We start from the raw sequence: 66,522 nt of genomic DNA, 5'->3' as shown, positions 1-66,522 counted from the left end.
TTGTACAGCATTTGAAATATATCAATAATGATAATTGCACCATTACTGTATGTGCTCTATACTATATCATCAGAGGGGATTCATTCATTATTATGGGTATCCGTACAGGGAATGACATTACTGTATGTATAATACATCATTAATGGGAATGTGCCCTTTATTATCAGACAGATTTACTAGAGATTGAATTAGAAATCCAGAAGAATTTAAAATATGGTAAAGCAGCACTCATAGAACATTTAGGTACTTATGTTATTTAGACATTAAGGGGAATAAACTTCCCAATCATAATTAACTATTATAATGCCGCTGCTTTGAAACAAGTTAAATCTTGTCACACACTTGATATAGGTAAATGTTGGGTATAAATTGAACAAGGTTATCTCTTGCCTGTGACAATCCCCCAAATAATGGGATCTCTAACACCCATTTAAGCATGTGAATGTAAATTATGTGACTGTGACTGAATAAAATACATTGAATTGAATTGGCTCTCCAGAGTGAACTTTGCTTGCACCTTGGATATTGTGTGGCTTGGACGGTTCCACTGACTCTGTTTGATGGAGCCCTGATACTGCTGGAGTGAGGGACCACCCGACCATTATTTGTATTACTTGTAAACTATGTCCCACCTATAGCATCCCATGTATTGATAGCATAGCAACTAAAAGTGCCTTTAGTACCCCCGTTAAATCTCCTGTGACCCCGTTTCAATGTTTGAACAATTAAATTAGTTTTTTCGATGGGGTTCTTATAGACATGTACCATTTCAATGTCTGTATAAAGGGGGTACTACAGTCCTTCCTTGATCTTCAACAGCAGATGCATCTTCCTAAAAGTGTCTTTTATCAGTATTTCACTCAGGCCCAGATTTCCTTTTTCGGCGCTCCTAGGCTGCCAGGTCCTAGCACCCGCCCGCTTTCACAAGCACACATTCCCTTCCCCACGCGCATGTGGTGGGTCACTGGAGCTCCCCAGAATGTGGCTGGATGGTATGCTGCCCCTGAAATATTTACCGCCCTAGGCCCGAGCCTTTGTAACCTTGCCACAAATCTGGGCCTTATTTCACTGTGGTATTGAACACTATTTCCCTCCTTAGAGAACAAGGAGCATATGTATAAAAATATACCCAATACTTGATGGAAAGACTGCCAATATAAAGTGGTCGCATTGCATTGTGTTCCACTTGTATTTGGGGCTTGGATGCACCTTTGTTAGTAAAGGCCCATAAGAAAGACTAGGCTGTGTTTTGTCCTGCGGTGGAATGCAGGTAAATTAAGGCACTAGCACAAGCATTTGAGTTTTATGAACATGTTTATTAAAGGATGAACTCTCATTTCCATATTCTTAAAAATCACATTAAATGTATTTGCCTCGATAAAGCTCAGGCGAAACTCGGGTTGGCAGAACTTTAGCTCTTGGAAAACAGAATTGATTCCTAATCTTGACTTTAAAAAGTATTTGTGGACATCAATTTTCCTAGCCTTACCTTACCGCATTTAATTCTCCGAATCTCGTTTTACTACATGACATTGGTGGATTTATGGTTTTATAGGGAAGTTTAGTTCTCCTCCAAGTTAGAAAGGTAGCTTCGAGACCACAGTCCCCAGTGTACTACTTTCTCCCCGTGTGGGGTCCCAGGGCCTAGAAAAAACAAATAGACAGCAGTTTCTTTGGGACTTCTCACCTCTATACTTTCTTCATTTTCCTACTTGTATTTCTTAAATGCTGGTTTTGTTTTTTTTTATGAATTTAATAAATTAATTTTCTAATACCTGATAGCATTAGCTTTTTTAATCTAAACAATTTTTATTAACTTATTCTATCACTGGCAATCTGAGATTGCAATTGGCATTAGCACTTGCACTTTAATTGGAATTAATTGTGACGGTATATAATTCAAGTTCTAGATCATTGTTTTTATTATCAATGAATTAAAATTTAATTTACAAATTAATTGGCACATAGCACTTTTAAGTTTAACACTAATTTAATTTAGCACAAGCCCTTTAATCAATTAATTTCGCAAGTATTTTTTATGATAATAATTAATGACTAATGAATTATACCTGTGATCACGGATTCCTTTAATCAAATTATAATTGTAATAATTGCACATAGTACTGTCAGCTGACATAGATTATTAATTGGTTAAGTGGTAAACAGAGGTTTTTTTTTACTGTTTTCTCTATATAAAGTCAATAAAAAGTAGCAATAACAATACATTTGTAGCCATACAGAGCATTTATTATTTAGATGGGGTCAGTGACCCCCATGTGAAAGCTGGAAAATTTCAGAAGAATATGAACCACCCCTTTAAGGAGAGTTTTTACATAGACATTGCCCATGGATAGCTTGGTATGATCATTTTAACACCAGCAGAAATGTTTTTCATGTTTATATCTTTTAGAATCCCAGAGCTAAATGTTCTTACTTTAAAATCTATTTTCCCTCTTCTACTGAGAGTATTTGCATGATAGAATGGCTACAATCCACAAGATGGCAGTGCTTCATAGGGATTTACAACCATGGCAGAAGATTTTTTTTAAAAAATGTTCTGCTCATGACAATTTACTAAGAATGTTTTCAGCATTTAAGGATTTACTGTTTTAACTGGACACATTAAAGATGAGTGCTTGTGACAATGAAAAGACTTGCCCTGTACTTTTGTATTTCTATACAGTGTTATAGAGGGAAAAAAAGCTGCAAATGTGGAAAATACATCCACGGCAGCATAATGGAAACTCTAGAGATTGAATGGAATAAGATGAACTTTAAGGGGCAGATTTATCAAGGGTCGAAGTGAATTTTCAAAGTAAAAAACATAGAATTTCGAAGTAATTTTTGGGTACTTCAACCATCGAATAGGCCAAATTCGACTTTGATTCGAATTGAAAAAACTTTGAATATTCTAACACTCGAAAATCAAAATACTGTCTCTTTAAAAAACTTCAGCTTCGACACTTCGCCACCATAAACCTGCCGGATTGCTTTTGGGCAAGTTTTGAGAAGTCAAAGTTTTTTTTTGTAAAATCCTTCTAATCGTTCGATTCTAAGGACTATTGAAGTACTTAAATTCGATGGTCGAATTTCAAAGTTTTTTTACTTCGAAATTCGATCCTTAATAAATATGCCCCTAAGTACCAGGGAGAAAGGTGTAACGTGTTGATTTAACCCTTTTTCTTTTGTAGTACAGTTATCTGCCTGCCATGGCTTAAAGATAATGGCACACATGAATTATTCTCTTATGGCAGAGAAAATACCTACAGATTTCTGCTTATCTGTCATATCATGCAGCAGCACTGACAGGCATAGCATCTATCTGTTAATGTCAGCACAAAACTACATAGAGTCAGGTCTTTGCAGTGAGATCTGCCCTGTGTTTGCACTGATAGGCGGGTGCTATGTCTGCCAGTGCTGCTGCAGTATGGGGCATATTGGAGTAAGTGAATGTTTAATCTACACTGTTTTAATGGCAGCAAAGAAAATGCAGCATTTACCCTAATTACTGTAGCAATTAGGAAGTAATAATTGAAGATAAATAGCAGAGGGCCAAAACAGAATTATTAGTTGAAATAAGAGTAAGGGCAGGACTCCACAGACTATTCGGCTGCGATACGACACACTGCGCAAAAAAGTAGGCGTCACATTGGATGCGACTGAAATAAGGCAAGTAATGCTAGTGTCGGATCATGTCTCATTGTTGATGTGACGCGACTGTATGCAGATGCAGCATGCAGCGTCAACGCTGCGATACGATCCGACAACAGAATTACTGACATTATTTCCATCACATCCGACCTGACGCCTGCGTTTTTGCGCATCGCGACTGATCGTGGCCGAATCGTCCGTGGAGTCCTGCCCTAAGGATGAAATAGAAGCTTTGCAGTGTTTTTCAGTTGCTGGTGCCAGTGCTTGGCACCCACACAGTATTATTGGTGGCAAGCCTGAAAAGGCACATTATCAAGGCTAATAATTAAAAAAAAAACAGAAACCCTTCAACACTATAGTCAGGGGGTCTTCTGGCCAGCCCCTGGCCCCTTCCTACTTTTACCTCCTGTACTTAGAATAGGAGTGAAGGGGATCGGAATAGTCTGTATAGAGATTACAATTGCTCTAAAAGGGGCATATTTATAATGCAAAACAAAGTCTCTTTACGGCAGCATTTCTCTATAAATGGTGCACTTGTGTGCACTCAGAAACCTTTTTATACAGAAATACCACTTCTGTGCTCACATTAAAATATATTTTAATTTTTGTCACCTTTATTAAAGATATCTGTGTGTGTATGCATGTGTTTCTGAAATACATTTTTCTCCTAATATTGCATTTAATGTGTTGATTGTGCTTCATTTTGTTCCAGGGAACACAACACAGCCTATGCATGGATGGTTGCTTTGTTTTATTACCCCTTCAATCAGATTTCAAGTGCACAAACCTTTATTCTGTGTATTAAAATCAAAATTAACCTGTAAACCCAAGGGACATTTATAGTGTTTCCGCAATCAGTAATAAGACAAGTAATTTATCACTAGAGAAGGGTTTAGTCTAAGTGAAAGACCACCTTGTATATAACACATCTTCTTTAAAGGTTCCCATAAAGTATTTTGATTTCATTTTTTTTCATGTCCCAGTAGGAACTAATTTTCTTAAACATTTATAGCATAAATGTAAGCCGGGACCCCTAAGGCCGTGACCTCTGAGATGAAACTAACACTAAGCTAAAAATATACATCCCTTAGCAGCCCTTGATTGGCCGGTGGCTTAGCTGTCTGCGCTGCTGAATTATTCACCTGAAGAGCATTAGATAATAGATTTCAGCTGCTGTAAAGCAAACAGCCCTTCTTGGTTCCATAAAGCAGGGTGTAGTAAACCATGTATTTTAAATCCACAGTAAAAAGTAAAATTAAAAGCAAAATGTACAATAAAAACCCCTATAAATGAACAGGGGCTCAATTAATGTAAATTAGTATATATCTGATAGTAGGTGCAAGAAAGTGAAAACATGCTTTATTCCTGGTTACAACCAGCTACTCACAAAACCGTGCAGATAAAATATATATTCTACTTTTCTAGAAATTATTCTCTGTATATTTAACATTATATATAGATTCAAATCCCCTGATTCTATTCTAGATTTCCCTATAGACATCAACGGAGTTTTCACCTGAAAAACCATCAGACAAGAAGGGTAATTTAAGAAGTGTAAATACAGTTGTGCTACAATGTCAGCTATAACTTGAACCCAATTCATAAAGACAGACACCTGCAATCAAGTATTTTTTAATGCATTGAATAAAATTGCAGCTGATGCAGCTTGGAGGGCACCTGCAATTATGCCGGAATTAGGGCTCTTACTCACTGGCGTTCTGACCTGCGCTCCCCTGCATTCCGTTTTTTGGCGTTCAGCCGCAGGGGAGAGTAGGAATAGACGCATGTCATTATTTCAAATGGGGCTGTACTCACACAGGCGCATGTAGGCGCCGAACGCAAGTTGAGACGCAACATGCTGCATTTTTCCTGCGTTCGGCGCCTACACGCGCCTGAGTGAGTACAGCCCCATTTCAAATCATGACTTGCGTCTATTCCTGCGCTCCCCTGCGGCTGAATGCCAAAAAACGGAACGCAGGGGAGCGCAGGTCAGAATGCCAGTGAGTAAGAGCCCTTAAGGGTGGAAAAAAATTTGCATTATGAGTTAAAATATTATTTGTATCCGAAAATTGCACTTTGCACATTCATCTTATTATTATATTTTTCTTATTAAATGGGTTGTTCACCTTTAAAACAGATATAGAGAGTGATATTCTGAGACAATTTGCAATTGTTTTTTTATTTTTTATTATTTGTGTTTTTTGCGTTATTTAGCTTTTTATTCAGCAGCTCTCCACTTTGCAATTTATTGGTTATTTGTGTTTTTTGCATTATTTAGCTTTTTATGCAGCAGCTCTCCACTTTGCAATTTCAGCAATCTGGTTGCCGGGTCCAAATTACCCTAGAAACCATCTATTGATTTGAACAAGAGACTGGAATATGAATATGAGCAGGGTCGGACTGGGCCACGGGACACCGGGAAAAAACCCAGTGGGCCCCGGCTCCTGTGGGCCCCGCTGGCCAAGACCTGCTCCCTGCAAATAAGATCTTCAAGTATCAGCAAAAAAACGTTGTACATGCGCATGCGTAGTCACGGTGCTGCGCACTTCAACAAGGCAAGGGGCCCAAAGACAGCAGCCCCCCAGTCCGATCCTGTTACACCAATATATGAGTGGATGTGTACAAGTCAGACCATCGCATGTTTACTTGTGGGCTGCTTTGATTTTTATTGCGCGGGCTGCTTTTTACTCCCAGTCCAGTTCTGCCTGTTCTATTTTGTGGGGATTCTTTTTTTTTTTATTTGTGGTTTTTAGTCCTTCCTATACTGCCTCTTTCTGCTATCTGGTTGATGGGAGTTACTGGCCCCCCATAAAAGTTTTTTTAAATTGGTGACCAGGGCCCCCGTACAAGTTAAAAAAAATTTGGGGCCCCAGAGAAAATTTTCTTTTTTTTAAAAAACCATTGGCGCCAGGGGCCTATAGAGTATTAAAATAATACATTGGTGGGCAGGGGATTAAAAAAATGAAAAAAACACACATTGGTGTTCAGTAGAATTGAACTCATGGCTTCAGGACTTCAACTTCCCCTCTTTATGTGACTTCGGGTCATTTCATCGCTTCTGCACTTCAATTTCGGCTGTTTTTGTGAATCCGGGACTTCAGAAGGGCGGCATGTGTTTGGCGCTGTCAAGGGGGGCCTGGATCTTTTGAAAAGTGCAGCACAACCCAGCCCCCCTTCAGGCCCAGTTGTACCCCCTGATGGCGGCCCTGCTGACAAGCATATAGAAATGCAGGTAGATATTGAGACATTCCCTGCTCTTATTAAAGCAGGAAGCTAACAGCTACAGCCCTTGGAACTTCAACTCCCAGTATCCTCAGGCAGCCGATGTTGCAAGCTCAAGTGTAAGGACGGGGGAGAGGCAATGGAGTTATTACAGGGTACAGCATACAAAGAAACGTGAAGGGCCAGAGTGAGGCGGAGTGAAAGTTCCCAGCTCTGCCCCAGGACACTTTCCACAGTGCGCAGGACCAAGGCTGGGATAGTAATGCACTTGTCAGCTTCCCGCTGCCTCTCTCCCTGCCCTGCCGCCCCCTATACAGCCGAGCCAGGCAGCTCACTGACCTGGGATGTCAGTCATTCTAGCACCGCTGACACTACTGCTGCTGCTTAACCGAGACCCATGGGCTCTGCAGCTCATTACCCTCTCTGAGCCGGCATGACCAGAAGTGGGAGGGACAGGCCCACATCATGCGGGCACACAGGGGGGCAAGGGTTACGGACAGTGGGAATAGTCCCGGCTTCCTGAGGAGGAGGCTGCTGTCAGACGAGACGAGTCACATGATGAGCCGTTACGTCTCCAATAAGCACAGCAGCAGTAGTAGTCTCTGCCTCTCCCTCACTACCCCTCCTTTTCCTCTCTCTCTCCTAGGGGCAAATTTACTTGACTCTGAAGTTGCGCCAGCGTTGGCTTCACCGCACTTCGCCAGGGCGCTGCTAATTCACTAAAATCCGAAGTTGCGCTCAGGGAGGTGAAAGGTAGCGAAGTTGCGCTACCGTTACTTTGTCAAGCAAAGCGAAGTTACACTAGCGATGCCTAATTTGCAAGTTAAAGTACAATGGACTTATATGTAGCAGCAAATACACAAGCCTGGGAAAGCTTCATAAAATAAAATAGAGTTGTTATTTTGCCCTACACATGTGCCCACTGTATAGTTTAGGTGCCATATGTTAGGAAATGTAGGGGGGAAGGAGGGTACCCCCAAAAAAATTTACAATTTTTTTTAGCCTATCGCCCTTAAGAAAGGAAAAGACGCCAGCGTATTTTGGGACTTAGCAAAAATGTAAACTTTTTTTGAAGCAAACCCTATCTACTCTATTGCACCTCGCCTGGTCTGAGGAGGCGAAGGCAAGTCTGGCGCAAGAGGTAACATTCAGTAAAATGCACAAGTTAGTGAATTAGCGTAGTTACGTCCCTTCACCATAGTGCAACTTCGCCTGGCGTAAGGGTTCGTAGTAGCGCTAGAGTAGGTACACTTCGCTAGCGAATTTACGCCAGCACCCATTAGTAAATCAACGAAGTAATGAAATTACCTCACGCTGGCGAATTTGCGTTAGCTGCTTTAGTGAATTTGCCCCCTAGAGTCTCCAGTGTGCTAACCACTGAGGTTCCCGGAGTAGCGGTCCCTGTGTTTATAAACTGTGACGTCACACTCTCGTGAGATGAGAGTTCAGACGCATGGATTCGCTGTCCGGAAGGAGTCAATGAGCTAGGTGCTGCGACACTTTTAAAACCGTGATGCGTGACTGCCGGCTATGTTATGATATTCGCCACTGTCCAGGGAAAAGTGGTGCTGTTCGGCGGTATGGGATTTATCAGTGTTACTGCACTCGAGTTTTTAGATGTTGCAGAACTTCAATCCCCCGGAATCTGTTTACCGCCTAATCTAATGAAGGGATTGTGAGATTAGCAGGTTGCTCGCTACATACATCTGTGGTTCTTATTGTCATTGTAAGAACCAATCCACTCACCCCACTAAGAGAACTGTACAAAGGTGTAAATATACAGAACTGTGCAAAGACATTACTACCGTGTACAGGAGATAACTTCATCCTATCCAGAGAGTGTGAGAGATAATAATACTGTCCATAACTGTGATTTTCAGCAACGTTCATTGGCCACAATAATTAGTTTTTTTTTTTGCAAGGTTGAGTATGTTACAGCGGTGTAAATAGATGTTATAGGGCCCCACAGCAAATTCAATTTAGGGCCTGAAACATTTATAATTTCACTTATTGAAACTGTTCTTTAACGAGGGCCTTAGTGGGCCCCCTACTCTCCTAGGCCCCCCCCCTGGAATTGGTGGGTCTGCTTCCTCTGTAGTTACGCCCCTGGTATGGACAGCGCTATATATATATATCTATATATATATATATATATATATCTATATATATATATATTTCTATATATATATATATATATATATATATATATATACAGTATATCTATATATATCTATATATCTGAGGGCCAAAACGATAAATACACAAGTAATGTCTCAATAAAATGGTTTGATTCACATAACTTTGGAGAGCTGGTCCACATTGAAGGTTATACATTCTAATTGACCATTGCACCCACTTGATCATTGGAGGAAGAGTGCGGGTACTTAAGGACAATTTTATTTATATATATATATATATATATATATATATATATATATATATATATATATATATATATACATATATATATATATACATATATATATATATATATATATATATATATATATATATATTTATATATATATAATTACAAAATAACGTATTTTGTGAACCAATAGGCACTGAGTCTTTTTTTTTCTTTTTCTTTCAGAGAATGGAGTGAATGGAACAGTAACATCAAATGGAGCAGATTCTCCTCGCAGCCGTAAAGAAAAACACTCATAAACGGAATCCTTTTCGACCCAATGTCCTCTTTTCCCAAAGAGATGTTGCCTTGTGCTGTACTCGGCCCCACAGCACTAGAATTCTTACTGTTACAACTAATAATGCAACGTGTTTCTATACAACATCATGCCATGAATTTCCAAACTGTACAGGGTTGTTTTCCTCAGTCCCCTCCTCATTTGTTTAATGGTACAGCTCTTACAGTTCCACTGCAAACAGGACAAAGGCTACAGAAACGCTGGTTCATTCTAATGGATTAATAATGCAAGTCATTACTCCTATTTTACACTGGTGCAAATAGAAACAAGCCCTTATCGTGCCAGAGGGCCTCCAATGAAGCCAAATCTAATATAAAAACCTTGTTGGTAGTAACTAGTGCAAATGTGGAGTAAATCTCGCTAAAGACATTGAAATATTGGCGATTCCCCAAGTCCCCTTCTCTACTCTTTTGATAAGCCAACCAAACTGTTTAAAAGATGTAACTGCTGTCATCAATGTATATACACTTTTTTTTTTATAAGACAATTTTTTTTGATTAAAACAACAATAAAACAGAAATTGAATTGTGCACATTTGCTACGATAGCGGCTTATTTTCTACGTGTTACAGTTTTTAATTTTGGCTTGGCAAACAAATCTATTGTTAGACAGTAACTGCCTTCTCTTCCCTATCACGCCTTAAATGTAAATGTAAATCTTGGGCGAGACACGTTGTTAACATTAAGCAGCCTTTCTGGTCTGACTGTGCTTGATCCCTAGGGTATATCATGAATTCTTTCTGCTCAACTCGGAGTGCCATGACTAGTGGATCTGGAGTGCAACTCTTCCATTTCATTTCTACACATTATTTTATATATTCTGCAGCAATTTTAAAGTCTTCAATAAAGTGGTATAATTTGAGGCCTGTGTATATTTAGTATATAGCCTTTTTGCCCCTCCCAAATTACCACCAATGTCATTTCCCGGTCCTTAGTAAAAACCTTTACTCATCGACCTTTGCTTTTGTTCTCCTGCACTGAACCTTAAAGGGGTTGTTCACCTTATGGAATGGCCAATTCTAAGCAATTTTTCAATTGGTCTTCAGTATTTTTTCCTTATAGTTTTTTAATTATTTGCTTTCTTCTTCAGACTCTTGTCAGCTTTCAAATGGGGGTCACCGACCCCATCTAAAAACAAATGCTCTGTAAGGCTACAAATGTATTGTTATTACTACTTTTTATTGCTCATCTTTCTATTCAGACCCTCTCCTATTCAAATCAGTGCATGGTTGCTAGGGTAATATAAACCATAGCAACCAGAAATTGAAAACTGGAGAGCTGCTAAATAAAAAGCCAATAGTAATAAAAAATTAAAACCAATTGCAAATGATCTCGGAATAAACGTTGTACTCAAAGGTCAACAACCCCTTTAACACTGCAAATACAGGTATTGGATCCTTTATCCGGAAACCCGACCGCCAGAAAGCTCCAAATTATGGAATGGCCATCTCCCATAGATTCCATTATAATGAAATATCCAGATTTTTTTTAAAAAAAATTGAAAAAAAAAAATTCTGTAATAATAAAACAGTACCTTGTACTTGATCCAACTAAGCTATATTTAATCCTTATTGGAAGCAAAACCAGCCTATTGGGTTTATTTAATGTTTATATGATTTTCTAGTAGACTTAAGGTATGAAGATACAAATTACGGAAAGATCCATTATCTGGAAACCCCAGTTCCCTGAGCTTTCTGGAAAACAGGTCCCATACCTGTATTTTTATTTGGGGGCTAATTTGTTCCCAATGGGTGTTAGAGCCCCAGTGCTGTCAATAACCCTATTTGGTGCATTCAGCTATACAAAAGTTTTAGTGAGAGAGACAATGAGTATTAAATCACTGATTTCAAAGACTTTTGAAGCTGAATAATGCGACACAAGACAGACCTTGTCGTACAACATTATTACTTGTGATCACGGATATTGTGTTTTTTTTCTATATATATTTTTCATCCATCTATGATTGTGATGTCTGGGAATCTGTATACAGCATTTATATTTTTGGATAAAATAATATATATTTATATCTTTCCTAATGAAGCCTTAAACACATGTTCAATATGTCTGCCATTTGCTCTACTTCAATTGTGACCATCGTTTGATACATGAAAAGTAATCTGTTTGGTTAATGTTGTCACAAAGTATCTCCGTCTTTTGGGACCAGTTTGTAAATGTTAATTTGCTGAAACAAGTAAAGTTTTTGTTAAATTAAGGTTTATGGATTTTTTTTTTTTTTAGTGTCCCTGCTTGCTGCGGTGTTGCATTATAATCCGATTTTAGCATTGGTGTGGTCTCATGCTTGACTCGTGCTTGGACTTATATCCCTTATGTATTGGGAAGTTCTCTCTATATAGTTCATTGTCTTCAAGGAAAACTATAACTAATTTTATGTAAATTACATTTAAAAGAGACATAAAGAGGCAGATTTTTTTTTTTTGTCAAAACTCTCAAACTCGAATTGTAAATTATCCAAACTCAATTTGAGTTTTAATTCGAATTTCGAGATTTATCCTACTTTAAGAACTCAAATTCGACTATTCGCCACCTAAAAACCTGCCGAATTACGTTTTAAATCATTGGGAGAGCTTCAGGGATCAATTTGGCGATGTTTGTAGCCTTCATTCGGAGGAAAAATTTGAAATTTGATTCGAGTTTGCGGGTTGTTTAAATTCGTTCGTGTTTAAAAATTTGATTATATTAATAAATTTTGACAAGTCGAATTTATGGGAGTTTAGGGGAGTTTAAAAAAAAAAAACACATGAAATTTGATTCGAGTTTGCCGGTTGTTTAAATTCGTTCGTGTTTAAAAATTTGATTATATTAATAAATTTTGACAAGTCGAATTTATGGGAGTTTAAAAAAAAAACCACATGAATTTGAAATTCGACCCTTGATAAATTTGCCTCAAAGTCTCTTCCAGAATCAAAAGCAGTCGGCTGCCAATTGATCTTCACAGTGAGGAAGTCCTAAAGACCCTTAAAGGTCATAGACACACGGTCCGATTCAGGGGGGGATTAGTCGCCTGGCGACAAATCTCCTCTTCAGGGCGACTAATTTCCCAGAACTGCCTTCCCGTCGGCTAGAATGTAAATCACCGGCAGAATGGCATTTGGAGTGCTTCGTTTTCCAAAGTTGCCTCACGAGGAAACCTCGGGCGACTTCAGCAAACGAAGGTCTCCGAGTGCCATCCCACCAGCGATTTACATAGTAGCTGACGGGAAGGCAGTTCTGGGAGATTTGTCGCCCAGAAGAAGAGCCAGGCGACTAATCTTCCCGGATCGGACCGTGTGTCTCTGCCCTAAAAGAGAAATACACCCTAGCCCCCTCCACTTCTGCTCCATTGTCGTCATCCCCACCAAGTTTCCTCCCCACAGCCACTATTCCTTTTAAAAGCGCCCCTGTATTTTAACCTGTTATAAATCTGCAAAGTTGGGGAGCAGCGTTCAAAGGGGACATCTTCTGTCTGTGTCTGCCTCTCTTCTACAAAAGGGTGGTTGTGGGAGCACTCCTATATAAAAATATATTAAAAGTATAATGGAAGTGCTACTGACGGCCAAATAATCAATGCACATTCCCTGGTCCCCTGTCTCATAAGTAATTCAGTATAAATGCAAGTACATGTGTTTAGAAAGACAGGGGTTTTTAGTTACAAAGTTATGATCATAAAGTTGATAAGCCACCAAACCACGACAAGGTAAACCCCACATGGTGGTCCCTAACTTGTTTACCTCTGTTCATAGTATAAAAGATCTTGTACCTCTCTGCTTGTCCTAAAACACTGGGCTAAAACCAGCTAAAGTTCTGTTGTGTCACAGCAGTTGTGGTGTAACTCCATCAAGAAACAGGGAAACCCCTGGCAGCACTGATCTTCACTGACGCCATTTTGGGGCCACGGAAACATATGCAGAATTTCAGGTGACCTTGAGTTGAAAACAAAGTAATTAAAGAGTAAAATAAGATTTTGGTTCAGTTTCACCCAGTCCTCACCTTAAAGGGATGGTTCACCTTTATTTTAATTTTTAGTATGCTCTAGAACAGCTCCAGCAACTTTTCAATTGGCCTTTGTTTGTTTTTTTTAATTTATTTAATTTGTCTTCTTTTGACGCTTTCCAGATTTCAAATGGGAGGTCACTGACCCCATCTAAAAATGCTTTGTAAGGCTACAAATGTAATGTTATTGCTACTTTTTATTATTCAAATCAATGTTTGGATTTTTTAGGGTAATTTGGACCCTAGTAACCAGATGCTGAAATTGCAAATTTGTATTGCAATGCTGAATAAAAAGCTAAAGAACTCAAACAACACAGATAATAAAAAATTAAAAGCAATTGCAAATTGTCTCAGAATATCACTCTCTAGTCTACATCATACTAAAAGTCTGTTTAAAAGTGATCAACCCCTTCTCTCCCTAAATTGTGGCCCTTGTTTGTACAAAAATGCAGGGACCCACCAAAATAAGTTCTTTTTGGTCAATCTAAAAAACGTGCAGAGTCTAGCCCTAGTCTTCACATAATACACCACCCAGAGACTTTGGTATTGTCTGCAACCAGGAAAAATGTCTTTATTTCGTTCCTTGGCACAAACAAAAACCTTGAGCAGCAAATTTAAAAGACTTGGGACTTCAGATAAACTATTGGGAGCAGAGACTTCACTGTAAGTTATTGTGTGTTTGTCAGACATTTGGCGCTATGGCAGGGGTTGCCAGGTCTAATTTTCAAAACCAGCCCAATACTAGCCAAGAGGCACTTCAAAAGTAGCCCAAAAATAGCACAATATGTGCAGTGAAAAAAAAGTAAAAAAAAAACAAATTAATATCTATGAAATTTTCACTTGTTTAACATATTTTTCCATGAAATAAAATGAGACAGATTCACCCATCACCAGGGGCGTAACTACAGAGGGGGGCCTAGGAGATATAGAGGTCCGTAAGGCAATACATACACAATTTCAATAAATATTGGTAAAACCGGTCAACCTCTAGACATTTTGGTGGCCAGCAGATTTTTTGCCCCAAAATTTGTCTGAAATTGAGCGAAATGTGAGAATGCTTTAGAGTACCAGGAGACTGGGGTACAAAACCCAAAATCTGGTAACGCCCGACTACACAAGTCAGTCCCATTGCATGCTAGTAATTGTAGACTTAAATTAAACTTGGCAGTCTGCAAATTGTTAAACAAAAACTACATTACCCAACATGCATTGGGAGACACAGACTTGGCACATTGGGGCAAGAAAAAACTTTGGCTGGTTTCCAAAGAACAAAACAGCCAAAAAAGTAGCCCAAATTCGTACCTTGGCTAGTTTGTATTTTCAAAACCTGCTTGGACTTTAAATAAGTAGCCCAATTTGGCTGGATAACTGCCAACCTGGCAACCCTGACTTCTGATAATGAAGCACTAAGCCAGTGCCAGAACTAGGGGTAGGCAGAGTAGGCACGTGTCTAGGGCCCAAAAGCTGGGGGGGGGCCAGGCACGTACCTCCTCTTTCGTCTACCCTCTGTCCGGTCCTCTGTCTCTGACAGTCTGTTCTAAATGCCCGTGTATTACCGCCATTATGCACATGCGCGCAACCAGCCGGTGCCTTGACTGGCCAGGTTGCCTAGGGTGCCTGTCCAGCCTGGCCTGGCTCTGGACTAAGCTGTGGCAACTATAACCACACCCAGCTAAGGAAGGGCTTGGCCCACAGAATAGCATTCACTGACTCCTCCTATGAGCCCATGACTCCTCCCACCCAACTCATCAGCCAGTTAGTCCCAGGCAGGGGGAGAGGCTGCTGTGAGTTTAGGGCGCAGGGTGAAATGTGATGCTTGGAACGTCATAGGAAGTTAGCAGCTTATGTCATACCGGCTTATATGCAGGGCTGCTGTTAGGGCCGCACATAAAGTGCATTTGCCAGTATCACAAGGGACCTTTGGTGGGGGGAGGGGGAACTGGTTAATATTTCCATTCTGAACACCAAGGCTGTTGCAAGGACAGCTGGGGAAAAACAGCTGGGGGGTGCAGGTTGAACATTCCTGCTCTCCATTTGGCTTTGATTGCTTTCCCAGTCTTTCTGCAGTGCTGGGAGCCCATTCATATCTTACTCCGGCCCTGGGTATTTGTAGCTGCCACATGTCTCATGGCTTTCTATGGCACAAGTGGGCTTTTATGTCTCCATAACTACAGTAAACTCTAAGTGATATTGACACCATATGAACCGGGCCTATGTTCCAAAACTCCCTATGCCTCCCACAGACACACAGGCCCATCCATTCGCTGCCCCAGCAATTGCACCCAGGCAGTGGCTCCCAGTGTCGGACTGGGACAACAGGGGCCCACCCAAAAACCTTTGACTAGGAGCCCACCAATTAATCTTAGACCAGGGGCCCACTCTTAGTACTATTATTCTTCCTCTCCTCACTCAACCTCTATTCTCCTAGTCTCTTTCTTTTACATACTATTATCTATTATTCCATCTATTTAGCCTCTTTGTTCTCATAGAATTTGGGAATGGCCATGAAATTGGCCAAATGTTTAGCAGCATAAGGGCCCTCTGACACCCTGGCCCACCGGGACTTTTCCTGGTATCCCGGTGGGCCAGTCCAACACTTGTGGCTCCTGAGGCTCCTGTCTTTCGTGCTTACCCTGAGTTCCAGCTCTGGATATATGAAAATAGAATATTCATAAGGGCAAAACTATATTCTCCCTGCTAGTTTATGTCACATGCAGTAGTGACATCAGAGACAAGGGCGGGTGCTGGTATATACAGTAAAAGGAAGCAGAGTGGCTGGTTAGTGTAGTGCGGAGCAGTGAGTTAGGGTCCGGTGCAGAGTGGAGGGTTAGGGTCGGATTTTTACTCATAAATCCAGATATTGCTGCCATTGACGAGATCACAATGGAAGGAGGGTAACTCTCAGAAAATCTTAGGGCCCCAAACCCGGGGGAGGGACAGGGGATATGGTCTGGGAGCAATGGGTGTGCTCTGAGTATAGTAGATATTGCCCAGACCCCCCAGATTAATAGAGGCTGAAATCTCTGTTTTTAAAGTAAAGTCTGAACCTGATAATGAAAATTGCCCCATAAAAGGATTGACTTTATAAAATGATACTGTATACAGATACAGAACAAACTCCTGGCTTTCTTATATCAATACTGCACTCACCATACCTGACAAACACCCCTGATACCCCCTGTGCAGTCTGCCATTGGCCATACTGGTAACCACCATCTACTGCCTGAAAATGCTCATGTGTGACTTTTTGGACCAGAATCTTCCCCGTGTGCACAGTGACAGGCAGTTGTCATTAAAGGGGTTGTTGCCAGATTGCCTAGGTCATCCAGCTGGCGAGGCCCGGCACTGAGACTGTCACTTGCTTTAAGTCGGACATAACTTTTGTACGATTGTTGTAGGGGCAGAACATCAGCTGATCTGTGCTTACTACTTTATTTTTTTTGTATTGTAATTTTTTATTGAAGTTTTCAACAGAATATAAAATGAAAGCAGTGCATTTTCACAGTTCAATGCAATAATTTTGCACTTTCAACATTATAGCATAAAACATACAACAACTAATCAACATAGGCTTTCTGTGGTATGAGTGGACTGTAGGTGAGATAGGGGGACAGAGAGAGAGAGGAAAGAAAGGAGGGGTGAAAAAGGGGGGGGGGAAGGGAGGGTTTAAATAAATGTATAATACCGCTCCGATTCCTTGAACTTTAGCTATCTCCACCATATAGCCATGAAAATTAAGTTTTGTTCTTCTGTGCTTGCGGATAGTTCCCTTAAAAAACTAGAGCTTGTCTATTTTCGCAAGCCAGTCTTTTACTGTTGGTATCTGTCTGGACTTCCAATATAAAGGAATGAGACATTTTGCAGCATTGAAGAGAGTTTTTAAAAGTGGACATAGGCTTCTCCATGTGGAACAACAGGTAGAACGCCGGCTCTCTATCTAATGTATAATTTCGTATTCCTTCAGATAGAGTGATTATTTGATCCCAATATGTCTTTATCATTGAGCGCTCCCAAAAGATGTGCAGCATCACACCCTTCGCCTCAAGACATCTCCAACATATGTCTGAGGTTTGTGGAAATAGGCGCTGAGGTTTTGCAGGTGTTCTATACCATTTTGCTTTGTGTCAGAAGTCTGACAATGGGCCCCCTAATGGCATTGAATCAAATGAGAACTAACTCAAAATTCAACCATAACATAAAGTGAAGAGGAGCTGCTCCCCTTCATCTCCTCATCCACTGACACACCATGTACCACCCCTGCATGTCAATGAGAATCTAGTTTTCTTGAGTTATAGAATCACAATTGGCTTGATTGACTGATGCCGAAGTGGACCAACAATCTCTTCCCCACCAGGCTGCATGGTGTAATCCAGATTCCCAATAGGTTGCAAATGAACACTTTTTAACTTAAAGTAACCCAATCGAGTCAAATAAATCTAAGTTTATACCTGCAAAATGCACAGTAATTAAAGTGTATGTTGTGGGAACTCTACATAGAGAGGAAAAGAGCGAATGCAATTTGTGTTGCATAGTAAGCCTGGTGTCTAAAAATGACCCACAATACTCTCAAGCCTGGTATCTGTGGCAGCAAGAGCACTTTTTTAGCATCAATTAACCAGAGTCTCTGACAAAGTGCCTGGAAAGAGGGCACGAAACGCGTAGGTTTTCCTCACCAACCCACTGCCAGAAGCTCACTAGATGTGCCAAATAAAGCTGCAAGAAAATTGAGCATTACCGTCTCTTGTGATTCCTTCGATCAGCGCCGTGTAACGGGGTAAATCTGTGTACTGAAGTTACCTCCTTAACGAGGTGAGGAGGATCCCGCGAGAGCTGAGACCAAAGGGAGAGCTGGGCTATCAAGAAGGGTGAGCGCCGATATAATTTCTAGGCCTATTTTTGGTGCTTATTCATAGTGCTAAAACATCTGGGCCACCCAGTACCACACTTTCCAGCAATCTTTTTCTGATTTTTATATAGCCTAAAAGCAAATGTTTCACTGTCACAGATAATTCACCTCAATCGAGGGATGGTAAAAACATGGGTTTTTATTTACTCTCAATGTCCACAGCATTACAATAGTGCTCTCATCAAAATGTACTTAGGCTGTGTACATTGTATTGTAAAGAGCGAAGCGCAATATGTTCTGTCTCATGGACATCTTACCCAGGCCTGGACTGGGAGTCAAAATAGACCCTGCCATTCCAAGTACACAGAGGCCCAAAGAGCCCCCTACCAGCCCACTATATGGTAACTTTCTATGGAACCATACAGCAGCCCCTCTGGTATTTGCCAGAACCCACAGATTGCCAGTCCGGGCCTGATCTTACCCCATATGCCTGCCTTGTCCATCTGCCTCATTAAATACAGGGCAGGGTCTCGTTGCTCTCATTACTGTAGGGGGTAGATATGTTCAAGCCTGGTATAGGGCAGGCTACAGTGAACATAGAACCCTGGGGTAAAACCAGACCTAAGTGAAAGCCATGGAAATCACAACCCGCTGAATGAGGACTAGCTAATGGTAGGATCTTATAAGACATATTAGTAAGTTAGAGCCCTTCGTGTTTTTCACAACTGTAGGGACATAAGTGTGTCCAATGACTGTACCGTGTCTGTTTCAATGTTTTCCCATCAGCAACTTACTTTATTGCCAGTAGTGTCAGGTGTAAACATGGGTGACAAATGTACACCCTTCACGTCAGTCCCTGCCCCAACAATCTAAGGCCCCTATCACATTCACACACAATAGGGACAAGTTTATCAGGAGTCAATTAACCTGTATGGGGAGGAAACCCACGGAGACATGAGGACTGGGAGAACATTTAGACATCTTGCACATATTGCCCTGGTTGGAATTTAAGACCCCATTGCTGCAAAGCAACAGTGCTACTCATTGAGCCAACACGGGCTATCCTCTTTTCATTCGAAATTACTTCTCCAAGTTTATTATGGCTCATTGCGCATGCGACCTCTTGTACAGAGAGACTATTGGTATCTCTTTATCAGGGACTAATTTACATGTTTTGCGCAGTACTGCAGTTTGGTCTTTAGAGCTTCAAGTGTAGCAATTAAGTCTGTTAAGAGAAAACATAAATTAAGAATTTATGGTTTTTTGTTATTTTTCCAACTCTTTGCTTGCTGCCTCCAGGGCCGCTCCTGCAATGAGGCAAACGGAGAAACTTGCCTCAGGCGGCATGTAACGGCCAAATACCAGGGGCGGCAAAAAGCCATCTCTGGTAAATTTAAGAGCCAAATTTCTGTTTTATAACACAGAAATTTGGCACTGCTAATGCAGCGGGTGCGGCATCTCAGCCCCTGAAACGCCACTCGCTGCCTCCCAGTCTCGGAAGTGAGGAACGGTATATACAAGTAATTATGCCCCATAAAATCTTATTTTCCATGATAAATTATGCCATCCTGTATGTAAAAAACTACACTTCATAATGTTAATTAAAATAAAAGTCATGTTGCTTGTTTTTTGCTGATATGTCTGCCAACCTCACTGTCCCTTCTCTATCTGTCAGTTAGAGTTTCTAATGCTAATGGACCTGGTACCAATTGCCCAGTGTAGGGACTAAGTGCAGTGTCGGACTGGGCCAGCAGGACACCGGGAAAAAAACCCAGTGGGCTCTAGCCCTCATGGGCCCTGCTGGCCCAAACCCAATCCTTGGAGGAAGCCAGAAGTGGCTTCTGTCTTCCGTGACCCCCCAGCACAGCTGTACTAAAAAGGTAGGTGTGGGGAGGTAGGTTACAGCTCAGGGAGGAGAGCCAGAGGGTGCTTTGCACCTGGGGTGGGGGCCTGGAGTGGTGGTGGGGGGCCCCTTGCCCCCTTGTCCATCACTGACTTAGTATACAGACTTAGAGATGTATTGATTCCCCTGGGTTCCACTTAGAGAAAAGTCTGAAAGCTAGGTGTACCTTCATTGCTACTGTGTATGTTCTCTTCCCTGCAGGGACTAATACTGACCATTGGTGTTGTGAGTATATGCTTATCAACAGTTGCTCTATGTTCCTGCTTGGATATGTACACTTCTTTGTGGACTATCCTGTTCAATAAATATGTTCTCTGGTTAAGTTGCAAAAACCACTGGTGCCCAATTACAGTTGTACTACACCCTGACTCCACACCATTGTGAGGTCTTATCCGGAGCAAATTATTGGGGTATAGCTCATAGTTAGAGAATGGTGACACTCAGGGCCGGCCTTAGGCCTATTGGACCAATTGGGCCCAATAGGGCCCCGCACCTCTGGGGGCCCCACACCACAGGGCAGCACAGATAATATTTCCCTCAGCACATGATGCTGCCTGGCCTGCCCCAACTTTGAGAGTCCAGCCCATCCCCAAATCCATAGGTCCAGCCCACCCCCAACTCTGATAAGCCAGCCTATCCCCCAACTCCATAGGTCTAGCCTGCCCCCAACTCTCATAGGCCCAGCTTTCCTCCAACCTTGATAGGCCCTGCCTGCCCCAATCCAACCAAGCCTGCTCCCAAGCTGAATCGGCCCAGCCTGCCCCAAAATAATTGGCCCAGTCCACTCTCCTATTTCCTCCCTCTCTCTCTTACCATGTGTGCCTCTATTATGTACCCCTATTTCATCCCTCTCACTCTCTTAACTTGTCTACCCCTTTCCTTTCTATTTTGTGCCTGTATGCCCTTATTTTCCTAAATACTTGGTGTGTCAGTAGCCAGCAACACTTTGTCTAGGGGCCCCGCCAACATGGTCCCAATTGGGCCCCACATTTGATAGGATCAGCCCTGGTGACACTTAATTTACTATAGTGTTACATGTGTATGCACTGATGTTAGTGAGTTACACCGATAGAGCTCATCATTCTTACTCCACAAGTTATAAAACATTAGGGCTTATTTCCAAACACAACTGATATGTGCTTGCACAAAAAATTGTTGCAGTTCTTGTGCCAATTGATAAAAAGTTAATTTACTATATAATTTACAAAAGGGGTACTAAATCTATAAATATCATCATAAGCTGTTGAAAGTACAACTTTATAGAAGATTATGAAACAAACACTAGCAGTTGTTTATATTCACAATAATATTCTCCTAATTGACATTTTCCCAGTTGATATTTTCTAAAACCTTTCTCTCTCCTGTACAATTAATGCAAGTCTTCAACAGCCCTTTTTCTTACACTATATATTAATTATTCAAACATCAAACATCAGCTTGTTTTGTTTTTTATTAATATATAAAAATAAATATACATTTAATTAGATTATATAAAAATAAACATTTGGTAAAGTATCCAAAGTAGATGGACTGTGGCTCCTACATTGTGTTCCCAACCCTTTCCCTCCAATCCCTTTTGGGAACATAATGAAGGAGCCACATTTCAGATCTTGCAAGGGTAGAATCCATTTTGGGATTTATATATTATTCTTCCATTTCCTTCCTAAGTCTTGACAAAGTCTTCTTAATGAGGTGTTGACAAAGTCTTCTTAATGAGGTTTTGCAAGAGAATATTTTGCTTCAGGGTCTTATTTCTTTCCTCCTAGGAGAAAATGTTTTTATGTTAGACAAGAAGATCTGTGTTTTATATCTATGCACATGATAGGGCACTGTAAAAATGGTCATAATGTGATTCCTTAACTGGCTAGCTAAGTTAGTAATTGAAACGTTTACTGGTTGGAGCTAAAGCCATTAGTAAGTAACAATACTAATTACACCTGAAAATGAAAATTCCCTAAAAGCATTAATACTAAGGGGCAGATTTTGCATGCATGTGATGCAATTTCTAAACTTTTTGGATAGTGATCAAAATAGGAATCCTTAATCAATAGAGCCTGGAATAACCACATAGACAGTAATTGCTTTTTGATTGTAAAGAATATGAGTCATTTGCATTACCTTTATGTATATGCTCTGCTATGCTATATTGCACCTCCTCTTCATCTCGATTATATGTGATGAATCGGTTTAATAGGAGTTCCTTTGCGAATGGCCTTTTGGCTGGATCCTTCTGAAGACATTTATTAATAAATCTGTGGAATTTACTACTCCTGGGGGGAAAGAAACAAGGCAGAAGTGTTACTGATAAGGTAATAAAACACAGAGCCAGAATTATTCAGAAAGGACACTGAAGTCTGTTGGGTAACAGGGAATTAAAATAGGAGATGTTTCTTTTCATTGAATCATTTTGGCCAACAAAGTGTAAGCTCTTGAATTTATGAAAAGGATGATGTCTCTAAACGAATACTAATAACTTGAACACAGCCCATCATCACAGCAATGGATAGAGTGGATACAGTAGTGACACTTCCCCGGCCTTATGCTTCAGTGTCTCTTTCCCCATTCCCCCACCCTCACTGCTTAAGTTGGCCATAGACACATCAATAATATTGTACTTAAAAAAATTCTGGTACCATATTCGGTGCGTGTATGGTGGGAAACGAGCCAACCGATATTGGTAGAAGACTTGGATATGGGTTGGCTTATCGATCAGGCTGGCCGGAAAATTTTGATCAGAAACCTTTGAAGGTACCCCAATATCGCCCATTGTTAGTGCTGAATCAGATAAAGGTAGAATTGAATTGTTTCTACCTGTATATCTGACAATTCAGCTCTACATGTGTGTATTGAAATGAACAATCTTTCTTGAAAAGATCTTTTCCAGGAAAGATTGTAATTGTAACGTCTATGGCCACCTGAAGTCCTATTTCTGTAAAAAAAAATGACTCACCATTTATCCTCTTTTAGAGCTGGAGCTGGACCATTCATAATCCTTTCGGAAAGCTCCGCACCACGGAGTTTAATGTGTGCTGTAAGTGTAAGAGAACACAATATTATTATTGTTATTCTTACAAATTTAGAAGGCGCCAACATATTTTGCAGCATTGTACGGTAGAGGGGTGACTACATCAAATAATTAAATTATCATTATCAGAACCAACCGATGATTTATTTTAACTTTTTGAGATTAAGAGATAGAATTTCCTTCTTTCATACATAACAAGTAAATAAATGCAGTCTGGATGGAACAGACAGATATTGGACATACAGAATGGGTGATACCCCCTGACCTTCCTTAAAACACTCCTCCATAAATGAACATAAACGCACAAAAAATGTTATTTAAGATTACTTACGAGGATTGTATTCTGCCATTTCTATGGCTGTGATTCCTAAAGACCACACATCCACCTAGAAAATAAAAACAAAAAGCAACAACCATTTAGAAAACAAATTATAATCATTGTTACAGATAATAAAGATACTTCTATTGATTATCCCTCCTCATCCTGTCTCAGGGTCAATTAGGGTTGCCACCTTTTAAAAAAAGAATTACCGGCCAATGGTGGGGAGGGGAACTGAAGGAGCGGGCCGTGACACAAAAAGGGGCGGAGCTTTTCATTGTAGCCTATGGGAAAAACGCTGAGGCAGTTCGGGATATAGTCGCTCAGAAGACGAGGCGATTAGTCGCCAAGCGACAAAAGCTCCCCGAATCTCCTCATGTGAACTAACCCTAAGAGAGCATTTTGTTTAATCACTTTCACAAAAATGTAACTAAATGACAACTATTTTATTAATTATACCTTGTAGTTATAATGTACACTTCCTGTAAAACATGCATGGACTTCAGGTGCCATCCAACAGCGGGTTCCTGCATTACTTGTACTGATGGGCCCTATTGTGGCAAGGCCAAAATCAACTGAAATTGAAAGAAACAAGCATGAATTAACTTTGTACAACGCAGTAATAACATCTATGACAATACAGAAAGGTGCTACAGTTATTGCAAATGGAAATATATTTTTGAATCAGTATTTTCTTTTGTCTGGCGCTGACTATTGATTTGAACCAGGTGCCAAGAGAGTGTAAAGACAGAGACAAATAAAACACTGAACATTCTTAATGACTGTATATTGGAACGATGCTTACAATGATATTTTTGAATTATACAAAGGTGCAGTTTTTGGGTAGAGATCCCCTTTAATGTTTTATGATGCCTAAGAAAAGCTAGGCATTGAGATGAGCAATAAATGTACCCTTTCCCTTTGTGGCACCCATTCTTCCTATAGATAATAAACGTCACTTACTTATCTTCACACGGGCCGTAGAAGTTAACATTATATTGGCGCCCTTGAGATCATGATGTATCACATTCAGTTCTTGTAAGTAATCCAGGCCCTAGAAAGATGAATAAAGCAAACATGATGAACATGTATATATTTTTATATTCTAGAATTAATAGGATACAAAGTCGGTGAGCAGAGATTATGAAAAGCAATGAAGGGGTTAATATCTGTCTTACCTTTAAAACTTTCCAGCATATGTATGAAATCCAGGTCTCATCCAAGGATCTATTGGGCGTGCTCCTAATTAAGGCGTCTACGGAGCCACCAGCACACATTGTCATAGCAATCTAGAATAGAAATAAAATGTTTTTATTTATAGTGTATATAAATATTATAGTGTATATATATATATGTTGCCTAAAATCTATAAATCTGTCTGTGTGTCTGTGTAACATTCCTAGTAATCAGTAGCAGTAACGGGTCTGAAATAATCAGTGTTATATTTATTAACTTTGATGGAGATTTTTTATTTAAGAAGTATATCCTTACCCATAGCGCCTCTTCAGTTGAAATGCTGGGCCGTAGATAATAGGCTCCATAAAAGGCAGGGAAGTTGTCGTGGCCAGAAACACGTTGAAGTACGTACAGTTCAGTAACGATCTCTTCATTATCCTAGATACAGAAATACTGATCATTAAATTAGTCTTGATAACTATTTAATCCTTGTTGTAAAACATAGAATTCATTAGTTTGCCATCAGTGTACCACAGTGCCAACACCACAGATACTAACTTCCCAAACAAACTTGATAGTAGGGATGACCTCACCGGATCAGAACTCGAGGAAACCAAACTTGGATAAAACCAGTTCATTTTATTAATCCATGTTAAGAATACAAAAGTGTAAGCGGGCAGGGGAACTAGCTTTACGCATTTCGTGACTGGAGTCACTTCATCAAAAATTCTGATGAAGTGACTCCAGTCAGGAAACGCATAAAGCTAGTAAAGTTTAATAAAATTAACAGGTTTTATCCAAGATTGGTTTCCCTGATTTCTGATCCAGTGAGGTCATCCCTACTATCAATATTTCACCGGGCTGAGCAGAGCTTGGGGCATATAAAGAAGTCCATTTCTAATCATTACAAATTCCATTTTGCATTATGACTATCCATTATATAAGGGGGCGACTTGCTAATCATGGTTTACAAAGTCTGTTTTTACTGGCAATTGATTTGTATGTGTAACACAACATTTTCCGCAACTTTCTCATTATAATGAATTAAATAGTAAAAAATATACATTACCCTAAGGTCTTTTATCACTTTTATGGCCACTTCTTTCTTTTCCTTAAAATGCCATGCCTGAAAGAAAACAGATTTGTGGTGAATTTTGACTTGAATTTGATAAAGTACCTGAGTATAAGGACATGAGTCTTTGCAGTCTCAGAAACAAAAAACAAACTCCAAAAGGAAATATGAATCCTGCTTAAAATGTGGCATATGTGGCAATTTAGTGATACATGACATATGTATGAATATTTATATACTAGATAAATAAATATATACAATATATAGAATTACATTGAGATGTTAAGGGCCACAAAAGGTAGGTCATTCCCGCCCCTTACAATCTTAAAATCTCATATCTGACCTTATGGATTACTCCAAATCCTCCTGATCCAACACATTGTTCGAGGTCTATCCAGCCAGTTGGGTCCTAAAAAAAGTAAAATGCAAAATTTGAAAATAAGACAATATAATGCCAGGTGGTGGGGGGAGAATAGAGGGAGAAGGCTGAAAACAGGGATAATAATATAAAAAAATTTTTTTGCATACCGGGTATAGTTTGTCAAATCCATGTTTAGTGCGGACCTGGTAAAAGAAAACATTATTTGATTAGTAAATAGACAAAAAAAATATTGCAAGCTTTTCTTTTTAGTTGCTCATTTAGTTTGTTCAGGTTGAGAGGCATCCCCATAAGATTCCTCACTGTGTTCCTTGTTAAGCAGTTTTTTAATTTATATTTAGTATAGCAAAGAGGCCTTGTGCCCAAACAGTGTTGTTAATGGGGGACATAACTATTACAAAGATTATTATTCTTATGTATATGGGTTATGGTTTGTCCTAATAGAATTAATGTGTATGAGACTTTTAGGAGGTTATTTACTAAAACTCATATTTGTATTAAACTAAGCTCGACCAAACTCCCATCCACAATTTTATCTTATTTATCAATAAACTTGAAACAGTCAGGTTGGGAAAAAATTGCTAAACTTGGGCAAAAACCCAAATCGTACAAATTTCTTGGATTTGAATCCTAAATCGCTCCATTTTTTCAGGTTATTGCCTGAAAACCCAGAATTTTTTGGATTATCGGACAAAATCCAGAGCAGATCACAATACCTTCAAATTGTAAAAAGGACATCTCCCATTGACCTATACATGACAGGTTTGAAATGGTGAGGGTTTTTTCTTTTACCTCTTTAGTAAATAACCCCTTAAACTTTGGGCAATGTATTCCAAAGCTGCAAAGAAAGAAAAAATGACCCGTTTGTGGGTTTCCCCATGTAATGTTTGCAGCACGGTGTTGTAGTGATAAGCATTGATGGCTTCCCTCTGGGCACTGCAGTTTATGTGGACACTCCAAAAATACATAGTTCTTAAAGTGTTTTAGCATGAGAGCTGGACTGGTGATTTAAACTGCAGTTTGGTTTTTAGGTTCCCAGACATTAGTGGGCCTAAACAAAGCCATACTAAATAAACATTACGCTAAACATGTCCCAATAAATCAATAAGTTCAATGCACAAAATGTCTTAATGTCCTTGATAGTAAATCATACCTCAAGTGATGGAAACAGATCATCACAAATGCTTTCTTCTTCCCCACTAGATATAAGCATGTCATCACTATTGTTTTCTTCTTCCTCTTGTTCTTCTAGATTATCTTCTTCCTCTGAGGCATTACCCTGGCTGATCTCTGTGCCAGGCTCCTCAGGTTGCTCCTGGAAATGGCCAATATTTGTCTCAGGTTCTTCCTGGCAATTGTCATGGGCAATCATTTCCTCAGGTTGTTTCTGTTTAAGAATAAAAACATACAATTAATCCATTTGTTGCTATACTAATATCTACTGCATATGCCAATGTGACACATTATTGGAAAATAAAGTTGGTAATGTTTTATGTGAATATCTTGTTTGTACGGATGGCAGAATTTGATCCATTTCACTTCGTCAAAAATTCACTGGCAGCGAAAATTTGCCAAAATGCATTAAAATTTATGGGCATCAAAAATTCGCTCAACCCCTACGGTATGTTTTCCTCTCAAGCATCAATACTGTGATTATCAGGTTGATGATACTTAAGATAGAGAGAGTGAATGACAAATATAATTTCAGATCAATTCTGATTCATAGAGAAGGTGCAAAAACATGCATTTATTACAAGGTAAATTTTTTTTATAATTCCCATTATTCAATTACTTGGCAGTTGTCTGTGGCAATTTCTACATTCTGCTCTACTTTCCCCAGGGTAAGAGAGAGATAACGGGAGTTCTAACACAAAGACAACTTTAATAAAAGTAAAATTTATTTTCAAAGTTTTCAATGTATTCCAGAGCTGCAAAGAAAAAAAATGACCCATTTGTGGGTTTCCCCATGAGCTGGACTGGTGATTTAAACTACAGTTTGCTTTTTAGGTTCCCAGACATTAGTGGGCCTAAACAAAGCCATACTAAATAAACATTACGCTAAACATGTCCCAATAAATCAATCAGTTCAATGCACAAAATGTCTTAATGTCCTTGATAGCAAATCATACCTCAAGTGATAGAAACAGATCATCACTAATGCTTTCTTCTTCCCCACTAGATATAAGCATGTCATCACTATTTCTTTCTTCTTCATCTTGTTCTTCTAGATTATCTTCTTCCTCTGGGGCATTACCCTGGCTGATCTCTGTGCCAGGCTCCTCAGGTTGCTCCTAGAAAAGAGATAGAAGTTTATTGATCACATGATTGATTCTGTTAAGTAAATGTGAGATAATGAATTGAGTTCTACAAAGAAGGCTTTAAAATATATTTAACAAAAGCCATGTATTGTTGGGGAAGAGGCCTGTTTTTGTTTTTTTAGTTAATTTATAACTACTTACCTGATAGCTGTGATGGCTAATATTGTCTTCAGGTTCTTCCTGGCAGATGTCATGACCATTGTTTTCATCAGGTTCTTCTTGGCAGCTGTTATGGCCAATATTTGTCTCCTGGCAATTGTCATGGGAAATTATTTCCTCAGGTTGTTTCTGTTTAAGAATAAAAACATACAATTAATCCATTTGTTGCTATACTAATATCTATTACATATGGCAATGTGACACAGTATTGGAAAATAACGTTAATAATGTGCTATGTCAATATCTTGTTTGTAGGGATGGGTGAATTTGACATGTTTTGCTTTGCCAAAAATTTGCTGGCGGCGAAATTTTGACAAAATGCATTAAAGTCTATGGGCATCAAACTTTGCTCAACTCTACCGTATGTTTTCCTCTCAAGTATCAATACTGTGATTATCTGGTTGGTGATGCATAAGAGAGAGAGTGAATGACAAAGATCATTTCAAATTAATTCTGATTTATAGAAAAGGTACAAAAACATGCATTTCTGACAAGGTAATTTTTTTTTTATAATTCCCATTATTCAATTACTTGGCAGTTGTCTGTGGCAATTTCCACATTCTGCTCTGGTTTCCCCTGGGTAAGAGAACAATAACAGGAGTTCTAACTCAAAGATAACTTTAATAAAAGTAAAATGTATTTTCAAAGTTTCATGTTTTCCTACTTACCTCACTGATATTATTAACAGTGGTTTCTACTGGTTCCTAGTTGAAAGAAAAAAAAATTATGAAATCAATTATTTGTTGGAAAATACCAAATGCCCATGATATTATGGGTTTGTTTTGTTTTAATTGTGTTAGCCTAAATATTTACCTGGCAGAGGAGATTGCCATATCCAGTCGGTTGCACCTGTTAAAGACAGCAAAGTAGAACAGTTCATATATGTAATGTTGCTTTATTTAATTTAAAATTATTTAAATATAACTAATAATAAACTATTATTTGCTTACCAAACAGGGCATTTCTGTGTACATCTTCGGTAGTACCTGTTTTTTAAATAAAAAAAAAGAGGGGTAAGAGATTATTGATCAAGATAAATAAAAGACACATTATACTATGAGATATAGTTTTGAGTATAAATGAATGCAGGGTTGGCATCTATTTTCTAAATGCAAGGGGTTACTGGACTGCCCCTTGCTGGAAAAGAAAAGGATAATTAGACATTAGCAATGAAATGGGTTCTTAGCAATCAGGTCATTGTTGGTATGTAAGTGGCAATGGCCAATCTGTAAATCAACTGAAATGTTAGATACATTTGTGTAGCATTGGTGTCTAAGGCTACTGATCCACAGATAAGTCTGATTTGTAATTTAACAAAATCTAATTAACAAACTGAACAAATGTGGCCCCTTGGGAGTAACATATGCTAGGCTATGCATCATAGTTCAAGAAGAGTGTTATTTCTGCTAGAAGTGTTTTTAAGTTTTATTATATTTTATGACATTAAAATGTACTTTTAAAATTGTTACATTATCCTACATCTTTATGTATGCTAAGTATCTCTACTTACCAAAATGACTTCATTTTTCTCTTTTTTAACCTGGCAAAAGAAAATAGGTTCAAATATTAGAGGCAATGATCAAGGTGTAACTAAATGAATAGGTCCATTAGAAGTTAGATTTAGGAAACTTAGCAGATCCCATTCCCAACCTCTAAAACCATTTTCCTTATAAAGCAATACAGAAAACAAGGTATTTTTTAATATTAGATATGCAGAAAGTGTACAAAATATAAGGCTATTATAAGCTGTTTCTTACAATGAGTAATGAAAGGATTTGGTTTAGATCTACCCAAAACCAAAGATATATGAAATTTGTAATTAGACGTCGTATCCACTATTTTGGATTCTGCCAAACCCCGAATCCTTTGTGATAGATTTGGCTGAATATCGCACCGAATCCAAATCCTAATTTGCACATGTATATATATATATATATATATATATATATATATATATATATATATAATTAGGAGTGGGAAGTCAAAACATTTTGTTTAATTCCTTGTTTTGTTACAAAACGTCATGCAATTTACTTCCCCACCCCTAATTTGCACTGATGCCCCCCATCCATCTGCTTCCCCTGCTCCCTGGCTGGAGGTAGGAGAGTGGCTGGGGGATTTCTTCAGCCTTAAACAGCTATAGAGAAGGAGGACCCCATGGTCCAGGCCCCCCTGTTCCTTGGGCCACCCATCACAACTGTGGGGTCTGCTTCCTCTATAGTTATGCCAGTGAACTCAAATTTGAATCAGTTAACACAGGGGTCCCCAACCTTTTTTGGCACGGGGACCAAAAAAAGCCAATTTTTTTTCCAAGGACCGGGGGGGGGTCGGAGAGGGGGGTTCAGGAGGGATCAGGGAGGGGGTATGGAGGGGTCGGGGAGGTTGTCGGGGAAGGGGTCGGAGGAGTCAGGCAGAGGTCAGGAGTTAACAGGAAAATATATAGCACTTTAGTTTTCAAAGGTACATTTGATGAAATTTTAATTTCATCACATGCATTTTAGTTTGTCATTAACAGTTTACACAGCTTTTCCATACAAATTAAAAATCTAGGATATGAGTATAAAAAAACCCTTACTTTCGTAAAACAGTTGAAAATACTGCATATGCGTCGAAACATGATGGTTTTTTGTATGTCGATAAGTCTTTCTGTTGATTTGTATGTCAAAAACTCTTTCTGTAGATTTGTAAGTCAAAAATTCTTTCTGTTGATTTGTAAGTCAAAAATTATTTCTGTAGATTTGTAAGTCAAAAATTATTTCTGTAGATTTGTATGTTGAAAATTCTTTCTGTGGAGAGAGAGAAAAATCATTGGTTACACACTATGTAATAATCCTATGAATTGGTTATAAATAAGGTTTGAACCATTTTTTTAACAGTTAACTGAAAATGAATGGCCAGTAACATTAAGGTAATTATGAGCATTTTGAAGCACACTAATATCTTTTCAGATCCTCATAATTACTCCACTAGCAGATACTTAGGCCTACACAACAACTATATGCAGCTATATTGCTATATGTAGATGAAAATAGGGAATGTATAATATATGTACATATGTATACCATTAGTAAAGGGAATGCGACCATAATTGTCTGTAGGGCCAAGCACTTCATCCCCTTCAAACTCAAATGGTTTGCAATTACCCCACTAACAGCTACTAAGCCCTACTCAGCAGCTATATGAATATGAATATTCATTTTTCTAACATTTTCCCCAGTGTATGATGATGAGCTCCACTCACCTCAGTTGCCTGATACAGAATGAGGCAGTTAGAGCTTGTTTTCAAACATTAACTCTGTGTGCACTGTGACATCACAATGTATTATGTGCCACATTATGACATCACTCCTGCAAACTATGGTCAGCAAATTCAGGCTTAGCAGATAATCTGCACTTTTAAGGACAGTTATAAATGAATGCAAATAGAAAGACTGTATTGAGATTGTGTTTTAAATGGAATATTTCTTTTGTTGGCTATATGTATATATATTGCTATATGTATGTTAAATGAAAATAAGCAATGTGCTAATATTATATATAGGCTATTAGTACAGGCAATGCCACCATTGTTGTTTGTCGGGCCAAGCAACCCTCCCCCCTGCATTTACCCCACTAGCAGACACTAATAAGGCCTATCCAGCAGCTACCTTTATATTTATATTAATATTGTTATTTTAAAAATTTCCCCAGCGTGTCATGAGCTCCACTCACCTCAGTTGCCTGATACAGAATGAGGCAGTTAGAGCTTGTTTTCAAACATTAACTCTGTGTGCACTGTGACATCACAATGTATTATGTGTCACATTATGACATCACTCCTGCAAACTACAGTCAGGAAATTCAGGTTTAGCAGATAATCTGCTCTTTTAAGGACAGTTATAAATGAATGCAAATAGAAAGACTGTATTGAGATTGTGTTTTAAATGGAATATTTCTTTTGTTGGCTGCACTATGATATTATAATAACTGTATTGCATTGCTATATGTATGTTAAATGAAAATAAGCAATGTGCTAATATTATATATAGGCTATTAGTACAGGCAATGCCACCATTGTTGTTTGTTGGGCCAAGCAACCCCCCCCCTGCATTTACCCCACTAGGAGACACTAATAAGGCCTATCCAGCAGCTACCTTTATATTTATATTAATATTGTTATTTTAAAAATTTCCCCAGTGTGTCATGAGCTCCACTCACCTCAGTTGCCTGATACAGAATGAGGCAGTTAGAGCTTGTTTTCAAACATTAACTCTGTGTGCACTGTGACATCACAATGTATTATGTGCCACATTATGACATCACTCCTGCAAACTACAGTCAGGAAATTCAGGTTTAGCAGATAACCTGCTCTTTTAAGGACAGTTATAAATGAATGCAAATAGAAAGACTGTATTGAGATTGTGTTTAAAATGGAATATTTCTTTTGTTGGCTGCACTATGATATTATAATAACTCTATTGCATTGCTATATGTATGTTAAATGAAAATAAGGAATGTGCTAATATTATATATAGGCTATTAGTACAGGCAATGCCACCATTGTTGTTTGTAGGGCCAAGCAACCCCCCCCCTGCATTTACCCCACTAGCAGACACTAATAAGGCCTATCCAGCAGCTACCTTTATATTTATATTAATATTGTTATTTTAAAAATTTCCCCAGCGTGTCATGAGCTCCACTCACCTCAGTCTCCTGATCAAGAATGAGACAGTCTGGGCTGGTTATGAACAGCTGTGATAATGTCCATTATGACATCACAATGATATGTCACATGACTAGCTGCTGATCAGAGGATACAAAATGAACATAAAAACTGCACATAGTTCTACAATTATTTCAAAGAGATTATGGTTAAAATGCTGTTTGTTTATTTTTTGACCCTTTTATTTTTATGTAGACAGTGTAAATATATGAATGTATAATATATTGGTATAAAGTATGGAGGTATAATACATAAGTAGCACACAGGTATAGAGAATGGCCCAGATATTTGTACAGCATTTGAAATATATCAATAATGATAATTGCACCATTACTGTATGTGCTCTATACTATATCATCAGAGGGGATTCATTCATTATTATGGGTATCCGTACAGGGAATGACATTACTGTATGTATAATACATCATTAATGGGAATGTGCCCTTTATTATCAGACAGATTTACTAGAGATTGAATTAGAAATCCAGAAGAATTTAAAATATGGTAAAGCAGCACTCATAGAACATTTAGGTACTTATGTTATTTAGACATTAAGGGGAATAAACTTCCCAATCATAATTAACTATTATAATGCTGCTGCTTTGGAACAAGTTAAATCTTGTTACACTCTTGGAATAGGTAAACGTTGGGTATAAATTGAACAAGGTTATCTCTTGCCTGTGACAATCCCCCTAATAATGGGATCTCTAACACCCATTTAAGCATGTGAATGTAAACTATGTCCCACCTACAGCATCCCATGTATTGATAGCATAGCAACTAAAAGTGCCTATAGTACCCCTGTTAAATCTCCTGTGACCCCGTTTCAATGTTTGAACAATTAAATTAGTTTTTTCGATGGGGTTCTTATAGACATGTACCATTTCAATGTCTGTATAAAGGGGGTACTACAGTCCTTCCTTGATCTTCAACAGCAGATGCATCTTCCTAAAAATGTCTTTTATCAGTATTTCACTCAGGCCCAGATTTCCTTTTTCGGCGCTCCTAGGCTGCCAGGTCCTAGCGCCCGCCCGCTTTCACAAGCACACATTCCCTTCCCCACGTGCATGTGGTGGGTCACTGGAGCTCCCCAGAATGCGGCTAGATGGTATGCCACCCCTGAAATATTTACCTCCCTAGGCCCGAACCTTTGTAACCTCGCCACAAATCTGGGCCTTATTTCACTGTGGTATTGAACACTATTTCCCTCCTTAGAGAACAAGGAGCATATGAATAAAAATATACCCAATACTTGATGGAAAGACTGCCAATATAAAGTGGACGCATTGTATTGTGTTCCACTTGTATTTGGGGCTTGGATGCACCTTTGTTAGAACAGGCCCATAAGAAAGACTAGGCTGTGTTTTGTCCTGCGGTGGAATGCAGGAAAATTAAGGCACTAGCACAACATTTGATTTTTATGAACATGTTTATTAAAGGATGAACTCTCATTTCCATATTCCTAAAAATCACATTAAATGTATTTGCCTCGATAAAGCTCAGGCGAAACTCGGGTTGGCAGAACTTTAGCTCTTGGAAAACAGAATTGATTCCTAATCTTGACTTTAAAAAGTATTTGTGGACATCAATTTTCCTAGCCTTACCTTACCGCATTTAATTCTCCGAATCTCGTTTTACTACATGACACTGGTGGATTTATGGTTTTATAGGGAAGTTTAGTTCTCCTCCAAATTAGAAAGGTAGCTTCGAGACCACAGTCCCCAGTGTACTACTTTCTCCCCGTGTGGGGTCCCAGGGTCTAGAAAAAACAAATAGGCAGCAGTTTCTTTGGGACTTCTCACCTCTATACTTTCTTCATTTTCCTACTTGTATTTCTTAAATGCTGGTTTTGGTTTTTTTTATGAATTTAATAAATTAATTTTCTAATACCTAATAGCATTAGCTTTTTTAATCTAAACAATTTTTATTAACTTATTCTATCACTGGCAATCTGAGATTGCAATTGGCATTAGCTTTTGCACTTTAATTGGAATTAATTGTGACTGTATATAATTCAAGTTCTAGATCATTGTTTTTATTATCAATGAATTAAAATTTAATTTACAAATTAATTGGCACATAGCACTTTTAAGTTTAACACTAATTTAATTTAGCACAAGCCCTTTAATCAATTAATTTCGCAAGTATTTTTATGATAATAATTAATGACTAATGAATTATACCTGTGATCACAGATTACTTTAATCAAATTATAATTTTAATAATTGCACATAGTACTGTCAGCTGACATAGATTATTAATTGGTTAAGTGGTAAACAGAGGTTTTTTTTACTGTTTTCTCTATATAAAGTCAATAAAAAGTAGCAATAACAATACATTTGTAGCCATACAGAGCATTTATTATTTAGATGGGGTCAGTGACCCCCATGTGAAAGCTGGAAAGTTTCAGAAGAATGTGAACCACTCCTTTAAGGAGAGTTTTTACATAGACATTGCCCATGGATAGCTTGGTATGATCATTTTAACACCAGCAGAAATGTTTTTCATGTTTATATCTTTTAGAATCCCAGAGCTAAATGTTCTTACTTTAAAATCTATTTTCCCTCTTCTACTGAGAGTATTTGCATGATAGAATGGCTTTAATCCACAAGATGGCAGTGCTTCATAGGGATTTACAACCATGGCAGAAGATTTTTTTTAAAAAATGTTCTGCTCATGACAATTTACTAAGAAAGTTTTCAGCATTTAAGGATTTACTGTTTTAACTGGGCACATTAAAGATGAGTGCTTGTGACAATGAAAAGACTTGCCCTGTACTTTTGTACTTCTATACAGTATTAAAGAGAAAAAAAAAAAAAAGCTGCATATGTGGAAAATACATCCACGGCAGCATAATGGAAACTCTAGAGATTGAATGGAATAAGATGAACTTTAAGGGGCAGATTTATCAAGGGTCGAAGTGAAAAACGTAGAATTTCGAAGTAATTTTTGGGTACTTCAACCATCGAATAGGCCAAATTCGACTTTGATTCGAATTGAAAAAACTTTGAATATTCGACCACTCGAAAATCGAAATACTGTCTCTTTAAAAAACTTCAACTTCGACACTTCGCCACCATAAACCTGCCGGATTGCTTTTGGGCAAGTTTTGAGAAGTCAAAGTTTTTTTTTGTAAAATCCTTCTAATCGTTTGATTCTAAGGACTATCGAAGTACTTACATTCGATGGTCGAATTTTGAAGTTTTTTTACTTCGAAATTCGATCCTTAATAAATATGCCCCTAAGTACCAGGGAGAAAGGTGTAACGTGTTGATTTAACCCTTTTTCTTTTGTAGTACAGTTATCTGCCTGCCAGGGTTTAAAGGTAATGGCACACATGAATTATTCTCTTATGGCAGAGAAAATACCTACAGATGTCTGCTTATCTGTCATATCATGCAGCAGCACTGACAGGCATAGCATCTATCTGTTAATGTCAGCACAAAACTACATAGAGTCAGGTCTTTGCAGTGAGATCTGCCCTGTGTTTGCACTGATAGGCGGGTGCTATGTCTGCCAGTGCTGCTGCAGTATGGGGCATATTGGAGTAAGTGAATGTTTAATCTACACTGGTTTAATGCCAGCAAAGAAAAAGAAGCTTTGCAGTGTTTTTCAGTTGCTGGTGCCAGTGCTTGGCACCCACACAGTATTATTGGTGGCAAGCCTGAAAAGGCACATTATCAAGGCTATTAATTAAAAAAAAAACAGAAACCCTTCAACACTATAGTCAGGGGGTCTTCTGGCCAGCACCTGCCCCCTTCCTACTTTTACCTCCTGTACTTAGAACCAGAGTGAAGGGGATCGGAATAGTCTGTATAGAGATTACAATTGCTCTAAAAGGGGCATATTTATAATGCAAAAAAAAGTCTCTTTACGATTAACTTGTGCAGCATTTCTCTATAAATGGTGCACTTGTGTGCACTCAGAAACCTTTTTATACAGAAATACCACTTCTGTGCTCACATTAAAATATATTTTAATTTTTGTCACCTTTATTAAAGATATCTGTGTGTGTATGCATGTGTTTCTGAAATACATTTTTCTCCTAATATTGCATTTAATGTGTTGATTGTGCTTCATTTTGTTCCAGGGAACACAACACAGCCTATGCATGGATGGTTGCTTTGTTTTATTACCCCTTCAATCAGATTTCAAGTGCACAAACCTTTATTCTGTGTATTAAAATCAAAATTAACCTGTAAATCCAAGGGACATTTATAGTGTTTCCGCAATCAGTAATAAGACAAGTAATTTATCACTAGAGAAGGGTTTAGTCTAAGTGAAAGACCACCTTGTAAAGGTTCCCATAAAGTATTTTGATTTCATTTTTTTTCATGTCCCAGTAAGAACTAATTTTCTTAAACATTTATAGCATAAATGTAAGCCAGGACCCCTAAGGCCGTGACCTCTGAGATGAAACTAACACTAAGCTAAAAATATTCAGCCCTTAAACAGCCCTTGATAGGCCGGTGGCTTAGCTGTCTGCGCTGCTGAATTATTCACCTGAAGAGCATTAGATAATAGATTTCAGCTGCTGTAAAGCAAACAGCCCTTCTTTGTTCCATAAAGCAGTGTGTAGTAAACCATGTATTTTAAATCCACAATAAAAAGTAAAATTAAAAGCAAAATGTACAATAAAAACCCCTATAAATGAACAGGGGCTCAATTAATGTAAATTAGTATATATCTGATAATAGGTGCAAGAAAGTGAAAACTTGCTTTGTTCCTGGTTACAACCAACTACTCACAAAACCGTGCAGATAAAATATATATTCTACTTTTCTAGAAATTATTCTCTGTATATTTAACATTATATATAGATTCAAATACAAGGGATGAAAAATCCCCTGATTCTATTCCAGATTTCCCTATAGACATGAACGGAGTTTTCACCTGAAAAACTATCAGACAAGAAGGGTAATTTAAGAAGTGTAAATACAGTTGTGCTACAATGTCAGCTATAACTTGAACCCAATTCATAAAGACAGACACTTGCTATCAAGTATTTTTTAATGCATTGAATAAAATTGCAGCTGATGCAGCTTGGAGAGCACCTGCAATTATGCTGGAATTAAGGGGGAAAAAAAGTTTGCATTATGAGTTAAAGTATTATTTGTATCCGAAAATTGCACTTTGCACATTCATCTTATTATTACGTTTTTCTTATTAAATGGGTTGTTTAAAACAGATATAGAGAGTGATATTCTGAGACAATTTGCAACTGTTTTTTTATTTTTTATTATTTGTGGTTATTTGTGTTTTTTGCGTTATTTAGCTTTTTATTCAGCAGCTCTCCACTTTGCAATTTATTGGTTATTTGTGTTTTTTGCGTTATTTAGCTTTTTATTCAGCAGCTCTCCACTTTGCAATTTCAGCAATCTGGTTGCCGGGTCCAAATTACCCTAGAAACCATCTATTGATTTGAACAAAAGACTGGAATATGAATATTAGCAGGGTCGGACTGGGCCGGCGGGACACCGGGAAAAAACCCAGTGGGCCCCGGCTCCTGCCCCGCTGGCCAAGATCTGCTCCCTGCAAATAAGATCTTCAAGTATCAGCAAAAAAACGCTGTACACATGCGCAATCGCGGCAAAAAAAAAACCCTGTACATGCGCATGCGTAGTCGCGGTGCTGCACACTTCAACAAGGCAAGGGGCCCAAAGACAGCAGCCCCCGTGGGCCTCGGGCCCCCCAGTCCAATCCTGTTACGCCAATATATGAGTGGATGTGTACAAGTCAGACCATCGCATGTTTACTTGTGGGCTGCTTTGATTTTTATTGCGCGGGCTGCTTTTTACTCCCAGTCCGGTTCTGCTTGTTCTATTTTGTGGGGATTCTTTTTTTTATTTGTGGTTTCTAGTCCTTCCTATACTGCCTCTTTCTGTTATCTGGTTGATGGGAGTTATTGGCCCCCCTTAAAAGTTTATTTTTTTAAATTGGTGACCAGGGCCCCCCTACAAGTTAAAAAAAATTGGGGCCCTAGAGAAAATTTTCTTTTTTTAAAAAAACCAATGGCGCCAGGGGCCTATAGAGTATTAAAATAATACATTGGTGGGCAGTGGATTAAAAAAATAAAAAAAACACACATTGGTGTTCAGTAGAATTGAACTCATGGCTTCAGGACTTCAATTTCGGCTGTTTTTGAGACTTCGGGACTTCAGAAGGGCAGCATGGCTTTGGCGCTGTCAAGGGGGGGGGCTGCCTCTTTTGAAAAGTGCAGCACAGCCTGGCCCCCCTTCAGGCCCAGTTGTACCCCCTGATGGCGGCCCTGCTGACAAGCATATAGAAATGCAGGTAGATATTAAGACATTCCCTGCTCTTATTAAAGCAGGAAGCTAACAGCTACAGCCCTTGGAACTTCAACTCCCAGTATCCTCAGGCAGCCGATATTGCAAGCTCAAGTGTAAGGACGGGGGAGAGGCAATGGAGTTATTACAGGGTACAGCATACAAAGAAATGTGAAGGGCCAGAGTGAGGCGGGGTGAAAGTTCCCAGCTCTGCCCCAGTACACTTTCCACAGTGCGCAGGACCAAGGCTGGGATAGTAATGCACTTGTCAGCTTCCCGCTGCCTCTCTCCCTGCCCTGCCGCCCCCTATACAGCCGAGCCAGGCAGCTCACTGACCTGGGATGTCAGTCATTCTAGCACCGCTGACACTACTGCTGCTGCTTAACCGAGACCCATGGGCTCTGTAGCTTATTACCCTCTCTGAGCCGGCATGACCAGAAGTGGGAGGGACAGGGCCACATCATGCGGGCACACAGGGGGGCAAGGGTTACGGACAGTGGGAATAGTCCCGGCTTCCTGAGGAGGAGGCTGCTGTCAGACGAGACGAGTCACGTGATGAGCTGTTACGTCTCCAATAAGCACAGCAGCAGTAGTAGTCTCTGCCTCTCCCTCACTACCCCTCCTTTTCCTCTCTCTCTCCTAGGGGCAAATTTACTTACCTCTGAAGTTGCGCCAGCGTTGGCTTCACCGCACTTCGCCAGGGCGCTGCTAATTCACTAAAATCCGAAGTTGCGCTCAGGGAGGTGAAAGGTAGCGAAGTTGCGATACCGTTACTTTGTCAAGCAAAGCGAAGTTACACTAGTGATGCCTAATTGGCATACGGCACCAAGTTAAAGTACAATGGACGTATATGTAGCAGCAAATACACAAGCCTGGAAAAACGTCATAAAATAAAATAGAGTTGTTATTTTGCCCTATACATGTGCCCACTGTATAGTTTAGGTGCCATATGTTAGGAAATGTAGGGGGGAAGGAGGGTACCCCCAAAAAAAATTACAATTTTTTTTAGCCTATCGCCCTTAAGAAAGGAAAAGACGCCAGCGTATTTTGGGACTTAGGAAAAATGTCAACTTTTTTTGAAGCAAACCCTATCTACTCTATTGCACTTCGCCTGGTCTGAGGAGGCGAAGGCAAGTCTGGCGCAAGAGGTAACGTTCAGTAAAATGGCAAGTTAGTGAATTAGCGTAGTTACGTCCCTTCACCATAGTGCAACTTCGCCTGGCGTAAGGGTGCGAAGCAGCGCTAGACTAGGTACACTTTGCTAGCGAATTTACGCCAGCACCCATTAGTAAATCAGCGAAGTAATGAAATTACGTCACGCTGGCGAATTTGCGCTAGCGTTAGCTGCTTTACTGAATTTGCCCCCTAGAGTCTCCAGTGTGCTGACAACTGAGGTTCCCAGAGTAGCGGTCCCTGTGTTTATAAACTGTGACGTCACACTCTCGCGAGATGAGAGTTCAGACGCATGGATTCGCTGTCCGGAAGGAGTCAATGAGCTAGGTGCTGCGACACTTTTAAAACCGTGATGCGTGACTGCCGGCTATGTTATGATATTCGCCACTGTCCAGGGAAAAGTGGTGCTGTTCAGCGGTATCGGATTTATCAGTCTTACTGCACTCGAGTTTTTAGATGTTGCCGAACTTCAATCCCCCGGAATCTGTTTACCGCCTATCTAATGAAGGGATTGTGAGATTAGCAGGTTGCTCGCTACATACATCTGTGGCGCCATTTATTGTCAGTGTAAGAATCGATCCCCGGTAAGAGAACTGTACAAAGGTGTAAATTTACAGAACTGTGCAAAGACATAACAACCGTATACAGGAGATAACTTCATCCTATCCAGAGAGTGTGAGAGATAAGAATACTGTCCATAACAGTGATCTTTCTTTTCAGCAACGTTCATAGGCCACAATAATTTGTTTTGTTTTTTTTGCAAGGTTGAGTATGGTACAGTGGTGTAAATAGATGTTATAGGGCCCCACAGCAAATTAAATTTTATAACATTTATAATTTCACTTATTGAAACTATTCTTTAACAAGGGCGTTACTGTGCCCCCCAACTCTCCTAGCCCCCACCCCCTACAATTGGTGGGTCTGCTTCCTCTGTAGTTACGCCCCTGGTATGGACACGGCTACATACAGTAAAGCAATAAGAACTGCTCCTCACCAGGGATTGTTTCTTATTTGCATGACTTGGCAGCTTTGCGCCCTATTCACGTGCCTACTCTGCCTACCCCAGTTCCGGCCCTGTTTGGCGACCTTGCCAAACGAGCAGATCTTATAGTGTATGGCCACCTTTAGTCTTCTGTAATGTCTCCCAGCACTTTGCCATGTTTCCAGCCCTCTCCTTCTGCAGCATGGGTCAGGTACTTCCACAGCAGAGCTCACTTCTGGCTGCACAGTCAGCTTTTTCAGCCCCTCCTTCCCCAGTCTCACTGTGCAGAGCTGCCCACTTTTTCCTGCAGGGTCACATTTTCCTTTCCCGGCATAGCTACACCCGCCCACTTCTCCTTCTAACCTGATCTCAGGACAGCCATGCAGGGAGGATTCTGATGTTTAAGGAGCCTTAAATCACGGGGGTAGGGGCTTTTTGATCTAAAAACCTCGCTTTTGGGTAGGGGCAAGCCTTGAAAAGCAACGTATAATCAGGGAAAGCAAAACGTTAAACACAGGAAAAGCACCGATAGAAATGCATTGAGGCTGGTGGGACCACAAAAAAAAAGATGTTAAATGTGGGAAAACGTCAAATCTGGGGACGTAAACTCGGGGTTATACTGTATTAGATAAAGTGTGTATATGTTTACAAAAACCTGACATTTTCAGGCTTTTTTTTATGGTAGTGACGAGACTTGGCAGCAGAAATGGCATCTCTAATGCATGCGGCATATCCAGAGGAAACATGGAAAGAAGTGGCAAAACGTACTCTTTGCCGAGAATCTCAAGTCTCCACATTATTATCGATATTTGGAGAGGTAAGCCTCAACTCTTTATTTCTCGTAATTATTATTAGACTGATCTCCCACAATAATGAATCGGCTGCGGCTTTATTTCCAACTGTTGCTGTTGTCGGAGGTTCAGGCGGTGGCTATAATAATAATATAATGACAGACTATTTCTGATTGGCTGCTCATGAGATGATATATGAAAAAATAATAATCATGTGAGTTGTCTGCCGAGGGTCAATCTTCTGGTTAGGTGCTGTACGGCCTAAAGTCCATTTTTTTGTCATTATCTGCCCACTAGGGTGAGAGTTTGCTATTTTGCAATCCTCTCTATGGGGCAAATTTACTAAAGTGGCTATCGCTAGCGAAAATTCGCCAGCGTGACGTCATTTTGCCACCACTAACGAGGTGCTGGCGTAAATTCGCTTGCGAAGTGGACCTACTCTAGCGCTACTTCGCACCCTTACGCCAGCTGAAGTTGCGCTATGGCGAAGGGACATCACTGCGCTAATTCACTAAGTTGCGGATTTTCGTGAACGTTACCTCTTGCGCCAGACTTTACTTTGCCACCTCAGACCAGGCGAAGTGCAATAGAGTAGATAGGGATTGCTTCAAAAAAAGTTGAAAGTCCCAAAAAACACTGGCGTCTTTTATTTTTTTAAGGGTGATAGGCTGCAAAAGAGCGAATTTTTTTTTTAGGGTACCCTCCTTCCCCCCTACATTTGATAACATATGGCACCTAAACTATAGTGTGGGCACATGTGTAGGGCATTAGAATACATTTATTAAGGTTCCCTGGCCTTGTGTAGTATAATGTGTTTTCTGCTGCATATACGGCCATTGTACTTTAACTGCACGCCGTATGCAAATTTCCGATCGCTAGCATAACTTTGAACCGATGATTGTAACATCGCTAGCGCAACTTCACAAACAATCAGTAACTTGTGTGCTACTTCGGATCTTCGTGAATTTGTGCAGCCCTGGTGAATCTACCTGGCGAAGTCAACGATTGTGCAACTTCGGCGGTAAGTAAATTTGCCCCTATGTGCGGTTCACCCTCAAATTAACTTTTATTGTGTTATAGAATGGCCAATTCTAAGCAACTTTTCATTTGGTCTTCATTATTTATTTTTTAAAGTTTTTTTCAGTTATTTGCCTTTTTATTTGGATTCTTCTCAGCTTTCAAGTGGGGGTCACTGACCCCATCTAAAAACAAATGCTCTATAAAGCTATACATTTATTGTTATTTCTACTTTTTATTACTTATATTTCTATTCAGGTCCTCTCCTATTCATATTCTAGTCTCTTATTCAAATAAGAACAGAGTTGCTAGGGTAATTTGGACCCTAGCAAACCGATTGCTGAAATTGCAAACTGGAGAGCTGCTGAATAAAAAGCTAAATAACTCAAAAACTGCAAATAACAAAAAATACAAACAAATTGCAAATTGTCTGACCAGCACTCTCTCTACATCATACTAAAAGTTAATTTGAAGGTGAACAACCCCTTTAAGCAGATGTGGTGACTAGAGCAGAGGGAAATAGTAATGACACCCAATGCAAATAAATACTACTTGGCATGAGGCACATGCCTTGTCTACTCCTAGTTCTGGCCCTGGTGCTGTCTAATAAAAAAAGCAATCATTTGGGAATTTTAACATGTAAGCTGCAGATAAAAATGAGTCCCTATAAAAATTCATAATACATTTCTAAAGTTCTTGATGAATCCAATGAAGTGAGTGTAACACTGGTCAGACCAGGAATGACTTTGAAGCAGTTGGTCACCTTGAACATATATGGGCGCACAATGCCCATTTGATTTTTATATTAATATGGGTAAGCACAGAGGATCTGTTTTTTTTTGTCTATTTCATCACCATGCAAATTGAAAACACTGTGAATGCACTAGGTGCAAGGGGTTCCTGATGGCAGTGCAGCATTAGGACAGAAAGATCTCCATGCTAAAGGGACATGCTTTCTCTGGGGAAAAAAAAAGTTACTCTCCCACCTTTTAACGTCACCAATGGGGGGAGTGGTGCTGGTACAAGTATATGAATTAAACACCGCAGCAGTTTTTGATCAGGGCGAAGTTTGGCTGCAGTAGGAGAAGCAACCTGGCCAGAAAGTGAAAAATGAGTGAGCCAATCAGAACCCATTGGTATACACAGAAAGTAGTGCTACTCTCACCGCTCTTTGCAGCGTCGGGTGCCGACTGTGACTCTGTCTGCCCAGGTTAAATCCAATCTCCCAAAACATATTCCAGCAGCACTCCGGTTCAGTGTAAATATAATTTATTCGTGCGATAAGTGAAGCAAAGTTTCGGGCATAACTGGTTATGCCCGAAAACGTTGCTTCACTTTTCGCACACATAAATTATATTTTCACTGAACCGGAGTGCTGCTGGAATATGTTTTGGGCCGATCAGAGCCCATGTGACCCACAGATAAACCTGCAGGTCCTGCTGCTGTTGGGCCGGGCAGCGCACAACTACACAAACTGTTATCTTTGTCTTCAGAGCCTGCATAAATTGTACATAAAATGTTTTTGTATTTTTTTATTTTGTCAGAGGCAGCACTTAAGCTTTCCTTCCATATTTATTTATGGTCACACTGGCACTGGGAAGACTTACATCTTGCAGACTGTGCTGAGGACACTTGAGGTAACATTGGTCTTACATAAAAAATATGTTTCCTTTGATTCCACAAAAACTATGCAAAACAAGGCAGTCCATGCAGGATTTGTCTTTGTATCTGTTCATAGGTTACTTACTTACTACCCAGATACATTGAGTTGTATGTGTTGGCACATTGGTACTGTAATATTGTAATATAAAAAAAAGGAACATAATATAATAAATGAAGACCAAATCCAGAAATACTAAAAGTTTTAATTTTAAGAATTAAATGCTGAATTTAGCTTTGTCTGTTCACTGATATGTCAGGTCTTTTGCACTTGAGCATCTAAATGTGCATATCTTGGAATGCATGCTTATGTGTCAAAACTTAAAGGGGACCTGTCACCCAGAAATAAAAAGATGTACAATAAACGTCCTTTTCAAATTAAATATGGAACCCAAATATTTTTTTTTTATTAAAACACCCATAATTGTTATAAACTCCTTTAAACATCTCAGCTGTCAATCACATATTTATTGCCCTTCCTCTATGCCTTAGGCATAGAGGCGGGGCAAGGAATTACTTTCACTTTCCATTCTGCACTTCCTAGATGTCACTGTTCTCTTCACATTCCCCCTCTCTCCTTACCATCTAATTGTGTAGCCAGTGCTTGCACATGGGTATCAAGTACCTCATTTTGGCGTATAAACAAGATTTTGGGGCGATGCAAAGTGTTTCTTAATAACAGTGTTCACAAAATTGCGCTTGCCTGCTCCATTTGCTTGTGAAGTCCAAGACTAACAGTAACAAGATCATTTATATATATGTGAAGTTTATTTTGCTTGATTAAAATCATAAAATATGATTTGGAATTATTTCTTGGGGTGACAGGTCCCTTTAAAATGGATTATGTTTTCAGGAAAACAAGTTTCAGCAGTTAATAGCGCTGCTCCAGCAGAATTCTGCATTAAAAACCATTTTTCCAAAGAGCAAACAGGTTTTTTTAATATTTAGTTTTGAAATTTGACATAGGGCTAGACACATACTTAGTTTCTCAAGTTCCCTCCTTGTGCCATGTGCTCTAAAAAAAAGTCAGTCACTCTTTACTGCTGCACTGCAAAATGGAGTGATATCACCATCCTCCCTTTCCTAACCTAGCAGTTTATCAAAACAACAATGGGATGGAAACCAGATAACCGCTCCCTGACACCTGCATTGCTAAAAATGCTTCATAGTGGTATATATGAGAATAGTACTCAATATTAAAACACCCAAGTCTGGCCATTAAGTAAGAGTGGGGTTCCCCAACCTTTTTTTTTTTTTTTTTTTTTTTTTACATGTGAGCCACATTTAATTGAGATCCTAGTTGGGGATCACTGAGTAAGAGAAACAATAGCTTATTTGAAGCAGTTCCATTATAAATTGCTTGCCCTTTATAAAAGCACCAGTTATCACGCAATGACCTCAGATGGCTGCCTACTCACCAATATTACAACTAAAAAATATATGTATTGGTTCAATAATAATATTTGAAATGGTAGAATTAATTATTTTCAATGTACTCCGTGTGATCTAGTAATAAAACTACACCATAAAAATAATGAAAGAATCCCTTTAAATACTGAATTTTTTTATGCCTTTTTTAAATGCAAATAAATGCCTTTTTTCATGTCCAAGAACTATCTATCATATCTCTCGTTTTTTTTGATGTTCAAGAACTATCTCTCTGTTGTTAATGTTCATTGGCAGGAACAATACAGCTAAATAAAACTAAAACTTTATGCACTTAGGTGCGCTCAAACCTGCACCTCAAACACACAGCAAATGCACTCAACTACACCCTAAAGATTTGAATTTGCCCAAACCACATCTTAACCCATCATATTATGTGGCTATAAAGTTATGATTGCACAGGTTGTTTTTTTTACATTTAAGTATGCAAATTAACAGTTGATTAGATATTCATCTTAATTTATATAAAGCATCCTTATTATGTAAAGCATGTACCAAAGGTTATACTGGTTGATTCTCATCCAAGGGTTTGGAAATTTCCACACCGCTAACTAATGGTGTATTTTCATTATTGCAGCTACCTTGTGCTTTTATAAACTGTGTGGAGTGTTTTACACCAAGATTGCTGTTTGAGCAAATACTGAACCATCTACACGACCACCAGCCTGCTCCAGAAAATGAATTTTCTTCTAAGGACAGATGCGACACTTTTAACGACTTTGTTCGGTTGTACAACAGGGGAACGTCAGAACTTGGCTTAGAAGAAACCTTCTATATTGTAAGTAATAAGTACTCATCTACAATGAGACACCACTCTGCTTACAGCTATACCACTGTAGGGGGCTGTGCTGTCAGCTAGAGAGAGAGAAGTAACTGCTTTCCTGTAGCACAGATGTAAGTCCCCTATTTGCTAAATATTTGTGTTATGGATATGCTATGTTCCCAGCATGGTTACTCCCCTCATGTACCCTTTCCAGAGAAAAGTGGGTGAGCACTTCTGTTCCACTTCAGATGCTGGCAGGACCAAACAAGAACACAAATATAGGCATTTCCTTCCCTGCAGCCTTCAAATCAGACAGGGAGAATTAGGTGGAATTAGGACCACCAGATCAGCAGGCCAAAGAAAGAGTTGCTGAGCCAAAGTCCCAGATTAGCAGTAGACTGAGCACTCTAAGCAAGCTAAATGTTCTTTATCTGCCATAAAAAATACCAAGTAAGTTATAAACCTGACTGCCTAGTCACTATGAACATGAAATAGTTGCTTGTTATTTGTATATGTCACAAGTAGTAAATATCATGTTTTTCCTAGTGAGTAAATGGTTTCTTCTTCCCTTCTAAAATGTTGCTTTTATTAGGTTCTTGACAAGGCAGAGCTGCTGCGGGAAATGGAAGCAAACCTTTTGCCAGGCTTTCTCAGACTTCAAGAACTAGTAAGTTGTCAGGGGTGTAAAAACACTTGCGACTGATGCAGTCTCATGGCCCAGTAGACACTGACTTATAAGCCATTTCAATATATGTTTGTGATGAATGTCTCTTAGTAGTTATATCAGTGTGCTATTTTAAGATAAAATCCCTTAGGGTAAGGCCACACTAGGCGATAGCGCAGCGATTTGACTCGCGGCGACTTTTCGCCGCGACTTTTAATCCGCAATCGCTGGGGAAACTTTTGCGCTGGCGTCTATGGGGAATCGCGAGCGTAAAAACACACGCGGCGATCTTTTTTCTATTGTCGCTCGAAATCGAATAGAAAAAAGATCGCCGCGTGTGTTTTTACGCCGAGGCGATTTCGAGCGACAATAGAAAAAAGATCGCCGCGTGTGTTTTTACGCTCGCGATTCCCCATAGACGCCAGCGCAAAAGTTTCCCCAGCGATTGCGGATTAAAAGTCGCCGCGAGTCAAATCGCTGCGCTATCGCCTAGTGTGGCCTTACCCTTAAGCTGTACCATGTGTTAGACAAATGCATAAGTTAACATACTCTTACACATTGCAAAAAGGTTTATAACATGAATGCAAGTTATTCACGTAAGAAAAAAGAGCTGTTGGTTAGATTTGTATGATTTATCATTATAAACTGGTATTAGAGAGGTCTAAGGTAACAAGCCTTAAGAAATATGTCGGTAGGAGAGCCAGAGAGACCAGGTTCTGTTATAAGCCTTGGATTGACCGGTTTCAATACTAGTAAGTCTTTCCATTAACAGTAGATTGTCTAGTCTCGTTTTTACTTCCTGTATATCCAGGGTGTTGGTTTTCCAGGCTTTCGCTATTGTTTGTTTAGCTGCAGAAAAGATATATGTGATCATTCGTCTGGAATATTTATTGCCTCCTGGGATATGCTTGTTTAGTAGGGCTTCAGCTGGGTTTTTAGGGAACACTGTAACACTGTTAATAAGGGTATATACTCTAATCCAGAAACGGGTTGCTACAGGGCAGTTCCACCACGTGTGAAGGAATGAGCCGGTTTGGTTACAAGCTCTGAAGCATAACTTGGAGGATGTAGGATACCATCTTCTCTGGAACCAGGTACCATTGGCGCAGCACCTTTTGAGAAGTCTCCTGTATGAGAACGTTGACAGAGCACTTAATGGTGTTTTTAAAGATGTCCGACCAAGTGTCTTCATCCAGACATTGTCTTAGATCCTTCTCCCAACATTGTACGAACCTCAGTGCTTTTATTGGAGTGATGTGGATCAAATTATCATATAAGTACGATAGTGCTCCTTTAGTGGAAACTAGATGTAGGCAAAGTATTTCCCTCCTGTTTAGATTTTATGAAGTGCTCGATCTGGTATCGTAACCATTCCCTCTGAGGGGCTTTATATGTTTCCTGAGAAATCAATACTATTTTCATCTGTACTAGTAATTCTCTTTATTCTGAAGAAGTGAATTTTGGGAAAAGCCTGGTGGGTGAAATATGGAACTGAGTAGCAGATTATTGCTGCCATTAGGTTTATTGTATAGGTTAGTATAAAATAAATTTTCCATTATAGATACCTCTACATCCAAATAGTGTATATCTTATTTGTTCCATTAACACGTGAATTTTATAGAATTAGGTGCAGAGACTTTCCAAAATCTGCTCTGTGTATCTACATCCAGGCAGACATAGTGTGAGTGCAGACACAGAAGGGAGCCGAGGCCAGTGGATCGCTGGATTCTAGGTTCTTATTTATAATCAGCCCAGAGTGGCTATAGCCTTAGGCTAAGGCCACACTAGGCGATAGCGCGGCGATTTGACTCGCGGCAACTTTTCGCCGCGACTTTTAAGCCGCAATCGCTGTGGAAACTTTTGCGCTGGCGTCTATGGGGAATCGCGAGCGTAAAAACACACGCGGCGATCTTTTTTCTATTGTCGCTCGAAATCGCCTAGCGAGGCAATTTCGAGCGACAGTAGAGAAAAGATCGCCGCGTGTGTTTTTACGCTGGCGATTTTTCGCGATTCCCCATAGAGGCCAGTGCAAAAGTTTCCACAGCGATTGCGGCTTAAAAGTCGCGGCGAAAAGTCGCCGCGAGTCAAATCGCCGCGCTATCGCCTAGTGTGGCCTTAGCCTTAGTTCAAGCCCTACCCCTGTCAAGCTGCTATATATTGTCACAGAAGGTTTTACGTAAGTTGCTTAAGTTTCATTTCAAGTTTGCGCTATTGGCTGGGCCCACGTATGCCTTAGTTAGACTTTTGTGCACAGTACAAACATTTTTCGGTTCTACACTGCTTATGAGCACGTCTGCATAGGTGCAGGGGATGCCTGAGAAGTTGGGGTAATATGGAGGCAGCCCACCCTCATTAAAGCTTACACAGGCCAGTGGGCTTTTAAAGTACCAGCGTGAGTTGAGAATTTGGAGGGTTCCTTGTTTTTTAAAGATCATTGTAGTGCCATTGGTTGAAAGTCACTGTAAAGTAGACCAGTGTCCAGTGATTGAATTGTGTTACTGGTTTGCAGAACAAATTTTGTTGCAGAGAAAAAGCATGGGCCCAGTTGTCTTGGTAACAGTTGCTTCAATGTCTTGTTCAAAGCCACCTATGATATGCAGAAATTGCACTTAATCATAAAATATTATAAATAAGTTCACACTTGTCAGTCATTATTTTTATTGAAATAAAGTAATCCATAAATTGCAAAGCCGCCTTTTTTTTCCACAATCCTCTTCTTTTAATCCTACAGACTGAGAGCAACGTGACTGTTATATTCCTGACTGAAATTGTTTGGGAAACCTTCCGTCCTAACACCGGCTGCTTTGAGCCATTAACGCTGTATTTTCCAGATTACAGTAAAGGTATTTAACTCTCACATACTTCATGTTGATCTTTTACATATGTTGTTATTCTGCTCTTGGTGTTTACTTTCACATCTCACATTTTTTATATGCAAGCAGATAGTGCTGGTGAACTTGTTGCTGTAGATTAATGTTTCCAGGTTTATATTGTACAGTTATCCTGCATTGGAAAAATGGGTTTTTAGAAGCTCTTGATATGAACTATATAAATAAGCAACCTTGTAACCATCTGAGTTGTGCAGGGATTTTAGTACAGTTATGGGATCGTTATCCAAAAATCTCTGAATGATGGGAAGGCCATCTCCCATAGTCTCCATTTTATCCAAATAATCCATTTTTTTTATGAATGATTTCCTTTTTCTCTGTACTTGATCCAAGATATAATTAATCCTTATTGGAAGTAAAACCAGTCTATTTGACTTATTTAATGTTTACATGATTTACTATGAGACTTAATGAATGAAGATCCAAATTATGGAAAGATCTGTTATCTGCAAACCTCCAGGTCCCGAGCATTCTGGATAACGGGTCCTATTCTTGTACTTAATTGGAGCTACACTGTGGTCAAATGATCGTTCATTGCACTCTACAGGATGCTTACCTCTGTCAAAAAAATTATTCAATGGGGATTGCATTATTTTCTAGCATGCAGTGTTAATAACAAATGTGAATAGCATATTTTATATTTTAAAGGGATAATGTCATGGGAAAAATTTTTTTTTTCAAAATGAATCAGTTAATAGTGCTACTCCAGCAGAATTCTGCACTGAAATCCATTTCTCAAAAGAGCAAACAGATTTTTTTATATTCAATTTTGAAATCTGACATGGGGCTAGACATATTGTCAATTTCCCAGCTGCCCCAAGTCATGTGACTTGTGCTCTGATAAACTTCAATCACTCTTTACTGCTGTACTGCAAGTTGGAGCGATATCACCCCCTCCCTTTTTTCCCCCCAGCAGCCAAATAAAAGAACAATGGGAAGGTAACAAGATAACAGCTCCATAACACAAGATAACAGCTGCCTGGTAGATCTAAGAACAGCACTCAATAGTAAAAACCCATGTCACATTTCAAAATTGAATATAAAAAAATCTGTTTGCTCTTTTGAGAAATGGATTTCATTGCAGAATTCTGCTGGAGTAGCACTATTAACAGCTGCGTTTTGAAAAAAACATGTTTTCCGATGACAGGATCCCTTTAAGGCACTGTGGTGCATCCTCAATGAGAAAAAACATGCTATACGTTTCTTTGTTATTTTAGATCACAAAACAGGGTATCTAAATCATTTAAACTTTCTATCTCCTGTTTCTTTTGCAGTGGAACTTCAGAGAATTCTATCCAGTGAATATCCTCAGGAATACTCGGCAGAGTTCTATGCTTCTTATATTAATATTCTTCTTGGTGTTTTTTATGCTGTGTGCAGGGATATAAAGGAGCTTAGGCACTTGGTAAGGGTTTATTGTTGTAAAGAACAAATTGTTTATCACTCTGAAGTATATCACAATGACCAGTGTATAAGTGGTAGAAGCAGAATGTTAGGCCATATGATGCAATCCCTGAGTAAATCAATCAAATTCTGATCAATGCCTGGTTTACATTAGATAAAAGCCAGTTCCTTCCTCAGTTTGTCAGTTTTTTCACCTCAAGTGATAGGACATATATTTTTAGCTGTATGACATATTCCATGTTTTCTGGTTGGGAAAATAACTCTTCGTCCTTTCAGTGGGTTAACATACTGTTGAGAGAAGACCTTATTTACTTATCCTTGCAGTAACGAATTTACCAAGGGTAGAGATTTTTAGTTGGATTTTAGGATTGCTAAGAAAATTTGTATTGGTCTATGCTACAAACCTCAGTGAGGTATTTGAAATCAAACTACTATTATTCAAAAGTTTCAAGTCAGTTTGGAAATATTGGTGAGTTTAGTTATCCAGGAATTGACTAGAATAATGGTGTCAGAAAGAGCACAAAGGTTGGTGAAAGTTACATAGTTAATTTGGGTTGAAAAAAGACCAAAGTCCAACAAGTTCAACTGCTCCAAATGAATCCCAGTGCACACACCTACACACACACACAACATCATCCGACAGGGCTTTCCCCAACCTCACTGTGAAGAACCACCTACACTGCTCAAATGAAAATTCAGTTCCTCAAATCTAAAGGGGTGGTCTCTGGTCGATCTTTTCTACAGGGAAAAAAGATCCCCCCCCCCACTATTTGTTTTTATTTTCCTCTAATGTACTTTTAAAGAATAATCATGTCACCTTATAAGTGATTTTCTCCAGAGAAAACAAACCAAGCGTTGAGTATAGTTTAAATCTTCCATCCCCTTTACTAGTTTAGTAACTAGTTTTAGCACTTCTCTGCACCCACTCCAGCCCATTTATATCCCTCTTAAGGACCAGAGCCTAAAACTGCACTGCATACTCAAGATGAGGCTTAACTGGAAATTAAAAAGAGACAAAATTATATTTTCATCATTCAAGTTAAACCCTTTTTATAAAAGTGGTACTGCCTAGAGTTGTTATCCACAAAAACCCCAAATCTTTCTTAATTAAGATTACCCCCAACACACTACCATTTAATGTATAACTTGAATTTATGTTATCTTTAACAAAAACACATTTTGGTTGTTTGTGTTTCCCTCAGGCTGCACTGAATTTCCCGAAATTTTGTGAACCAGTGATAAAAGGAGAAGGTAGAGTTTCTTAATCATATTATTTTAAACCATAGCCTGAGTGTGTTTTATACTGCATAAGAGGGGTTTAAACATTTTGCAATTTTTGTTTAAAGCGAAGGAAACTGATTCACATAAACTGTGGAAAAATATTGAGCCACATTTGAAGAGAGCCATGCAGACTGTCTATCTCCGGGAGATATCAAGGTAAGCAGGCCTGGACTGGGAGTCAATATAGGCCCTGTCATTCCAAGTACACAGAGGCCCAAACAGCCCCCTACCAGCCCAAACAGCCCCCTACCAGCCCACTATATGGTATCTTTCTATGGAGCCGTACAGCAGCCCCTCTGGCATTTGCCAGAACCCACAGATTGCCAGTCCGGGCCTGAAGGTAAGTCACTGTCAACCATTTCACACTCCTAAAATTTCAGGCTTTCACATATGTGGGTTGTTTTTTGTTGGGCATTTTAGCTTTTTTACCAGATGAACATTAGCCTTCTAAATGAGACCCCTTGCACTAGGGCAGATAACTTGGAAGTTTACTTTACTTTTTGACGCTGAGATCCATTAGGGGAAGAATGTACAGTAAACACGTGGCATAATAGAAATCACAGCGTAGCTCAGTCTTGTGATGCTACCAGTTCTTAAAAAGGTGGCCTACCTATTAGCTAATAGTTTAGGCAAGGTGATATCTGTGACGTTGCTCAACAAAATTTAATGGGAAGTGGTATGATTATGATTTTATGTATGGAAAATGGTTCATTTGTGCTTGCTCTCTTGGCCATGGAACAAGCTCCCATGCACTTACTGAAGAAAGGGTATTTATCTGATTGAAGAAGGAAAGTTTGATGCGGCTGAATTTGGGTCTGCTTCAGCTGGAAAAGCGGTTCTTATAGTTAGGGCTGGGACTGGGTTGAAGCGAAGGGTGGGTGAAGATGTTGAAGCAAAGCTTAAGGTTACATAATGCACTCACACTTTTTACTTCAGTTCACAGTGGGAGAGAATCCAGCAAGAGGATAGAGAAACATCACAGCTCAAAGGTATAGTCTGGACCAGAAGCACAATAACCTGATATTCTGACATTAAACCAAACCTGCACTAAAATTAATGTAGTAACTGAATACAATGGAACTAATATGTGGCTGCTTGCAGGGATGGACTACATTCTTATGTGCTCGGATTATGTTTTTAAATTCTTTGACAACCAGTACTATTAAAGTCTGTTAATCTTTTCAAAATGACCATCCAGGCACCCACCTTGCTAGGAGATGGGCTAAATCAGGCTGATCTGATCTAGTTTGGTCCTTAAGATAATGATTATATGACATGGCCTGTGTAGACCTTTCAGGAGAGAACTTCATCTATGGCCCAAGGTGGTCCTCCAAATATCACGGAGACTGCACTTTTGGACTTATGTACAGCCAAATATGTTGTCAACTCAGTCTTATAGTGGCCAAGTCAGCAGGAAACACTGACCTGTTCATTGCCAGCTTTACTACTTCAGTGTGTTTTCACGGTCTAACTGTGTATGGCACACGCTATTGCTTTTCCAACTGGGCATTTGTGTCTTTCATGTCAGGTTTGAAATGAGTATAAGTGTAAATGTTTCAGAATACTCAAAAGAAGCCACGTTCTTGCTGCTGTTAAACAGAGGGAATGATAGCCCTTTATTCATGCATATAAATAACTGTCTATATATATAGCCAAGAGCTTACTTAAAAATTCACACTCACAGTTCAGGGAAGATATAGCTCAATATGGCTAACCCTTATCTCATGCTGTGACAGTATTTTTGCCTTTTCACTGAGCACGTAGTTATACACTAAAAAGCCTGAGACTTTTTTTTTCTCCTTAGGGTTATCTGCACATGCGCATGTAGAGTTACCTTATTACTCCAAATTCCTCCTCATTGCTGCATATTTAGCATCCTACAACCCTGCAAGAACAGACAAAAGGTTTTTCTTAAAGGTATTGTACTAATTTTGCTTTCTGGCATGAGCAGTGCTGAAAGGTGCTAAAATGAAGTGTTACGGGGTAAACCAAATGTATTAAATACAATATGCTTAGTTAGAATGGAGAACTTACACAGTAGTTTTGTGGAATATTTATCCATAATCTAGTAAGGATGGAATATGAGTTAAGGGCCCTAAGAAAATACTGTTTATTAGTTTGCTTATTAAATAATAATACTTATACTAATAAGTAATAGTATAGTCTAATACTCTATTGGCTTTTGCTATTCAGGGATTATGTGCTTTTATAAGGAAGGCAAATGTCTTGATTTTTTCTTTTTTTTGTCTTTTTAGCACCATGGTAAAATTAAGAAAACCGATTTTCTGAAAAAGCATGAAAAGGTATACCTTGTTATTAAAATATTCTACTCCAATAACAGGAGACGATGGTTGTTTATATTAACCTTTAGCATGATGTATACTGGTATGGGACAATTTCCAGTTGGTCTTTGTTTTATATTTCATAGTTTATGTCTTTAGCTTTTTATTCAGCAGCTCTCCAGTTTGAAATTTCTAGGGTCAGGAGTACTTTAGCAACCAGGCTGTCATTTAAATCGACAACTGGTAGATGAGGGCCTGAATAAAAAGATAAGTAATAAGAAGTAACAAAGAGGAAAGAGTGAGTGGAAAGACAAATGAAAAAGTTGATTGAAGACATTGTATAACATTCTAAAAGTTAATGTAGACTACCCCTGTAATAGGGATCTGGTGTGTCCTGTATACCTGAATGGGGGCTCCTGCATATATTCTTTACTCTGGAATCCCAGAGTGAGTCATGAACGCACTTTAGTTTGGGATTCCTTCACCCCAAGCTAACAGAGGAGAATATTCAATTTACTCCTTGCAATCATAAGTACAAAGGGTCATATTAGTAGCACATTAACTGGGCTTATATGTTGTATAGCTAATTAAAAGCTTTAAAAACTCACATTATAGCCCAGCAGTAGTTTTTAGAAGAGGGCTTTTTTTGTGTATTGTATTCACTTTGCCTTAGAATTCTGTGGTGTACAACATACTCACATCACAGTTAATTTTAAGGCAAACAACCCCTTTAAAGGAGAACTAAAGCCTAACTAAAGAAGTAGGCTAGAAATGTTGTACATTAGGTTTTGGGCTTCTGTACCAGCCCAAGACAACCACAGCCCTTTAGCAGTAAACCGACAGTGTCTTCAAAGATGCCCCAGTAGCTCCCCATCTTCTTTTCTGCTGATTCACTGCACATGCTCTGTGCTGCTGTCACTTACTGAGCTTAGGGACCCACTCACAATATACTGTACACATAGAATATAAATGTTACAATATAAGGCTGATTACTAATTAATACAAATAATTACTACACAACCGCACAGAAACCAGCTGCTCAGAGCCCACTGAGCATGTGAGTGTCACAGACAATTTCCAAGATGGTGACCCCCTGTGACAAGTTTGAAGTCCTGGATCATTTGCTGCTATTGACAAGCTGACACTTTAGGCTGCTGCAATAAGTTCAGTATATAAAATATGCCATTTTTAGACATTCATTTTTGGGGTTTAGCTCTCCTTTAAAGTCAGCAACTGCTTTGTGTCATTGTAAGTGCATGAGCATTTATTGCAACAGTTAGCTGAGTTTAGTAACCACAGTCAGGGCAGCAATCAGGTGGGGACAGGGGGGGAGAGTTGTAGGGGGCCCCGGCCCCGGCCCCGGCCACGCCACACTTACTTGATTAGACGGGCCCCCCATCTTTCTGAGAGCTGCTGACTTCGGGAAGGTGTGGACGTTTAAGGGGCCCTGGCCACCAATTTTCTTATAATGTGTGGAGGGGGGGCCCTGGCCACCAATTTTTTTTTCTCATGTGGGGTCCTAGCCACCAATATTTTTTTATGGGGGGCCCTGGCCACAAATGTTTTTTATGTGGGGGCCCTGACCACCAATATCTTTTTATTTTTTATTAACATGTGGGAACCCTAGCCACCAATATTTTTTTTTGTTTTTTTACTGTGTGGTGGGGAGGGCGGACCTGTAGGTGGGGCTTGCGGTGAGCGCAGCCCAGGGGGCCCAGGAAATTTTGTTGTATGGGGCCCTGCGATTTCTGATGGCGGTCCTGACCACAGTTATATTGTCTTTGTTTACAGACAAGCAATCACCTTCTGGGACCCAAGCCGTTTCCTCTGGACAGACTCCTGGCCATATTGTACAGTGTTGTGGATAGCAGAGTAGCCCCCACTGCAAATATCTTCTCTCAGGTGAAAAATGTTGAATAGACACCAATCCCCAACCTACAGTTTGCTGTTATTATTTGCTTCTCTATATTTGTCCTGCTTAATAGATACCGTACATTGAAATCTTTATCCCATTGTCCTTCCCAAAGTATACCTTGTGAAAAACTGTTAAAAAGATGTAGGGAAAACCATCTGATCAGTGTACCGTATATACTTGAGTATAAGCCGAGTTTTTCAGCACCAAAAATGTGCTGAAAAACTGTACCTCGGCTTATACTCGGGTCAGTACGCAAAACCGAAAGGAGAACAAATGGTGTGAGAATGGAGCAATATGGAGGCTTTAAATGAGACGGAAAGGCTGGAGACACTTGGGGGTGCCAAACGTTAGGCACCCCCAAGTGATTGTAGCGATTTACTATAGGAGTGAGCAGCACGGAGAAAGTTACCGGTACTTCCGTCTTCACGCAGCTGCGCATGCGCATTAGAACGAAAAGCCGAACTTTAACTGTAAAGTCGGCTTTTTTGTTCAAATGCGCGTGCGCCAGTACAGGGAAATGCGCAGCTGCGCGAAGACAGAAGTACCGTAGCTTTCTCCGTGGTGCTCACTCCTATAGGTCCTGGGGTTTTGGTAAGTCGCTACAATCACTTGGGGGTGCCTAACGTTTGGCACCCCCAAGTGTCTCCAGCCGTTCCTTCTCATTTAAAGCCTCCATTTTGTGTTACCATGCCTACAGTAATGACTGCTGCCCCTGTATGTCGCTACAATCACTTGGGGGTGCCTAACGTTTGGCACCCCCAAGTGTCTCCAGCCGTTCCTTCTCATTTAAAGCCTCCATTTTGTGTTACCATGCCTACAGTAATGACTGCTGCCCCTGTATGTCGCTACAATCACTTGGGGATGCCTAACGTTTGGCACCCCCAAGTGTTTCCAGCCTTTCTTTCTCCTTGAAAGCTTCCATTTTTTGTTAGGAGCCATGTACCATGCCTAATTACTGCTGCCCCTGTATGGCACACACTATCTCTTCACTGATGGATATACATAGCTAGACTGAGGCACCATAAATATGTGTTATGTGTGTGTACAAGAGACTTCAACCCATTCTCCATTGCTGACAAACTGCCTTGGCTTAGACTTGTGAAATGTACCAGTTTTCTTTAACCCACTCACCCTCGGCTTATACTCGAGTCAATACATTTTCCCAGTTTTCGTAGGTAAAATTAGGTACCTCGGTTTATACTCGGGTCGGCTTATACTCGAGTATATACGGTAGGTTGGCAGTGACAGAGGTCAGTTCAAACATTTATATACCAAGGGTTTTTGTCCTTCCTTTTGACAAGCACTTTAAATAGTCAATTTACTGTCTAAGGACCAATAATAGGAATCTGTAACATTTTGTATCTCTTCTACTCTGCTCATAGTATTTTGAGTAGAATGGGAGAGACACTGGTACCTGTGGAGAGGGGCTGGGTGAATGTAGGACAATTGCTTTTCCTAATGCCTGAATACTAGGGATGCAACAAACATTGTTTTTGGATTCAGTCAAAGAGATTTAGCAATATAATATTTTTATTATCAATGTTTCCCCCTTGGGGCCCCTGTGATTTTGGAGGCCCCCAAGACAAATACCCTCTGTGCCCTATGGACTGGTATTGAGAAAATCCAGTGTGGGTGCATTTGCATTATATATGTGTGTGTGTGTTCCTGTACATGCATTATGTAGTAAGCAGAGTTCTAACAGCCTGTTTCTTAGATTTCATCGCTTGTAACTCTCCAACTGTTAACGCTGGTGGGCCACGATGATCAGCTGGACGGACCCAAGTACAAGTGTACAGTATCATTAGATTTCATAAGAGCCGTGGCAAGGTATGGGCTGTACATCGGCTAACAAATTCCTTTTTTTCTATTGAGTATCACTAGAAATAAATCTGTATTAACTGAGAGATACTATTGTGGCTCAGACTAATGACATGCATCTTTATGCAGTGTACTCAGATATGTGCAAACAAATTAACTTAATTTTGAAATAGTTTTTCCCATGATCATATATGTATATATACAGGTATGGGGCCTGCTATCCAGAATGATCGGAACCTGGGGGTTTCCAGATAACAGATCTTTCCCATATCTGGAAACCTGAAGTCTACTAGAAAATCATGTAAACATTAAATAAACCCAATAGGCTGGGTTTGAATTTTAAAAATTTGGATTATTTGATTATAATGGAGTGTATGGGAGACAGCCTTTAAGTAATTATGAGGTTTCTGTATATCAGATCCCATACCTTTGTGTGTGTGTGTGTGTATATATATATATATATATATATATATATATATATATATATATATATATATATATATATATATATATAGAGATATAGAGATATAGAGATATAGAGATATAGAGATATAGAGCGAGAGAGATATATATATATATATATATATATATATCTCTCGCTCTATATATATATATATATATATATATATATATATATATATATATATATATATATATATATATATATAGAGATATAACAAACAAGGGAAAGTTGTGCTCACCACTAGTTTTTAAAAACATTAGGCGGGGGTGCAATGAGGGTGTGACCACAAAATACATATAGACAAATACAAGATTCCTCTGCACTCAACCCATTATCAATATATTTAAGACAGAGACATTTTGTGCATACTGCTACTGAAAAATGCCTTACCCTTTAAACAAAACAGGGATTGTTTGTCCATATATTGCAATATATTTAAGCTGGCCAACTACGTCAAAGTCATCCCATATCTGGCCAGTCCTATGCTCAATTTTCATTTGATTCATTAAGAATTCTATGGTTTCATTATACATTTTATAAAAGGGACGAATACGTTTTACCTGCAACTTACTAGCTGCTTTCAAAGTAAAACTCCCAAACTTGGCTGCCCTTTTATTAGACACCAGTGGGATCACCTGACTATAGTTGGAGGGGGTGGGAGCTACAACATGGAGCTGGTCACTGCTCCTGTAGAACTATAACAAACAAGGGAAAGTTGTGCTCACCACTAGTTTTTAAAAACATTAGGCGGGGGTGCAATGAGGGTGTGACCACAAAATACATATAGACAAATACAAGATTCCTCTGCACTCAACCCATTATCAATATATTTAAGACAGAGACATATACATATATATATACATATATATATAGAGATATATATATATATAGAGATATATATATATATATATATATAGAGATATATAGAGATATATAGAGATATATATATATAGAGAGAGAGAGAGAGAGATATATATATATATATATATATATATATATATATATATATATATAGAGATATATATATAGAGATAAGAGAGAGAGAGAGAGAGAGAGTATATAATATAAGCCAACAAACCGCACTCTATGGACTTTGTAAGTGAAAAAACGAAAATAATTTTTTATTTCAACGTTTCAGCTCCATCACTCGGGCCATCTTCAGGCGACCGTGTGATGGAGCCGAAACGTTGAAATAAAAAATAATTTTTGATTTTTCACTTACAAAGTCCTTGGAGTGCGGTTTGTTGGCTTCCTATACATTTAAATTCCGACCTGCACCCAGGCAGTTGTTTGTCAGTTTTGAGTGCACCAGGCAGGACTGAATAAATATATATATATATATATGTAAGACAGATTCTATTTTTCTACAATTTAATTATTTTTCATTAAAGTATTTTTTATAATTGTATTAAAGCAGCCAACACCCTTTCTTTCTTTTTACAGAACTGTGAATTTTGATATTGTTCGGTACTTGTATGATTTTTTATAAACCGACAGAAATGCAGCAGAAGAACTTTCCGGGACCCACATGTAAGAGGCATTTGGGAGTGTACCCTTGCATCCCTGCTATGCCCGCCACCATTTCATTAACCAGCTGTTTCACAATCCATTTTTTTCTTGTTATACAATATATTTATATAAAAAAGTTAATGAAAAAAGAACACTGGTGTTCTGAAGTCATTTTCCTTACCTTTGTTCCAATGCTTTGCATCCACATTGCCTGTCTGAATGTCCATTAACGCAGGTGCATTTTACCCACACTTAAATGGGTAGTTCAGTTTTAACATTCGTCATTTGGATCTTCATACCTACCTACTAGAAAATCCTTTAAACATTAAAGAAACCCAATAGTCTGGTTTTGCTTCCAATGAGGATTAATTATATCTTAGTTTTGAGCAAGTGCAAGGCACTTGACTTATTATTAGACAAAAAGGAAATAATTTTTTAAAATTTGGATTACTTGGATAAAATGGAGTGCATGGGAGATGGCCATTCCGTAACTCGGAGCTTTCTTGATAATGGATTTCTGGATAATGTATCCCGGCCGTACCTGTATTTCTTTCCAACGAACAAATTTTGCTTTGCTTTGAACTATGAAGTTGCTTTTCAGGCCTCCTAGCTCTTGGCTCAAGTATAGTAAAATTATTACAAAGAACCAAATATCAATAGGTGTGGTAGTGAGTAAAATTGGCTGAATACTTTTGCAAGGCATTTTGTCAATTTGTATTCAGTGTCAGGATGTAACTGGCAGCTTTACAAATATGAAACGGCATTATGTTGTGAATGACTGCTGCCCTCTGTAGCCTCCTGAAATAACCACATGCTAATGTATTCGGCAATTCTGTGTGTAATTATTGTACTCCTGCATGCCGTGATCGGGTAAGTGGATTTTTAGAGAATGTCTGGAGCATATGCACAATCATAGCATCAAACCTGTAATTAGTGTCATTGCTGATGAGTTAATGTGAGCAGCAGCGCTCCCTGCTTTATTCCTCATAAACAGAAGAGAAGCCGGCGGTGATTATACTCCTGTTGGTTTATTTTAACCGCAACTAAATGTCTAACCGGGTTTATCTTGAGACTTTGATAACTGTAATTTTCGTGTTTAATGTTTAAATTTCTGATTCTGCAAATTGTGTAGATGTTACCTGTGTCTATTTAAATGATTTACAGTTTTAATTGCATAAAACCTTATTAGAGCAGTTGTTCCCAAACTGTTGGACACTAGGGAGACCAGAAGCAGCAGCTGGGGTCCCCAACCTAAGGGTCATAGGATGACATTTTGGGGGACCGGATAGTGGACCTTAAGGGTAAGGGCACACGGGCAAATTCGGGAAGATCAGTCGCCCGTCGACAAATTGCCTCTTCTATGGGGCGACAAACTCCCCGAACTGCCTTCCCCTACCTCCCCGCCGGCTTCGTTTTCCGAAATTGCCTCAAGGGGAAACTTCAGGCGACCTTGGAAAACGAAGCACCGCGGGTGCCATCCCGCTGGTGATTTTTCATTATAGCTGGTAGGAAGGTAGGGGAAGGCAGTTCGAGGAGATTGTCGCCCCGAAGAAGAGGCGATTTGTCACCAGGGCGACTAAATTCCCGAATCTGCCCATGTGCCCTTACCCTAAAGGGGATGTAAAGGCTAAAAAACAAAATCCCATTTTTACTTTCTTTAATGAAAAAGAAATCTATCTCCAATATATTTTAATTAAAAAATGTGTACCATTTTTATAATAAACCTGACTGTATGCAGTGAAATCTCCCCTTCGTTTTACTTGCTCTGACTGCTGCCGATGGCAGGGGGCAGCCCCCCCACCTTACTTCCCTGACCTCGAGCAGCTTTGTTTGTTTCCCTATAAAGCAGCCGGCGACCGTGTAGAGATTTGTATCCGCAGACCCAGTGCAGTCTTCATATTCTGATTATTAATCAGTCTCGCTGTATCGTCTTCTATGGCAGATATTATTTGACTTGTGCTGTTTTGATTATTTATGATGATCCCTAAGCGTAACCTCCCAACTTGAAGCCCAGACCACACTGAGCATGTGCGTAGTCTTGGTCTTGCAAAGATGTATAACATAGTTACAAGATGACAGCCCCCTGCGACCAACTTTGAAAACATAAATCATTTGTTTAATTAGGCTTCTGGTGCAGTGAGTTTATGTTTATTATACAAATACAAACTACATTTCTAGCATTATTCTATTTTACACTTTAGTTACCCTTTAAAGGATTGATTGAATGGAAAAAGCCTGAAAACGGCAGCTTTAGTGTAATGGGTATATGATCCCAGTTATGCATTCCTACGCAAACCAAAATGATACAGTTATGAACAAGTGATAAATGATAAGGCCCAAACTCCTGCCTGGCCTGATCCCACCCTGTATTGGTTCTACCAAGCATGAGGTGGGGGTATAATCTTTATGGCACAGAATTCTATTACATTAGTCGTGAAAGCATGGTTTATATAGTGAATAATACACAAGAGCCATGAATTTCCTGTTTATCTTAATAAATGGTGCGTAGTGATGTCATCTGTTGTAATCTGAGTTTAGTGATGTCATTTCTGTCACATGACTCACTGAAACGTGTGTATTATAATAAATATAGTACCCCCTGTTGCAAAATATGAGAAGTCACCTTGGTGTTCCATGACTTGTATAAAAACACTCGGCCTTTGACCTCATGCTTTTATATGTTCATGGAACTCCTTAGTAACCTATAATATCCTTTTTACAAGAGGGGGTACTTTATTCACTATATAATGTGCCCTCTATTGTAAAGTGCCTATATAGGGTTATGGAACTCCTTTTTTTATATCTTGATATTTTGCAAAAGGGGGTACATTATTTATTATAATACACAATTTTCAATCAGTTGAGATCAAAATGTAACTGATGACATCACTAAGCACTGTTTTTAGGATATAATGTATAGGATATTCAGAGTTCTTGTATATTTTACCGTTGCAACCTTTAAGGCTGTGATTCTCATACATTGGGGCTGTCAGCCACCCACCTCCCTAGGCTCTCACAGATGCCAGTTAGGGCAATATCAGACCTGAGACTGCATTTAAGGGATAGAGGCGTAAAAATTCCCTTTTTCAGTATTTATTGCTTTTAAAGGGGTTGTTCAATTTTTTGTGTACTTCGACTAGGGAATAGTACAAATTCGAATAGAATTTGAAAAAAATAGAAAATTTAAAAATTCGACTTCGACCTTCGACCATTCGCCAAATTGCTGTTTTAGCCTATGGGGGACCTCCTAGAACCTATTTGGAGTCAATAGGTGGACTTTGAAAAATCTTTTTTTTGGAGAAAACTTGCATTATTTCTTCATTTGGAACGAATCAAATACAGACCTATTCGATCGAAAATGGACATATTCGACCAAAAAAAACCCTTCGACTTAATTTCAGTTGGTCTTTTTGAATTAGAATTTCAAATTTTTTCAATTCGAAATTCGACCCTTGATAAATATGCCCCTTAGTATGATGTAGGGAGACAATTTGCAATTGGTTTTCTTTTATTTGTAGTTTGAGTAATTTAGCTTTTTATTCAGAATCTGTAAATTCAACATCTGGTTGCTGGGGTCAAAATTACCCTAGCAACATGCATTGAATTCAAAAAGGGACTGGGAGATGAACAGGAGAGTGTCTGAATAGAAATAGAGTAATAATAAGTAGCTATAAAAATGCATAAGAACATTGTACCACATGGTGGCAGCTGCTACTAACGCTTTAAAGCTGAGCACTAAAATGACTCATTCTCATGTGAAAGTGGGTATTTAAAACCCATAGTTAAAATGTTGTTATTGCTGCAATAATGACATTTTAAACTGAGAATAGTTGTGATGAAATTCAAGGGGCATTTCCTGACCAAGTCTTTTATATTGTATCTTTTACTTCCTCACTATCCGGAATGCTTGGGACCTGGGGTTTTCCGGGTTAGGAATATTTCCTTAATTAAGATCTCAATGCCTCAAGTGTGATAAAAATAATTTAAACATTCCCCAATATTTAACTGATTGTTTTGCCACCAATATGGATTCACGCAGTTTAGTTACCACCAAGTACGAGCAACTCTTTTGTTATTACAGACTAGAAGGAAATTATTTTTAAAAATTAGAATTATTTGCTTGACATCAGCTCTATGATGGATGACCTTTCTATAGCTTGGCCTCTATAATTCTTTATAAAACACAAAAGCCATGAATATCTTGTAAATTATATCCTTATAAACGGTGAGTTCTGATGTCATCAGTTATAAACGGTGAGTTCTGATGTCATTTCTGTCACATGACTCGCTGAAATTTATGTATTATAATAAATAAAGTATCCACAGTTGTAAAATATGAGGATATTAGAAGTTACCTCGGAGTTCCATGACCTGTATAAAAACACTCGACCTTCAGCCTCGTCTTTTATATGGTCATGAAACTCCTCGGTAACTTATAATATCCTTATATTTTACAAGAGGGGATACTTTATTCACTATATATCTACCAGTTTTCCACAACTGTATCTCAACTTCATTATCTGTATGCTAAACAACCTGTTCAATAGGCTTTGCCGTAACTTCAGCAATCAGTACATCTTGTAAAATTTACTAAATGCAATACAGTACAGAGGTTGCTTCTTCCTTAAGAGTTAACTTTTAGTATGATGTAGAGTGATATTCTGAGACAATTTACAATTGGTTTTCATTATTTGTGGTTTTTGAGTTATTTAGC

General features: G+C 39.1%; 1 protein-coding gene and 1 long non-coding RNA gene across 2 annotated transcripts; one reads left to right on the top strand and one right to left on the bottom strand.

Annotated features, from left to right (window-relative positions):
• Positions 1–23,280: 23,280 nt before the first annotated feature.
• On the bottom strand, positions 23,281–24,807 carry LOC121394883. The gene is made up of 3 exons (XR_005962064.1): positions 24,624–24,807; positions 24,120–24,235; positions 23,281–23,727 (listed from the first exon to the last, which is right to left on the bottom strand). It is a non-coding gene; the product is annotated as an uncharacterized LOC121394883 (long non-coding RNA).
• Positions 24,808–42,303: 17,496 nt separating this feature from the next.
• orc5.L (origin recognition complex subunit 5 L homeolog) lies at positions 42,304–61,957 on the top strand. The gene is made up of 15 exons (NM_001095975.1): positions 42,304–42,332; positions 42,594–42,725; positions 45,261–45,353; positions 47,399–47,599; positions 48,177–48,251; positions 50,980–51,091; positions 52,411–52,541; positions 53,743–53,791; positions 53,887–53,977; positions 54,758–54,810; positions 55,626–55,738; positions 56,077–56,124; positions 57,895–58,005; positions 59,733–59,845; positions 61,743–61,957. The coding sequence occupies exons 2-15, from the start codon at positions 42,615–42,617 to the stop codon at positions 61,786–61,788; spliced, it is 1,347 nt and encodes a 448-aa protein (NP_001089444.1). The 5' UTR covers positions 42,304–42,332; positions 42,594–42,614; the 3' UTR covers positions 61,789–61,957.
• The last annotated feature ends 4,565 nt before the right edge of the window (positions 61,958–66,522 follow it).

The sequence above is a fragment of the Xenopus laevis genome, chromosome 6L (genome assembly GCF_017654675.1).
Source record: "Xenopus laevis strain J_2021 chromosome 6L, Xenopus_laevis_v10.1, whole genome shotgun sequence".
Lineage (NCBI taxonomy): Eukaryota > Metazoa > Chordata > Amphibia > Anura > Pipidae > Xenopus > Xenopus laevis.
The sequence above is the reverse complement of the archived record's forward strand: the minus strand, read 5'-3'. Positions and strand labels throughout refer to the sequence as shown.

Bases quoted from the DNA above. Each gene is read 5' to 3' on its own strand.
- orc5.L (NM_001095975.1), top strand. From the start codon at position 42,615: ATGGCATCTCTAATGCATGCGGCATATCCAGAGGAAACATGGAAAGAA. The intron at 47,600-48,176 runs GTAAGTAATAAG...TGCTTTTATTAG, and splicing joins TAGAAGAAACCTTCTATATT to GTTCTTGACAAGGCAGAGCT. The intron at 52,542-53,742 runs GTAAGGGTTTAT...TGTTTCCCTCAG, and splicing joins TAAAGGAGCTTAGGCACTTG to GCTGCACTGAATTTCCCGAA.